Here is a 72,089-nt window from a genome sequence, read left to right as displayed (position 1 = left end):
TTTGTTGGTAGGAGTCTTCATATGAAAACTTGGATGCTTTTATAAGGACATACTGTACTACATTTGCAGAAAGAAAGTTTCATAAATTATTATAAGAGGCAGTATAGGTCAGTTGGCTCCAAAATAAGCTGAATGCAGTCTCTAAGATCTAAGGTGGATGTCATTCCACCTCTGTTCTTCCTGGGGACGTTCTGTTTTTGTTTCATTCTCTTTGTCCATCAGTTCAGGCCTAGTTTCACAGAAGCTTAAATCCTCTGTTTTTTGGTGGACGATTTGAGGAAGGGCACCTCTGGCTGGAATGGGGAAGATCCTTCCATTTCTTGTCAAATACTATGATAACATATGATAACATGTTTCTAACAACCCCTTAGTAAATGTTGCTTTACTAAGGGGTTGTTAGAAACAATGACATAGCTGTCTGCTTGGTATCCTGGGAAGATCAGGGTCTTTCAGATCAGACAGATACAGGTTCAAAGATCAGCCCATCACTTAATAACTGGGACTTTCAGTGATAAGCTTATTTTCTCTGAGGCTCAGTTTCCCCAGATGAGGCTAATTATAGCTTTCACATGGGATATTGTGAGGATAAATTGAGACAGTAAATGTAAAGTTCTAAGCAATATCTCTTGCATAAAGATATAGTGCTCATTAAATGGAGGCATCATAAAAATAGAAATTGAGTGCAAAGTGACAAATAAAAAGTGTTGGTGGGCTTCCCTGGTGGCGCAGTGGTTGAGAGTCCACCTGCCAATGCAGGGTACATGGGTTCGTGCCCCAGTCCGGGAAGATCCCACGTGCTGCAGAGCGGCTGGGCCCGTGAGCCATGGCCACTGGGCCTGCGCGTCCGGAGCCTCTGCTCCGCAACGGGAGAGGCCACAACAGTGAGAGGCCCGCGTACCGCAAAAAAAAAAAAAAAAAATAAATAAAAGTGTTGGTCACTTCAGTGATGGTTCCAGTTCCCAAGCAAATGACTATCACATACATCCTATAAGAATAAAGTCTTTTTTCCAAACAGGTGGTATTTCAACTCTCACTCTCTTGTTTGAATAAATAGCAGCAAATAAGTAACCCCAAACTAGACTTTTTAAAAAAGAGAATCTATGAGAGAATTTTTTTTTTTCAGTAGAACAGAATTTGGCAAAAGTTTTCTGGTCACCATCTGAAAAGTAACTACTGTGAGAAGGCAGGCAGATTTATAGGACATAAGTAACAATCTTTCAGCACAGTAATAGTATGTTGCGAGCAAACATAAGAGAAGCCACTATAAAAATTGAAAAGGATGTTACTTTTCACATCTAGGGTATGTTTTCAGGGGAACATGTTGGTATGTGTGGCCAGCATGAATATCTGTGATTATATGAATATGCTGTGATTACCTGACTGATAGTGAGCTTGCTAATGTGACTGACTGGGGTGGGGAGTGCTGGTTTGGAAAGGCAAGGATACATTGCCTTCACTGAGACAATAGGTTTTTGACCTGCTGTACATTTCCCACAAAGTCAAATAACTGGTGATGTTGGTCTTTGGAAAAACAGCCAGTGACTTTCTATGCTAATAATCTCAATCCCAAACCTACAAAATTCTTATACACACTCCTTAGAATGGTAGTCAAAGGCATTCCATGAAAAAATAAGAAAGGGCTTCCATCGTCAAATAAATTTGGAAATGCTGAGTATTGTGTCCCCATCGTGGGTCAACACAGTATAATATAATAGCATATGAAAAACTGAGAAGTCCTACAGTGAAAAAAGCTAATTAATTAGGGAATGGTCCAATCGTTTCCTCATTTTAAACTGATGTCCTTTATCAAGAAAATTTTATAAACGTCCTCTTGAGTAAGTGATCTGGAAAACGTGTTTTGGGAAATCCTGTCATTGGTACTCAGGGAAAAAAATTATATATGTGGTAATATGAAGGAGTGAGTTGCTTCGGGGAGATGGACATTTATAATTCCTCATCTTCTGAAACGTACTCCTTGTGCTTTCTCCGTAAAGATATTTTAGAGTCATCTGTGAAGAATTTATTGTAATCTTTTTGTTCTGGCTTATGTCTAATTTTCTTGTACAGGGTTACCTTGAAGACATTGTGGGTTGAGTTCCAGACTGCCACAATAAAGCAAATATCACCATAAAGCGAGTCACATGAATCTTGTGGTTTCCCAGTACACATATAAGTTATGTTTACACTATGCTGTAGTCTGTTCAAAGTGTGAAATAGCTTTTGTCTAAAAAAACAATGTACATACTTTCATTAAGAAATACTTTACTGCTAAACAATGTTAACTATCATCTGAGGCTTCAGCGAGTCATATGTTTTTTGCTGGACGAGGGTCTTTTCTCAGTGTTGATGGCTGATGCTGACTGATCAGGGTGGTGGTAGCTGAAGGCTGGGTGACGTGGCAACTTCTTAACATAAGACGACAATGAAGTTTGCCACATCGACTGACTCTTCCTTTCACAAATGATTTCTCTGTAGCGTGCAATTAATTAATAGCATATTAATTAATAGCATTTGATAGCATTTTACCCACAGTAGAACTTCTTTTAAAATAGAAGCCATACAGAGTGAAGTAATTCAGAAAGAGAAAAACTAATATCATATATTAACGCATATATGTGGAATCTAGAAAAATGGTACAGATGAACCGGTTTGTAAGGCAGAAATAGAGGAACAGATGTAGAGAACAAACGTATGGACACCGGGGGGGGACAGGGGGTGGGTGGGATGAATTGGGAGATTGGGATTGACATATATACACTAATATGTATAAAATAGATTAACTAATGAGAACCTGCTGTATAGCACAGGGAACTCCACTTTGCTGTACAGTAGAAACTAACACAACATCGTAAAACAACTATACCCCCCCCCCGCCAAAAAAAGAAGCCAATCCTCTCAAACCCTGCTGCTGCTTTATCAACAAAGTTTATGTAATATTAGAAATCTTCCGTTGTTATTTCAGCCATCTATATGGCACCTTCGCCACGAATAAATTCTATCTCAAGAAACCGCTTTCTTTGTTCATCCATAAGGAGCGACTCCTTATAGGATTGCAACAGTTCAGTCACATCTTCAGGCTCCACTTCGAATTCTGATTCTATTGCTATTTCCACCACATCTGCCTTTGTCAATGAGCAGTAATGTTTTGAAAGGAATCTTCTTTTTCTGAGCAATAGTTCTCAACAGTGGGTTGAAAATATTCAGCAAACCATGCTGTAAACAGATGTGCAGTCACCAGACTTTGTTGTTCCATTTAGGGAGCACAGGCAGAGTAGACTTAGTAGATTAATTCTTAAGGGCCCTAGGATTTTCAGAATGGTAAGTGAGCATTGGCTTCAACTTAACGTTGCCAGCTACATTAGCCCCTAACAAGAAAGTTGGCTGTCTTTTGAAGCCTTGAAGCCAGACATTGACTTTTCCTCTTTAGGTATGAGAGTCTTAGAAGGCATCTTCTTTCAGTTGAAGACTGTTTTGTCTACATTGAAAATCTGTTGTTTAGTGGAGCCACCCTCATTAATGATCTTAGTTAGAACTTCTGGGTAACTTGCTGCAGCTTCTACATCAACACTTGCTGCTTCACCTTGCACTTTCATGTTCTGGAAATGGCTTCTTTCCTTAAACCTCATGACCCAACATCTGCTCATTTCATATTTTCTTCTGCAGCTTCCTCACCTCTCTCAGCCTTCAGAGGATTGAAATGAGTTAGGGCCTTGCTCTGGATTAGGCTTGGGCTTAAGGGAATGTTGTGGCTGGTTTGACCTTCTAGCTAGACCACTAAAACTATCTCCCTATCAGCAGTAATACTGTTTCACTTTCATATCATTTATGTGTTTACTGGAGTAGCACTTTTCATTTCTTTAAAGAACTTCTCCTTTGCAGTCATAACTTAGGTAGGTAGCTCTTTGGGGCAAGAGGCCTAGCTTTTGGCCTATGTCAGCTTTTGACGTGCCTTCCTCACTAATCTTAATCATTTCTAGCTTTGGATTTAAAATGAGAGGTGTGTGACTTCCTTTCACTTAGAGGTCATTGTATGCTTATTAATTGGCCTAATTTCAACATTGCTGTGGCTCAGGGAATAGAAAGGCCCAAGGAGAGGAAGAGAGATAGGGAACAACCAGTCAGTGGAGCAGTCAGAACACACAGCATTTTTTTTTTTAATCTTTATTGCAGTATAATTACTTTACAATGGTGTGTTAGTTTCTGCTTTATAACAAAGTGAATCAGTTATACATATACATATGTTCCCATATCTCTTCCCTCTTGCATCTCCCTCTCTCCCACTCTCCCTATCCCACCCCTCTAGGTGGTCACAAAGCACCCAGCTGATCTCCCTGTGCTATGCGGCTGCTTCCCACTAGCTATCTACCTTAAGTTTGGTAGTGTATATATGTCCATACCACTCTGTCACTTTGTCCTAGCTTACCCTTCCCCCTCCCCATATCCTCAAGTCCATTCTCTAGTAGGTCTGTGTCTTTATTCCCATCTTACCCCTAGGTTCTTCATGACCTTTTTTTTTTTTCTTAGATTCCATATATATGTGTTAGCATATGGTATTTGTTTTTCTCTTTCTGACTTACTTCACTCTGTATGACAGACTCTAGGTCCATACACCTCATACAAATATCTCAATTTCGTTTCTTTTTATGGCTCAGTAATATTCCATTGTATATATGTGCCACATCTTCTTTATCCATTCATCCGATGATGGACATTTAGGTTGCTTCCATGTCCTGGCTATTGTAAATAGAGCTGCAATGAACATTTTGGTACATGACTCTTTTTGAATTATGGTTTCCTCAGGGTATATGCCCAGTAGTGGGATTGCTGGGTCATATGGTAGTTTTATTTTTAGTTTCTTAAGGAACCTCCATACTGTTCTCCATAGTGGCTGTATCAATTTACATTCCCATCAACAGTGCAAGAGTGTTCCCTTTTCTCCACAGCCTCTCCAGCATTTATTGTTTCTAGACTTTTTGATGATGGCCATTCTGACCGGTGTGAGGTGATACCTCATTGTAGTTTTGATTTGTATTTCTCTAATGATTAATGATGTTGAGCATTCTTTCATGTGTTTGTTGGCAATATGTATATCTTCTTTGGAGAAATGTCTGTTTAGGTCTTCTGCCCATTTTTGGATTGGATGGTTTGTTTATTTGTTATTGAGCTGCATGAGCTGCTTGTAAATCTTGGAGATTAATCCTTTGTCAGTTGCTTCATTTGCAAATATTTTCTCCCATTCTGAGGGTTGTCTTTTGGTCTTGTTTATGGTTTCCTTTGCTGTGCAAAAGCTTTGAAGTTTCATTAGGTCCCATTTGTTTATTTTTGTTTTTATTTGTTTTAGGAGGTGGATCAAAAAGGATCTTGCTGTGATTTATGTCATAGAGTGTTCTGCCTATGTTTTCCTCTAAGAGTTTGATAGTGTCTGGCCTTACATTTAGGTCTTTAATCCATTTTGAGTTTATTTTTGTGTATGGTGTTAGGGAGTGTTCTAATCTCATACTTTTACATGTACCTGTCCAGTTTTCCCAGCACCACTTATTGAAGAGGCTGTCTTTTCTCCACTATATATTCTTGCCTCCTTTATCAAAGATAAGGTGACCATATGTGTGTGGGTTTATCTCTGGGCTTTCTATCCTGTTCCATTGATCTATCTTTCTGTTTTTGTGCCAGTACCATCCTGTCTTGATTACTGTAGCTTTGTAGTATAGTCTGAAGTCAGGGATCCTGATTCCTCCAGCTCCATTTTTCGTTCTCAAGATTGCTTTGGCTATTCGGGGTCTTTTGTGTTTCCATACAAATTGTGAAATTTTTTGTTCTAGTTCTGTGAAAAATGCCAGTGGTAGTTTGATAGGGATTGCACTGATAGGGATTGCACTGATAGGGTAGTAGAGTCATTTTCACAATGTTGATTCTTCCAATCCAAGAACATGGTATATCTCTCCATCTATTTGTATCATCTCTAATTTCTTTCATCAGTCTGTTATAATTTTCTGCATACAGGTCTTTTGTCTCCTTAGGTAGGTTTATTCCTAGATATTTTATTCTTTTTGTTGCAATGGTAAATGGGAGTGTTTTCTGGATTTCACTTTCAGATTTTTCATCATTAGTGTATAGGAATGCCAGAGATTTCTGTGCATTATTTTGTATCCTGCTACTTTACCAAATTCATTGATTAGGTCTAGTAGTTTTCTGGTAGCATCTTTAGGATTCTCTATGTATAGTATCATGTCATCTGCAAAAAGTGACAGCTTTACTTCTTCTTTTCCGATTTGTATTCCTTTTATTTCTTTTTCTTCTCTGATTGCTATGGCTAAAACTTCCAAAACTATGTTGAATAAGAGTGGTGAGAGTGGGCAACCTTGTCTTGTTCCTGATCTTAGTGGAAATGGTTTCAGTTTTTCACCATTGAGGACAATGTTGGCTGTGGGTTTGTCATATATGGCCTTTATTATGTTGAGGAAAGTTCCCTCTATGCCTACTTTCTGGAGGGTTTTATCCTAAATGGGTGTTGAATTTTGTCAAAAACTTTCTCTGCATCTATTGAGATGATCATAAGGTTTTTCTCCTTCAATTTGTTAATATGGTGTATCACGTTGATTGATTTGCATATATTGAAGAATCCTTGCATTCCTGGAATAAACCCCACTTGATCATGGCGTATGATCCGTTTAATGTGCTGTTGGATTCTGTTTGCTAGTATTTTGTTGAGGATTTTTGCATCTATGTTCATCAGTGATATTGGCCTGTAGTTTTCTTTCTTTGTGACATCCTTGTCTGGTTTTGGTATCAGGGTGATGGTGGCCTCATAGAATGAGTTTGGGAGTCTTCCTCCCTCTGCTATATTTTGGAAGAGTTTGAGAAGGATAGGTGTTAGCTCTTCTCTAAATGTTTGATAGAATTCGCTTGTGAAGCCATCTGGTCCTGGGCTTTTGTTTGTTGGAAGATTTTTAGTCACAGTTTCAATTTCAGTGTTTGTGATTGGTCTGTTCATATTTTCTATTTCTTCCTGGTTCAGTCTTGGCAGGTTCTGCATTTCTAAGAATTTGTCCATTTCTTCCAGGTTGTCCATTTTATTGGCATAGAGTTGCTTGTAGTAGTCTCTCATGACCCTTTGTATTTCTGCAGTGTCAGTTGTTACTTCTCCTTTTTCATTTCTAATTCTATTGATTTGAGTCTTTTCTCTTTTTTTCTTGATGAGTCTGGCTAATGGTTTATTTGATTAAGTGTTCTCTCTTATATGGGTGGGGTTCGTGGTGCCTCAAAATAAATACAATAGTAACATCAAAGATCACTGATCACAGATCACCATAACATATACAATAATAATGAAAATTTTGAAATATTATGAGAATTACCAAAATGTGACACAGAGACATGAAGTGAGCAAATGCTGTTGGGAAAATAGCACCAATATACTTGCTGGACACAGGGTTGCCACAAACCTTCAATCTGTAAAAAACGCAGTATCTGTGAAGCTCAATAAAGCAAAAGCACAATGAAACAAGGCCTGTGTGTACTATTGCGTTAAACAGGAATCAGTTATTTCATAATTTTATTTCGCAGATTAAGGCACCAGAGCTAGATCTCATTGTCTGATGAAATCTTTTTCAGGTTTTATTCTATACCTTTCAAGTTCTGCTGCAGCTTTCTTTTTAGCTAAAAGTATTTTCTTAATTTAAGCCATTCTCCAGGATGAAGAAAACTTGTAAGCACTGTTAGTGCTTATCAGGAGTAAATGGGACTCTGGAGAGTTCTTTGAAATAGGAAACATTTGAACAGAATATCATCTGTCTTTCAGCTGTTTATATAGACGCAATTTCTGCAATTCTAAACCTCACAGCTCTAATTCCTCTTCATCTGTATCTCAGGCTTCCATCAATAATCCTTCTGCTGAAACACATTTGACAAGAGAGGTAGAGTAGACACCCTTGCAATATCTTCTGAATGTCACTCAGCAGTGATTTGTAATCCGGTTCATAAATTTTAGGAAGAAAAACATAAAGCTAGGTAGGGGATTCGATCCATATGAATCTAGATTGGACCAGGGTATGGTTAGTAGCATTTTATAAAAATCATCTTTTGAATGGACAGTGGAGATTTTGTAAAACATTTAAAAAGTCTGTGATTATGTATTTCTGTTGTGGATATGTATCTACGAAATAAAACTCTCTTGCACTGTACCTTAATGTATGAATGAATTGGCTGTTTTTTGGACCCAATTATATTCACCTTACACACTGTGATTTCTAATACATCTTCCCATCCTGGAAACTCTACAATACAGTTGTTATCCCATCTCATAACGTTTGTATTGGAGACAAGGAACTAATATGTACGTGTTAAGAAACTGAATTCCTGCTGCCTTTCTGAAATTCAGAAGAAATATGCTATTGCTTACAATTGTATTTATATCATTAAAAAATGGAGTAAGAAAAAACAATGAAAGATATTCTTTTTGGACAGTGAAAAATGTTAAATTAATTTTATTGATTTGGACCTTTCTGTGTATTTGGTGAAAACTATTAAAAATTGTTCTAATTTTTTTGAAGAAAATTAAAAAAATTAAATACGAAAGTCATGTAGGATATTTTTCTCTTAATTTGTACAAGAGCCCTATACTCATATTAATTTTTCATTATTTGTTTATATAGTAGCATTAGAACTTTAGGGGAAATATACTATATTTAGATATATTTATCCTGGACTTTTTCCCTCAACTCTAGTATACTTATGTGTCCTGTGTACGTTTAGTTACAAAATAAAAGAATATTGTGTATTAAGCATTATTTGGAAAAGGGAATGGTGAATTTATAATAACCTTTGTCTAAATATAAGGATTAGAGACATTGAAGCATATGACCATAGGCTATCACTTTACTTTCTCTAGAGCAAATTACACTGTTTGAAGAATTCCTTTAAGCTCACAATTATAGCAGATAAGCATTATACAACTTCACAAGAATATTTATATTGACTAATGGAAAGAGGTTACTTTAAAAGTGGTGAAAGTGATGAGGCCTAAGTGCCCATTTAACATGAATTCTACATTTCCCTCTGTTGAATTTGTAGTAGTTCTTTTCCTTTCATTCAGCTCTTCAGAGATTAGAGAACTTCAGCCTGTTCTGGAAGAAGTCACTGTCGCAATGCAAAAGGCTGCTCTGCTCTCTGTGTCCATTTAGCTTTCAGCTGCCCTGAGAGCATGCCAAGTGTCAATCAGGGCTGATTGGACCCCTGAATCGAGGGAACAGGACAGAGCAACTCACCTCACCCAGGTCATCAGACCATCTCCAGATGGCAAAGAACTTCTGAAGTTAAGAACCAACTTGCTTGTGATGCAAATTAGTGACTTGAGGCTAGATGCTTCATTAATGCTCCCTCTCCCCTGAGCCACCAAGGTGTCAGAAGTTGGACTGCTTACTCTCACGTTTTCTCTCTCTGTAATATGTGTTAATGACCATTTATTCTCATAGAAATGGTCCGATCAATCGCTTATGGCTAGTTAATAAACTATCAAAGCTGAGATGAAAATTACGTTTCTTCGAGAAGAAAATAAAAACAATATTTACCTTTTCCTGTGGAAATATGTGAAAAAGCTTTGGAAAATTCTGTTATCATATGAGCTCTCTGTAGAGACTGTGATTAAAAATAATGAAAAAGGAGACATATGAGTTTCTATCCAGATCACTATTTTATTTTTTTATCCAACAAGTGATGAGAAAAATTATGCGAACCCATGCATTTGCCCTGAGTTATGATTGTATTATATTAACCTCAGCTAACTATATTCTATACTGACTTTGGCTTACTTAAAATTCTGCCTCTTGGGTATAAACACACATCTAAAATTGACTCAACTCATTTCTTTCTTGCTGAGGTCACTTTATCAGTTACTCTCAACTACTGAACTTATTTTATGTGTTCTCTTTTTTCCAATATTACATTCTCAAATTTTTGGCACCTGGGAATTTCTCTCTGTGATGGTTTTATTACTGAATTCAAGATTTGTAGTTATTATTAGCTTTTATGGCTAATAAGATGCTAAGATGAGTTAATAGGGTTTTGCCTCTTCTTTTGCTTAATATTAATGGAATGGTACTGACTACAGTGGACATTGCCCAGGCATTTGCCAGTAAAGTGGGCCCATGAAGAATGAGTTGCCTTTTTCCATAAATTATCTCAGCAGAGAAAAATGCTTGACAGTTCCCTGTGGCTGTGATCTTTGGATTAGGGTAGCTCCTATAGTAGAATTATCTTAGCAATATCTGAGAAAGATAGTTCCAAACTTTCACTGCCAAAAAGAACAGGCACTAATAATAAATATATGGAAACAGTAAATATTTGAGTATCTATTTTATGTCCATGTGGATCATTTGTTCAGTTGTTTTGCTTTTCAGTAGAATACATTAGGTCATTTAGTGCCGAAGTGTGAAACCATGGAGTGTATTTTCTATAGGAAATGGGAAGGTTCACTTTCTGATCAAATTGACTGAATAAGCTACTTCCAGCAGATAATCAAATCCTGTGGAATTATCCTTTATTGTGTATCAGGTGGACAAAAAAGAAAGGATTCAGAGAGAAGAGGCGTGAGTCATTATGTGAGTTTTTGGGAAGTGTGAATACTGGCTTATTCTTTATCCTAGTATGAGCAGTACTTTGAAAGATTAATTTAAGACTAATCCTCTTCAAAAGTTCATGATAGCAGAGGCTTGGGGTCAATTCTATACATGAAAAATCATATTTGTGTAGTTATAAAAAGTACCAATTTACAACCTGAAAATTATGAAAATAATAGTTTAAGTAGGATACATGGATGAATTTAATTTGTTACTATATACATGTTTCTTGTTATTTTCTTGACTTATTAATCATAAGAAGGGTCCTCTCTAATTGTTAGAGATGAACTACTAAATTATGATACGGATGCAATTTCTACAATTAATTTGATAAAATGGATATACCAAGTTAAGTACAACTTCAGGTATATGGAAATATTTATTTTGTTGACAGACGTTTGAAAATTAAACTATTTCCTAAATGTGACTTTAATATTTAGCTTTATAAAGTTCCTATTTAGCATGGAGGGCTATGAGGGTCAGATTCTTTTGATCCCTATACAGATCAGTGAAAATTAGATAAAATTCTGTGTTAATTCAGTTGAAGAAAAGCTTTTACTGGGAGCATAGAAGTAATTTGTTTTTAAATTTTGAAGTAAATATGTAGTTCTTCTTAATCTTAAATCAATTTAAATATACACCCTGAGGAATTTCCACAAGTATAAATTTAAGCTAGGAAAAATTTAGCTTCACTTAAGTCAGAAAAAGTGGAGTTTTAAGAATAAAAATCGATGACATGGAAAATAACTATTACTTTAGCTGATGATGTACATTTCACAGCAAACGCTTTGTTGTAATCTTGATGCTACTGTATCAGTGTTAAAGATTCTAGCTGCTACCAATAAGAGGAGAAAAGGGTGAGGCAATTTAATACAGCAGTGTGTCTGCACAGGATGTCCTCTAAGGTAGCTCATATTTTTGAAGGATGTGATGGAAGGCAGGACAAATAACTGAGAATAAACTTGGAAGAACAGTGCCATGGCCAAGTGGTAATTAACCATGGGTGAAGATTTTAAAAAAGAACACGAAAATGATTTCTAGTTGGTTGACAAAGAAAAATTCCTTTCTATGGAAAGTAAACATGGTTGGGGAGAGGAAAGTTGGACTCTTATTTACGGAGTCTCTATTATGTTTAAGGGCTTTAGTCTGTTCTTTCATTTAATCCTCAGAGCAATACACAAAAGGTGAGTATTTAATAGATAGAAGACAGAGGCTCAGAAAGATCAATAATTTGCCTCAGTTAATATAGTGAGGATGAAGTATCCAGGTTTGTTTGGCTCCAAGCTCATGTTCTTATTCATGGTGTGTAAGAGAGGTACATGATTGAAAAACTATTGTTCCTAAACTCTTAAAAGTTTTATTTTGCTTGAATTATTTTTGCATTATTTATCTTCTCATTTAAGAATTATTTCTGAATTTTCTCTTGAGTTTACTATAATTTTAGTAGCTTTTAAAAAATAAATAAATTTATTTATTTATTTATTTTTGGCTGTGTTAGGTCTTCGTTGCTGCACGCAGGCTTTCTCCAGTTGTGGCGAGCAGGGGCTACTCTTCGTTGCTGTGTGCGGGCTTCTCACTGTGGTGGCTTCTCTTGTTGCGGAGCATGGGCTCTAGGCACGTGGGCTTCAGTAGTTCTGGCTCGTGGGCTCAGTAATTGTGGCTCATGGGCTGTAGAGCACAGGCTCAGGAGTTGTGGCGCATGGGCTTAGTTGCTCCGCGGCATGTGGGGTCTTCCCGGACCAGGGCTCAAACCTGTGTGCCCTACATTAGCAGGCGGATTCTTAACCACTGCACCACCAGGGAAGTCCTTAGTAGCTTTTTTGACCACACCATTTATTTAAATAGTAGCACTGCTCACTGTAGGGTCTTTTATCCACAGATTTTTCATGATTCAATGTTCTTACTAATCTTCCTTGATATTTACAGAACTTTTTTCCCCCTGTGTCCTTTAAATTAGAAAATGTCAGTATATGTTTGAATTTTTGTCACAATTCCACTCCCCCGCCCCCACTCCTGGAGTATGGTGACCTAGCAGGGATCAAACTGTAGATCCTGATTTTTATTTATTTTTTTAATCTATTGTTTTCTTCAATTATATTTTTAATTATCGCTTTTACCTTATTTTAGTTTTCACTCCTGTATTTTTAAAAAATCTCTATATTGTATTTGTTTTTTGAATTGCCACTAATTCTTTGAATTGCTGAAGCAAAAATACTGAAAGAGGCATCAGAAAAACTGCAAATAATTTTCAAAAAGACAAGAAAAGTTGACTAGAAATTATTAATTGATAAATTTAACATTGATAACTTTTTGCCAATCTGATGGAGGGTGTGAAGAAACTGATTATTAAGGGAGAAACTGATTATTGCCAAAGAAACTGATTATTAAACAGATATGCATTTAAGAAAGAATAGGCTAATGATGTCTATCTACCAGCATGAGCCCACATGAACATGTCATGCCCAAATTACCTCATTGAAAAGGTCTGTTTACTAGAAAAGTTTAGTAGATTTTAAAATAGGGATTTTAATATACATTTTTAAGGAAGAATAACATACCTGTAGAAAAGTGCAAAAATTATAAATCTTTTAATTGTCATGAGTGAACACATTCATATCTAGAAACAGAAGGTTGGTGGTGACCCCTCTTTGTCACTATCTTCATCTTCCTAAAATTAATTGTTTTTCTGACTTATATAGATTAATATTGCTTGCTTTTGAGTTTCTAAAAGAAATGTCTGCATTCCTTTGTACCCAGTATCCTTCATTCGACATTGTGTTTGTGAGATTCTTCTATGTTCTCATGTATAACAGAAGTTAATGAACTTTTGTAGCTGGGCACAATATTCTATTGTATGACTCTATGACTGTTTATTTATCTGTTGATAACTATTGGGTTTCTTGCAGTTTGGGGTTGTTATGAATAATGTTGACATGAACGTTGTTATACACATCTCTTGGTGCATATATTTATGTATATATACCTTCTGTTAATATGCACCTGAGTTACATACATTCAACTTTAGTAGATAATGCCAAACAGTCTTCCAAAGTGGTTTACCCATTTACATATCCTCTGGCAGGGTATGAGAGTTCCAGTTGCTCCACATCTGCTATGGTGTGAATGTTTGTGTCCCCCCCACCTCAAATTCATACACTGAAATCCTAATGCCGAATGTGATGATATTAGGTGGTAGGCTTTTGAGAGATCATGAGGGTGGAGCCCTCAAGAATGGGACCAATATGGTTATAAAGGAGACTCTTTTCATTCTTCCATCATTTGAGGATGCAGCTAGAAAGCACTGGATATGAACCAGGAGGGCCCTCATCCAAAGATGACCATTCTGGCTCCTTGATCTTGGAATGCCCAGCCTCCAGAACTGTGAGAAATAAATGTTTGTAGTTAGTCTAGTCTGTGGTATTTTACTATAGCAGCTTATAAGGACTAAGACAACCTCCTTGCAAACACTTGGTATTGTCAATCTTTTTAGTATTAATAAATCTGGTGGGTCTATAGTACTATCTCGTGGTTTTAATTTGCAGTGCCTTAACAACTAATGAAGTTTGCAACTTTTTATATGATTTTTAGCCACTTGAATATCTTCTTTTCTAAGTGCTGAAATATTTCGATTATTTTAAAAATTGGATTGTCTAATATTTTCTTATTGATATTTAAGAGTTCTATTTGACAACTGTATAATTTTCCAAATGTTTCTTCCCACTCTGTGGCTTGTATTTTCACTCATAATGGTGTTTTGCTTCAGCAGAAGTAGCTAATTTAATGTAGTTCAGTATATTCATCTTTTCATTTATAGTTTGACCTTTTCTCCCATTTAAAAAAACTTTTTGTATTCCAATGTCATAAAAACAGTATTCTGTTTTATATTACCTCCTAGAACACACTTAGATAAATGATCTACTTAGAAGTGATTTCTATGTTTAGTGTGAGGATGGTGTCACATTTCTTTCCTTCCTTCTTCCTTCCTTCCTTCCTTCCTTCCTTCCTTCCTTCCTCCCTCCCTCCCTCCCTCCCTTCCTTCCTTCCTTCCTTCCTTTCTCTCCCTCCCTTCCTTTTTCTCTCCCTTTCTTTCTTTCTCTCTTTCTTTCTTTTTTCTCTCTTTCTTTCTTTCTTTCTTTCTCTCTCTCTCTTTCCCTTCCTTCCATCCTTCCTTCCATCCTTCCTTCCTCCCTCCCTTCCTCCCTCCCTTCTTCCCTTCCTTCCTTCCTTCCTTCCTTTCTCTCCCTCCCTTCCTTTTTCTCTCCCTTTCTTTCTTTCTTTCTTTCTTTCTTTCTTTCTTTCTTTCTTTCTCTCTCGCTCTCTTTCTTTCTTTCCCTTCCTTCCATCCTTCCTTCCTTCCTCCCTCCCTCCCTCCCTCCCTTCTTCCCTTCCTTCCTTCCTTCTTTCCTTCCTTCCTTCCTTCCTTCCCCTAGTAAACTGAACTAGTACCATTTATTTAAACATCTTTTCTTCCCCCCACTACTCTGTAGTGCCACCTTTTCACCAATCAAGTGTCTGTATATGCCTTTATCTGGACTCTCTCTCCTGCTCTATTTTTCTAATTGTATGTCTTTTCACCTATACCAAATTTTCTTAACACTATAGCTTTATACTAACTCTTGATATACTGTGGTATAAGTTGTCTCATGCTTTTCTTCTTCAAGATCCCTGGCTACTTTGGGTCTTTCTGTTTACATAGATTCTAGAATTAGCTAGTGAATTTTCATAAAACATCTGCCTGGGACATTGACTGGGATTGCACTGAGTGTATAAATCAGTTTGGGAAAATTGATATTTTTAAAACATTACACTTTCTAATTTATGTTCCTGATATATGCCTCCATTCATTTAGATCTTCTTCAATTTATTTATTTATTTTTATTTTTAAATTAATAAACTTTATTTTTTGGAGCAGTCTTTGGTTCACAGCAAAATTGAGTGGAAATACAGAGAATTTTCATATATTCCCTGTCCTTCCACATACACAATCTCTCCCACTATCAGTATCCTGGACCACAGTGGTACATTTGTTACAATGCATGAACCTACACAGACACATAGAACCTAAAATCCATAGGTTACATTAGGGTTCACTCTTGGTGTTGTACGTTCTATGAATTTTAACAAATATCTAATGACACGTATTCACCATTGTAGTATCATACAGAATAGTTTCTTTCACTACCTTAAAATCCTCTATGCTCCACCTATTCATCTGTCTCTTTTCCTAGCTCTTGTCAACCACTGATCTTTTTCCATCTCCATAATTTTGCCTTTTCTGGAATGTCATATTGTTGAAATCATACAGTATGTGGCCTTTTCAGATTGGCTTCTTTCAGTTAGTAATATACATTTAAGTTTCTATCATGTCTTTTCATGGCTTGATAGCTCATTTCTTTCTCTTTTTTTAATTGAGGTATACTTGATGTAAAATATTGTATGTTTCAGGTGTACAACATAGTAATTCACAAATTTTAAAGATTATATTCCATTTATAGTTACTATAAAATATCGGCTATATTCCCTGTGTTGTACTATATATCTTTGTAGCTTATTTATTTTATACATAGTAGTTTGGACCTTTTAATCCCCTACTCCTATCTTGCCTCTTCCCCTTTCCTGCTCCCCACTGGTAACTACTATATACCTGTTTGTTTTCTATATCTGTGAGTCTGTTTCTTTTTTGTTGTATTCACTAGTTTGTTTTCCTTTTTTAGATTCTACATATAAGTGATACCATACAGTATTTGTCTTTCTCTGTCTGACTTACTTCACTTAGCATCTTCTCCACGTCCATCCATGTTGTTGCAAATGGCAAAATTTCATTCATTTTTATGGTTGAGTAATATATTGTGTGTATTTGTGTGTATCACATCTTCTTTATCTATTCATCTGTTGATGGATACTAAGATTGCTTCCATATCTTGGCTATTGTAAGTAACAGTGCTATGGACATTGGGGCATATGTATCTTTTTGAATTAGTGTTTTTGTTTTTTTTCAGTTAAATGCCCAGGAGTGGAATTGCTGAGTCGTATGGTAGTTCTGTTTTCAGTTTTATGAGAAATCTCTGTACCGTTTTCCATAGCGGCTGCACCAGTTTACATTGCCACCGGAATGTATGAGGGTTCCCTCTTCTCCATGTCCTTGCAAACGTTTGTTATTTGTGGTCTTTTTGATATTAGCTGTTCTGACAGATTTGAGGAGATATCTCTTTATGGTTTTAATTTGCATTTCTCTGATGATAAGTGATATCAAGCATGTTTTTATGTGCCTATTGGCCATCTGTATGTCTTCTTTGGAAAAATGCCTATTCAGTTTGCCCATTTTTTATTTGGGGTTTGTTTTTTTGATGTTGAGTTGAATGAGCTATTTATATATTTTGGATATTAACCCCTTATTGGTCATATTATTTGCAAATATTTTCTCCTATTCAGTAGGTTGTCTTTTCATTTTGTCAATGGATTCCTTTGTTGTGCAAAAGCTTTTAAGTTTAATAGGGCCCATTTGTTTATTTATTTATTCATTTTTTGTTTCCTTTGCCCCAGGAGAGAGACCCTCAAAAAATATTGCTACAATTTATGTCAAAGAGTGTTTTGCCTATATTCTCTTCTGGTTTTATGGTTACAGGTCTTACATTTAGGTCTTTAATCCATTTTGAGTTTATTTTTGTATATGGTGTGAGAAAATGTTCTAAGTTTATTCTTTTACATGTAGCTCTCCCAGCACTAGTTGTTGAAGAGACTGTCTTTTCTCCATTGTATATTCTTGCCACTTTTGTCATAGATTAATTGACCATAAGTGCATGGGTCTATTTGTGGGTTCTCTATTCTGTTCTATCAATGTATGTGTCTGTTTTTTGTGCCAATACCATGCTCTTATGATTACTGTAGCTTTGTAGTATAGTCTGAAGTCAGGGAGCTTTGTTCTTTCTTCTCAAGATTGCTCTGCCTATTCTTACTCTTTTGATAAATTTTAGGATTATTTGTTCAAGTTCTATGAAAAATGTCTTGGTTATTTTGATAGGGATTGTATTAAATCTGTAGATTGCTTTGGGTAGTATGGACATTTTAACAGTATTATTTCTTTAAATTCATGAATATGAGGTATGTTTCCATTTCTTTCTCTTTTTTTTTGTTCTTCTTCTTTTTTTTTTTTTTTGCGGTACGAGAACCTCTCACCACTGCGGCCTCTCCCGTTGCAGAGCACAGGCTCCAGACACGCAGGCTCAGCAGCCATGGCTCATGGGCCCAGCCGCTCCGTGGCACGTGGGATCCTCCTGGACTGGGGCACGAACCCGCGTCCCCTGCATCGGCAGGCGGACTCCCAACCACTGCGCCACCAGGGAAGCCCCTATTATTCTTTTTTTTTTACCTAGATCTTTACTGGAGTAAATTGCTTCACAATACGGTGTTAGCTTCTGTTGTACAACAGAGTGAATCAGCCATATGCATACATATATCCCCGTATCTCCTCCCTCTTTCCCTCATCAGTGTCTTATAGTTTTCAGTGTATAGATCTTTCACCTCCTTGGTTAAGTTTATTCCTATGTGTTTTATTCTTTTTGATGTGATTTTTAAATGGGATTGTTTTCTTGTTTTCTTTTTCTGATAGTTTGTTATTAGTGTCTAAAAAAAAAGCAAGATATGTGTATATTATTCTTGTATCCTGCAACTTTACTGAATTTATTAGTTCTAATAGTTTTTTGGTAGAGACTTTAGGGTCTTCTATATATAGTATCATGTCATCTGCAAATAGTGATAGTTTGATTCTTCTTTTCCAATTAATCATGAATTTTCAACCTTTTATCTTTTCCTTTTGTTAATAAATTTATTTTATTTATTTATTTATTTTTGGCTGTGTTGGGTCTTCATTGCTGCGCATGGACTTTTTCTAGTTGCAGTGAGTGGGGCTACGCTTCGTTGCAGTGCGTAGGCTTCTCATTGTGTGGTGGCTTTTCTTGTTGAAGAGCACAGGATCTAGGCACATGGGCTTCAGTAGTTGTGGCACATGGGCTCAGAAGCTGTGGCTCATGGGCTCTAGCAGGCAGGCTTTTTACTTGTGGAGCACGGGCTTAATTGCTTCGTGGCACATGGGATCTTTCCGGACCAGGGATTGAAGCCATGCCCCTGCATTGGCAGGCAGATTCTTAACCACTGTGCCACCAGGGAAGTCCCAACCTTTTATCTTTTCTAATTTATGGATTTAAAGCTATACTTTTCACTGCAACCATGGCCTTAACTGCTTATCTTATAATTTAAATCATCATGTTTTAATTCTAATTAAGTTAAAATATTCTAATTTCTATTGTGATTTCTTAGTTGACCTGTGGGCTCTCTAGAAGTGTAGTTGCTTTATTTCCAACATTTGGGAGACTTTTGAGTTTTCTGTCATTATTTTTTAGATTTATTTTCACTGCATTTTGAGAATGTGCTCTGTAATTTCAAAGCTTTGAAATTTATTGATACTTTATCATAATTTTCTTAAATGTTCATAAGCACTTAAAAAGAATGTCTGTTTTGCTGTTGTTGAATTCAGTGTTGTTTACATGTCTATCAGGTCATGATTGAAAATGATGTTGTTTAAATTGTTCATATCTCTACTATTTTTTCATTTTCTTGTTTGCCTATTCTATCAGTTACTGAGTGAGGTGTGTTAAATCCAGCAGTGACTGTGGATTTGTCTAATTCTCCTTTTAGTTCCTCTGTTTATTTTTAAACTATGTGATTAAGTGCATGTAAATTTAAATGTGTTTTATTTTCCTGATGAATTACATTTTAGTCATTATAAAATGTCCTGGTTTATCTTCAGTAACACTTTAAAAAATTTTTTTCCACCTCTAGGAACTTATTTTCTCCTTACAATTTGAAGTTCACTTTACTATCTACTTGCTTCCATTGTTTCTATTGAGAAATTACTTATCAAACTTACTGCTTAGCCTGTGAAAGTAATGTCTCTTTTTTCCAGTTGCCTTTAAGATGCTTGTTTGTTTGTTTTCAGTAAGATTATTCTAATGTACCTAGGTGTGATTTTCTCATATTTATTCTGCTTGCACAAGTTGAGTTTCTGACTTCATGTGTTTTTTTAGTTTTAGAAAGTTGTGGTTTATTTTACTTATAGGTAAGTTAGATATTTTCACCACATTCTCACTATTTCCCATTTGTCTCTTAACAGTGTTTTTAATTTTTCATCTTTGTTCCCTTTCTGGCTTTAGCTTGTATATTTTCTTTTGACTTATTTTTCTATACACTAACATTCTCTTCAGTTATGTCTAATCTACTGTTATCCACATCTATTGAAATTTTAATTTCAGTTGTTGTATTTTTAATTTATAGCTTTTCTTTTTATTGGTATTTTGTAATTTCAAGTAATCTTTTTTCATTTTTAATGACTTTTATTGTTTTCTTTCTGATTTTACAAGCAATTTTTGTTCATTGCAGACAACTGGAAATACATAACAACATAAAGTAAAAATTAACAAGTTACCTTTGCTTTAATTCTCTGTTTATTCACATCAGGAACATGATTTGAAATAGTCTAGTCCACCATTTTTGGAAAGAAAATGCGCCAAATAGGGTTTTTTATATAGCTAGCTAATCTTAATTTAGGCAAGTAGTTTGACATTGAATCTAATAATAGACTTTTGCAAATTATATAAAAATGTGGTCTTAATACATAGTTAGATTTTTAAAAAGTTACTGAAAGAGGGCCTGTTAATAAGTCATTTTCATTCAGGTGTGAGATTAGCACTGTTGTTCCTCCCTCTTTTATTTAACAGTTTATTGATCATTTATTACCAGACATAAATGCCTCAAAACGAGAATAGCTAATTAATGAATTGTCTTACAGAATCATTATAAAGAAATAAAACAATGGTTTGTGGTGATTGGATAAAAGTAGCAGCCTAAAATTTTAACGGCAATAAACATAAAATCCTGATTTTTAGCAGTAGCCAGCATTAGCGACATTTTATATGAAAAATTATGGAAATTTTATTAGCATACATAATTATTATTTAATGACAAGGGCCAATGTTGTGAACCTGTTCCTATATCTACCTAATAAAACCTTACTTTATAGTGATTAGATCAATGTATTATTAATTCAGTTATATTATCGAAGAGTTGAATTTCATTCGTCTCTTTATTCAGTTTTCTAAAACTATTAATTAAGCATGTACTAGGGACATGGCAGAGTTTTTAACTCATTGGGTGCTATAAATATATGACAAATAGCCTATCTGAAACAAAATTATATTCCAGCAGGGGATACTGTCATTCACCCAAAATAACTAAAATAATAGGCTAATAAATATGTCTATTGAAAGAGATGGAGACATAGCTGAATTACTGTTGTGTTTTATATGAGGGAGAGAGTACTCCCAGTCATGTGAGTCAGAGAAGAGTTCATCAGGGAGACAAAATTGTACCTGGTGATAAAAAATTTAAAAAATTGGACATAAAGGGATGGGAGGCAGGACGTTCTAGACAGCATGGTGGAATGGATAAAGGATATGCTTTAGTATCAGAAAGATACCCATATTCAGTTCTTAGTTTCACTAACTAGTTGTGAGTCATTATTTGACTCAGATTTTAAGAGCATGTTTTACATCCCTGTTTTCTAATTCTTTTACATCTCATCATTTTTTTCACATTCAAAATCAATGAGAATCTTTAAAGGAAAGATGCATAAACTCTGAGTATAATATAGCATTTTAAGAAACCATGAAAAACCCTTCATGTCTAAGTTTGATCCTGTGATCATTTTGTTTTCCATTTAGAAAAGCTACAGACATAACTATTTTCTTTCTATATTGCAATAATATATCTTCTCTGGTTAAAAAATTGCCAAGTAGTTGTCTTATTCTTGGAAAGGAATCAAGGTAATTAAAAAATTCATAAAGCTATCAATTCTTTTAGTGAGAACTTCTATATTTTCTTTATGTTTCTTATGTTAATAAAAATGAGTATATATTTTAGTAGAGATCAAAGAAATAATTATTTTCTGCCCTATTAATTCTGCATAGTTATGTTATAGTGACATAATAAATATTTTAAAGGAGGGTCTTCCAGCTTCTTTTTTATAAAGTTAGATTTTAATTCCAAACACTTTTTGACATTTGCATTCCCATATCATCTTTTTTCCTAAACTTTTTTGGGAAGAATGTTTAATTTCCTTTATGAAATCTCTCTGCCTTTAATGTTAGATTTCTACAATAAACAACTATCCCTTATATCCAGGTTGGCCTGGTGAAACATGAGTTACATTGATGGCAAAACATTCTAAAATATGGATCCTAGTATTTGTGCTTATTTATAAATTTGAATTTGGAATAGCTTTGGAATATATTTTCTTTGACTTAATCAGGGAGGAGGAAGAAGAGAGAGGGTAAAACTCAGTGCTGTCGATGCATGAAATTGGCTTTGGTAATTGTCTTTGGCAGTACTAAGGTACTAAGCTACATAGCTTCATAAAATGCGAGTCTGGGAAGAGAAGGATATGTAGTAATTAGTCAGTCACTTTGACTTTCAACTTGGCTTAGCATGTTACTGTTTCCCTCATTCTGTGACCTAAATCAATGACCTTTAAATTGGAATATATTTCATTGTGCCTCCTTATACCCCTCCCTCCCGTTTCCATCTCTATTGCTCCAAAAGGAAGAGTGATTCAAAGTATGGAAGATACCTACCCATCCATGGAAGAGGAGCTATATTTAACTCCACTGAAACATTGAGAAGTAGTTATCATGACAAAAAATGTGCCTCATTTAACTTAAGAGGTACAAACTGGGCCATTTATGATCAAGGTGAGAAGTATAACTTCATTTCTTATAAGTTTTGTTAGATATAATTTATTCTTAAACCAATTTTCTTTGAGATAATTAAATCAAAAGAAAAATAGGAACTTTGAGGAGAAAGGATAAAAAGATTCTTCCAATATAAATGATCTTTTTCTCTCATTTTGCCATTAGGCATGTAGGATTGGAACAGGTCAATTTTTAAAAACCAGTCACTACATGTGAGGTTAAATTTGTCATTTAAAAACCACTTCTAGGGCTTCCCTGGTGGCGCAGTGGTTGAGAGTCTGCCTGCCGATGCAGGGGACACGGGTTCGTGACCCGGTCTGGGAAGATCCCACATGCCGCGGAGCGGCTGGGCCCGTGAGCCATGGCCGCTGAGCCTGTGCGTCCGGAGCCTGTGCTCCTCAACGGGAGAGGCCACAACAGTGAGAGGCCCGCGTACCGAAAAAAAAAAAAACCCACTGCTATAGGATATATCACCTGGAATACACGATTGTTCCACCCCCCTCCAATGGTTTAATACTAGACTTACAAAATCATAATCTTTGAAAATTAGGGCCCTGAATCTCACATTTTTAACATGATCCCCAGGTTATTAAAAAGCTCAGAATTTTGAAAACCACAAATTTAAATGGATTATTCTTTCTTAAGGAAAAAATTCCTGTTGGCATTATTCCACACAGAATAATGAGATCTTTTTATGCCTTCAGCCAAAGGTTGTAGCCATGAGCAGCTTCAATGTTATCTTGGAGAACAGGGACAGTAATTTTAAGGAAAGCAGTTGCAAAACTTTGTTTGCTAAGTACTCGAACATGAAACTAAGATGCCTACTACTTCTATTCAAGGCAATTTCCTGTAGAGTGTAGAATAATACTGTATAGAGGAAAATATACTGTAAGAGGAAAAGAAGAGACCTCTTTTCCTTTTCCTTCTTCCTATACTCTCTTTCTCTCCTTCCCTGTCTTTCTTCTCTCCTTCTTTCCTTGCTTTCCCTTTTAATTTTCTTTCTCATCTCATTCTGATCATTTCCCTTTCACAAATGTCTTGTCTTTATTTAGTCTCTTTATATGTCTTTTTCTTTCTTCTAGCTCCCTGACCCCCATTTTTTTGCTGTCTTATTTCCCTACCCAAGTGCTTTTCCACAGAGCTCTCATACTGTCTAAGATATTTCTACAGGAACAACACTAGTTCAGGCCCCAAATACCACAAAGGTACAGTAAAAGTGGTTTTTATCTTCCTTGATAATGCAAATCAGATATAATACAATTGTTGATTGGCTACCATCTTTCACTTAGTCCCACCCCCCCATCTTTTATCAAAGAGAGTGAAGTTCTTATCTTCTGGTGGTGGGGGAGAAGTGTTTGTAGGCCAAGTGGGAAAGCTGTAGGCAATCCATCTAAGATAGTGGGAGAGCAGAGGGTGAGTCCCCCCTCCTCAGCGTTCTTTAGGCTGATCTGCCTGGTGGAGCTAACAAAAGGACAACAACTAACTGGGAGATTTCTGGAATAATTGTCCCTGTCCTAGAACACCTAGCCAGTTTCCAGGACCCAGAATTAACCTTAATACTATTAAAGTGAGAGGAACAGTTACCAGCAAGGGGTAAGTGGTGCCAAATGGCAGTTAGACCCGAGCAAATTTGTAAAGGGCAGCCAGATCCTGGAACTCTGAACTTTACTTAATTTAAAATTTTGGATCCCATGTGTACCCTCATGACAGAATTTTACTGTATGTTTTTATATTGTCCTCCTTGCTTGTGTAATGGTTGGTGACTGAATTAACTTTAGTATTATTTGGTAATTTTTTTTTTTTTCCCTATGGCTGTTTCTGTCTCTGTTCTATCTAAGAAATCTTTGCCTTTTCCCAGGTTTTGACAATATACTGATGTTTTTCCTTTAGACTCTCTATAGTTTTATCCTTTATATTTAGGACTGTGATTTATCTTGAATTAATGAGGTAGAGGTCACTGTTCTTTTTTTAAAAAATTAATTAATTATTTTTTGGCTATGTTGGGTCTTCATTGGTGCATGCAGGCTTTCTCTAGTTGCAGCGAACAGGGGCTGCTCTTCGTTGCAGTGTGCGGGCTTCTCATTGTGGTGGCTTCTCTTGTTGCAAAGCACCAGCTCTAGGCACGCGGGCTTCAGTAGTTGTGGCTCGCAGGCTCTAGAGCTCAGGCTCAGTAGTTGTGGCGCATGGGCTTAGTTGCTCCGTGGCATGTGGGATCTTCCTGGACCAGGGCTCGAACCCGTGTTCCCTACATTGGCAGGCGGATTCTTAACCACTGCGCCACCAGGGAAGCCCTGTCATGTTCTGTCTTTGCTTATAATCTTATGTAGGTTCCTGTAGTTTTTTAAACTTTGATCTGGAGGGTCTCCAAGTATTCTCACTTTTCCCTGTAATCTTTTCTTAATCCAACTAACCTCTCTACCCCGTCAAAACCCATAATTACCACTATTTTTGTATGAAGGTTTTAGAACTTCCTATACTTATCCAACTTATATTTTTGAGTTAACACACACATATTTTCATCTTATCCTTTTGTTTGTTTAATCATCTAAACTTATTCTACTTTTATAGCTTTTTGTCGTATTTATGAAAGTTACATCTTCTTACATACTGCCCAAAGGACTGTCTATAGTTTCCAATAATAAATAAATCAGTAATATGAGTATGCCCTTCCTCTGAGACTCTTGGGTGATGTTTCCCTTTTCTAGTTGTGCAATATTAAAAATTTTTTTCTTTTTAATTTTCTTCTGTTTATTCATCTTTGGGTGAAGAGAAAACCTATTCCAGTCCACTGTTTGCTGACAAAATGGGTATGGGATTTGCCTGTTGCTCTTGTAGCTCTACTTGGCTGCTGGAGAAATTACTTTCTCAGACCATCAGGGCCTGAGTTGATGTGATGGCTTCTATGCCAGTATTTAGCAGATTTTTATTTAGCGCATGTTCTACCTTAACTAGAATGCAAGATACAACCTCTTTGGCACTGTTTTAATTTTTAACTTTTAAACAAAATTATTAATGTTTTAATTTTTATATTTATTTTTATTCAGGTATCAAATATATGTAGTAAAGTCTCAGTTTTTAAGTGTACAGCTCATTGACTTTTTATATGTGTGTATAACAATGTAACTAACTATCTCCCACATTGAGGTATAGAACTTTTAGAACACCATATAAAGTTTCCTTGGACATTTTCCTAATCAATAATATCCCCACTCCTTTGCAGAGATAACCACTATTTTGATATCTTTCACCATCAATAAATTTTGCAATTCTTGAACTTCTTAGGATCGTGCTTTATGACCTCTTTTCTATCTGGCTGTTTGCATATGGTGGTTTTTCTTGTGCATGCGTGTGTGTTTGTGTGTGTGTGTGTGTGTGTGTGTGTGTAGTATCTCATGTCACAGTTTTGTTTTTAATCAACGTATAACTTAGAATGTTGTTTTAGTTTCAAGTGTACAGCAAAGTGATTTGAGTTATATATAATATATATATATGTGTATATAAATATATATATATATATGTAGTATATATACTATTTTATATGTGGTAGTGTGTATCTTAAATTCAAATCTTAAACTGCTAATTTATCTCGCCTAGCCTGGCCCCCACTCTCCCCTTTGGTAACCATAAATTTGTTTTCTATGTCTGTGGATCTATTTCTGTTTGGTAAATAAGTTCATTTGTATCAATTTTTTAGATTCCACATATAAGTGATATCATATGATATTTGTGTTTCTCTGTCTGACTTACTTCACTTAATATGATAATCTCTAGGTCCACCCATGTTGCTGCAAATGACATTATTTCATTCTTTTTTATGGCTGAGTAATATTCTGGTGTGTGTGTGTGTGTGTGTGTGTGTGTGTGTGTGTGTGTGTGTGTGTATATATATATATTTATATACTGCATCATTTGTTGATGGACCTTTAGGTTGCTTCCATGTCCTGGCTATTGTAAATAGTGCTGCAATGAACATTGGGGTGTATGTATCTTTTTTCTCTGGGTATATGCCCAGTGGTGGGATTGCTAGATCATATGGTAATTCTACTTTTAGTTTTATAAGGAACCTCCATACTGTTCTCCATAGTGGCTGTACCAGTTTACATTTCCACCAACATTGATGGAGGGTTCCTTTTTCTTCACACCTTCTCCAGCCCTTATTATTTGTAGACATTTTGATGATGGCCGTTCTGAATGGTGTGAGATGGTACCTCATTGTAGTTTTGATTTGCATTTCTCTAATAATTAATGATGTTGAGAATATTTTTATGTGCCTGTTAGCCCTCTGTATGTCTTTGGAGAAATGTCAGTTAGCTCTTCTGCTCATTTTTTGATCAGGTTGTTTGTTTTTTGATATTAAGCTGTATGAGCTATTTGTATATTTTGGAAATTAAACCCTTGTTGGTAGCATCATTTGCAAATATTTTCTCCCATTCTGAGGGTTGTCTTTTGGTCTTGTTTATGTTTTCCTTTGCTGTGCAAAATCTTTTAAGTTTAATTAGGTCACATTTGTTTATTTTTGTTTTTATTCCCATTACTCTAGGAGACGGATCCAAAAAATACACCTGCAATTTGTGTCAAAGAGTGTTCTATGTTTTCCTCTAGGAGTTTTATAGTATCTGGTCTTACATTTAGGTCTTTAATCCATTTTGAGTTTACTTTTGTATATAGTGTTAGAGAATGTTCTAATTTCATTCTTTTACATGTAGTTGTCCAGTTTTCCCAGTACCACTTATTGAAGAGACTGTGTTTTCTCCATTGTATATTGTTGCCTCCTTTGTTGTAGATTAGTTGACCATAAGTGCATGGGTATGTTTCTGGGCTTTCTATCCTGTTCCATTGATATATATGTCTCTTTTTGTGCCAGTACCATACTGTTTGGATTATTGTAGCAGTAATGTCACAGTTTATGCATTCATTTTACGGCTGATAGTTATTTTGGTTGTTTCTAGCATTTGGTTATAATAAATAAAAGAATTATAACATTCTTGAGCACGTCTTCTTGTTTACAAATACATTCATTTTTCTTGGATACCTACCTAGGAGTGGAATTGTGGGTCATAAGATTGCCAGTGCAAAGTTTCCCAAACTAGTTTTACCAGTTTACACTCCAGTGAGCAACATATGAGAATTTCAGTTGCTCCATGTCTTTATTAACACTTGGTATGATAAATCATTTGGAATTTTAGCCATTGTGGTTGATGTGTAAAAGTATTTCACTGTTGTCTTAATTTCAGTTTCTTTGATGACCAATTGTGTACCTTTCCATATATGTACATAGCCATTTGATCTCTTTTCTTGTGGATACCTCTTTAAGAATTGTGCCCATTAAAAAGAAATTGGGGTGTCTATGTCTTTCTTAATGATTCTTAGGAGTTCTTTATGTTTTCTGGTTGTGAACCCTTTTATCAATTATATTTTCTCCCCCTCTGTGTCTTGCATGTTCTCCTTTTTAATTATGCTTTTGGATAGCCAGAATATCTTAATTTTAATGAAATTCAGTTTCTCAACCTTTTTAAAAATGGTTAATGCTTTCTGTGTTCTTTTAAGAAAGTTTTGCCTAATTCAAGGCCATGATGATGTTTTCCTGTTTTTCACTGGAAGATTTATTGTTTAACATTTAGGTCTATGATCCATATCAAATTAATTTGTGTATGGAATGAAATAGCCATGGTTGATACTTTCACATTTAGATATCCAGTTGCTCTAATACCATTTATTTGAAAGAGCATCCTTCCTATATTAGAAGGTACAGGTACCTTTAAAGTAAATCAGTTGAATATTTATGTGTGAATCTGTTCCTGGATTCTATCTAGTCTATTCCATTGGTGTATTTGCATATATATCCTTTTGCCAGTACCACATTATCTTAATTTCAGTTGCTTCCTACAAGACTTCCTATAAGTCTTAAAGTCTGGCAGCTTAATATTTCAGATTCTGTCTTGGCAATTTTAAATCCTTTTAATTTTCATACAAATTTTCGAATCAACTTGCCGTTTCTCTCTCACACAATAAACATGTTGGTATTTTGATTAGGATTGCATTGACACTGTAGATCAATTTGAAGAGAATTAACATTTTAACAACATTCAGCCTTTTAATCCATTAATACTGCATATTTCTATATTTATTTAAGTCTTTAAAAATTCCTCTCAATATGATTTATTGTTTTGCCTTGTATAGATTTTATTAGATTTATTCCTATATATTTGATGTTTTTGATACTATGTAAATGGTGTTCTTTTAAAAATCACATTTTCCAATTGTTTCTTGAAAATGTGTAAAAAACATTTTTGTAAATTGAATTCATAAACTGTTTATTCACTATGTCTAATTATTAATTTATTTACAAATCCTAATAGTGTGTAGATTCTTTTAGATTTCTGCATACACAATCATGTCTATGAATGTTGACAATATGATTTCTTCCTTTTCAATTTTAAAACCTTGTTTTCATTTTTCTTGCATTACTAAAAGCATAATGTTGAATAGAAGTGGTGATATGGATATCCTTATGAGGTTTCTTAACTAAAGAGAAAAGTGTTCAATATTTTACCATTAAGAAGGATGCTAACTGTAGGACTTTTGTAGCTAACTTTTATCAGACTTAGATAGCTCTCTTTTATTACTAGTATGCTAAGAGGCTTTATCATTAACAAGTTTTAGATTTTATCAAATAATTTTTATGTATATATTGAGATAATAATTTTTTTATTCTGTTAAAATGGTGGATTGCATGGTTAGATTTTCACATGTTAACCCAACATTGCACTCCTTCTTGGTAATGATATATTTATATATTGCTGAATTCAGCTTACAAATATCTTGTTTAGGGTTTTTGCATTTATTTTTATAAGACATATTAGCTTGCAATTTTCCTTTTACGTAATGTCCTTGCTAGTTTTGGTATCAGGGATATATTGGTATCAGGGACAATGGGAAGTATTTTCTCATTTTGTATTCTTTGAAAGCGTTTGCATGAAATTTATATTATATTTTTTTCTTAAATATCTGGTGGAATTCACTACTGAAGCCATCTGGCCTGGAGTATTCTTTGTGGGAATTTTTTTAAAGCATCATTTATTATAATTGACATGCAATAAACTACAAAAATTGTAAAACAATTTGACATTTTAACATATGTACACCCTAGTGAAACCATCACCACAATGTAAATAATGAACATAACTATCACCTACGAAAGTTTCCTGTGACCTTTTGAAATTCCTCCCTCCTGACTCTCCATTTCCCTGGTCCCAGACAAATATTAATATGCTTTCTGAAACTATAAGTATATTAGCTTAGATTTTCTAGAATTTTATATATAAAATTCTAGAAAATATATGTATTGAATTATATATTGGATTATGAATTTATGTATTGGATTATGAATCCAATAAATGGATTCATACAATATATACTCTTTGTTGACTGGCTTCTTTCATTCAACATAATCATTTAGATATTTGTTCATGTTGTAGTGTGTAACAGTGGTTTGTTCTTCTTTTATTGCTGAGTAGTATTCCATTGTATAGATACACCACATTTATCCATTTTCCACTTGTTGGATTGTTTCTTCCAACACAGTTTGTTATCCATTTACCTCTTGTTGGGTTGCCTCCACCTTTTGCTTATTCCAGAAAACCTGTCATGAACTTTTATGTGAAAGTCTTTGTGTGGTCATTGGCTTTCATTTTTCTTGGGTAGATACCAAGGAATGGAATGACAAGACCAAATGATAGTTTAATATATAATGTTTTAGAAAGTGCTAAGTTCTTTCCACAGGTGTTGTGTCAGTTTTATTGCTACCAGTAGTGTATGAAAGTTCCAGTTCCTCCATGTCCTCATCAACACTTGGTACCGTCAGTCTTTTTAATTTTAGCCTTTTTAATAGGTGTGTAGTAGTACTTATTCTGATTTTAAATAGCATTTTCCTAATGTCTAACAATGTTAAGCATCTTACCATATGTTCATTCACCACCTATATATCTTCTTTAAAAAATTATATGTATATTAGGGTGCTTGAAGTTATAATGGAGCTCTCTAATGCTTTGTTTATTAAAAAAAATTCTCTTCTTTATATGTTACGTTTTGGGTATTTTATGTTGTTATTCCTTTAAATCTTCCAGTAATTACACCTACTGAATCTTTTTAATCTTTCAAATGGTAATTTTCATCTCTAGAAATGAAATTTGGTTCTTTCTTTACGTCTTTTGTATTTCCACTTAGCTCTCTAATACAGTTATTACTCTTTTAATGTTGTCTGTTAATCCTAATATCTGTGGAGTTCTGGTTTGGTTTCAATTGATTGTTTTTTGTTTCAATGGATTGTTTTACTCATGGGTCATATTATCGAACTTCTTTGTATAACTGGTAAGCTTTGGATATTTGTGAACTTTACCTTTTCATTTCTTGATATTTTTCTTCTTCTAAATATTCTTGGCTTTTTGTCTGAGATGCAATTAAATTACTTGGAAACAGTTTGATCCTTTCAGGTGTTGCTTTTAAGACTTACTAGGTGGGACTTGAGCCATGCTCAGTCTAGGGTTAAATTTTCCCCACTACTGAGATAAATTTGTTGGGGGGAAGAGGTGCTATTCCTGGACCTGTGTAGGCATCAGACATTATTATCTCTAATGCTTTCAGCTTTCTTTCCTTGGCCTCAGGTAGTTTCCTCAGAATGCTTCTGCTGTTCAGACTTAGCTGAATACTTGAAGGGGACTCTACAGTCCTCTGAAATTATTTCCTTTTATTTCTCCCTCCTCTCTGGTACTCCTTCCAGCAAACTCTTATTCCTGGTGTCTCTGGACTTTCAGCACTGTCTCTTTAACTCAGGGACCCCACTGGGCTCTGTCTGGGCATCCCCTTGGTGTGTCCGTGCCTAGAAACTCTTTAAAGGCAGTAAACTGGGGTAATAATAGAGCGCACTCTTTCTTTTGTATTCCCCAGTAATCACTGTCCTTCAGCCTGATGTTAAGTTCTTGAAAACTGTTGTTTCATATATTTTGTTATTTTATTGGTTGATTAAAATATAAGTAGTAATGGTTGTCTGTAAGAAAGGTTTTAATTACAAATTAAATTTCTTTAATTGATAAGTGACTACTATTCAGATGATTTTCTTATTTCAGCTTTGCTATTTTATGGTTTTCAATGAGTTTTTCCATTTCATCTAAATTTCAAATTTATTGGTGTAAAATTGCTTATTGTATACTGCTCCCTATTTTTTATTATGTTAATAATTTTTAGTAATGTTGCTTTTGTATCCTGATTTTGATAATATGAGATCTCTTTCTCTCTCTCTTCCTGAGCAGTCCTAGTAAGGGTTTATTAATCACAGTATTTTGGAGTCCTTCTTTATTTTCCCCATATGGGGATAATCTGTAGATCTACTTCTGGTTTTTTTTGCCCCCTCTTGATTATTGGTTATGTTTATGTACCTTTTCATAAGACTTTTAGGGAATTCTGTGTGCCTTTAAAAGCCTCTTGATGTAGTCTCCCAGCTTCCCATTCTGCTTTAAGGCTCAGCAAATGTCTCATGGGGAAAATTGGGCTTTAAGTTTTGTGCTTCACCAGTTTCTAATCTGCCATGCCAACTCCATAAGGTTGCCAAAAGTTCTGCTGTTGAGTTCTACTTGGGAAAACGTTCATCTTCAGCCATGGTCAGAATCAGGAAGGCACTCAGGGAAGAAAACGGTCAGAAATGTTTCCTCACATAGTGTATTTGTTTCCAGGTGGTTTAAACAGTACAGATTTATTTTCTCATGGCTCTGGAAGCTAGGGCCCACCGTAATGACCTCATCTGAACTTGATTACATCTGTGAAGTCCTTATTTCCAAATAAGGTCACATTTATAGGTACTGGTGGTTATTAGGACTTCAACATGTATTTTTGAAGGACAAAATTTAACCCATAATACTTAGGAAGGACCTTTCTTCCCCTAGAATTTTAATTCATCTAGTCTTCTTTGCTTTCAAAGTTCTCCAGTATGCCTATGAAAAAATTGTTCCTGTTTATCCATTTTTTTTTTCTCCTTATTGCCAGCTACAACGTACTATATCCACTCAGAAGCAAAGTCCATTGATACTTAAAAATCCAGTTTCATAGCCTTTGTATTTAGTGTAAATTTATTCCAGATTTTGACAATAGTTTGATTCTTAGTTTAATTTTCAGTTTTGTGAATTTTTATATTTGTCTGTGGAACTTGTGGTAGAGATTCAGGAAGGGGCAGTGTGCTAATTTATAGTAGCTGGTATTAGAGTATTCTTTACGTTTCAGATACTCTATTAAACACTTAAAATTCATTATACCATTTAATTTGCACAACAAACTTATGAAAGAGTTACATTTATCATGGGCATGTTTATAATGATACTTACAGGTTATATTGAAACATTCACTTGGTAGTTGGTATATGAAGATACCAAGCCTTGTTTTTCCCATGTTATAAAATTAAAAATGCTACATAGGAATATTAGAGCTTTGTTTATAAGTACAATGCTTATCTTATTGTGTTAGCTGTTTAGGTTTCTATTTCCTGCTAGAGTAAGGCTGTTTTTGGACAGAGACCAAATCTTACCCATTTTTATATTACCAATATCTAGTACCACGTATTAGCTTTTGTGCTTATTGGATAGATATAAAGATAGGAAGTAGTATATATTATATAATTTTTAAATTATATCATAATAGTGTATTTGTTTGACAATATAAATGACTTTTATTGAGGTAAAAAAATTGTGTGTGCAGATGGAAGATATTGAACACACTTGCCATCATCCCCATTCTTGTGTCTATGGCAGACATCGCTAATCAGTTAAGGAACTCCTTCCCTCTAAACTTGGATATAGCCAACAATCATCTCTTTAACCATGCAGTTCATGCAGCCACTACCAAATTTGTGAGTTAATCTATTCATAGAGCATTACTTAGCACTTCTGGTTATAGTAGTAAGCACACTGGACCAGGTGTCTGGAAACATGGGACAAAGCCTGGCTTTGAAGTAGCTTAGGAACATGACTTTGAGCTTATAATATAAATTTTTGTCTTTCATTGCTTTATTTTAAAAATGAGAATAATAGTAGCTATGTGATTTAGAGGACCAAGAAAGAACAGAAGGGCACGCTGGATACTGAAGAGAGCTTAGGAGTAAGGGATTTTGGTCACAGTCTTGGATCAGGCTCTTATAAATTAGATAAACTTGGACAAGCAGGAAAACCCCATGACAACATTTGCATATATTTTGTTTTTCTCCCTTTCCGCAGGCAGCATAGTGCCTACTTCGAAAGTACACAAATGGTATTTACTGACTAAATGGCATGTCAAATAAGGGTATTTTAGAAAATTATACCTGATATCCCTTTTGTTCATGTATTCTATAATTCTTGGTAATGGATGTATAAGTGCTTTGAAGGTTAAAGGGTATATTTGTAAGGGACTATTTTTAAATTCTGGCTACATTATTACTATGAAGCTGCTAAAGCAGAAGGAAGAGACTTTTATTGATATTAATGCTAGATAACTGGTGTCAGGGTTAAATTTTTCAATAGGGAGGCAAAATCTAGAGTAAGGACTACAAAATTCTGCTGGGCTAAATAATAATCATTTATGTATCAATATTACAGAGACTACCGCCACCTAATTAAAAAAATACTTCCTTAATAATTCTAAGATATATATAGCACCTTTATCTGACAGTAATTCATTGCACCTTCCCCCATCCCCTTTTCCTTTTGAAAATTAGTAAGACAATACTTGGTTCTTGTCTAGCAAGAAACACGCCTTTGTTGCTTCTTTGTAGGAATGATTTGGCTAGAATTGGTATCCAATAGGCAATTAATTGTATGCCTCTGGATGCAGGCAATGATGATCTTAATGCGTTTTGTGTTTTTTTTCCCTAGAACATTATGGTTTAAACTTGTAAATAGATTAAATTAATTTTCAGGCTCGTTTATTTTCCCAAAAGTTAGGCCAATGAATAGAATATATTTTGACATGTACATTCTGCTGTCACTTTGAATCTTACACCTGCATCTAAAAAAATATAATAACGACACTGGTAAACTTGAGCAATTTTTAAACCTTTTCTTCTGCTAATGGAGGATGTTACCTGCTTTCTCTTTGACTGTGAAAGACTCAGGTCAGCAAAGATATAGCAGGATGTGTATTACTGCAGATTTCCTTCATTGTCACCTGTCGCTGGGGGCATCGTCAGATGTGAAAAAGAAAAGGACTGCTTCTTTTAATTTCCTTTCTCCGTCTTTTAAAATAAGATATCTGTGTGGTGTGTGTTCATGGCAAAATATCATTTATGGTGTGTATGTATGTGTGTGTGTGTGTGTGTGTGTAAGAGGCACAAAGGAGGGAGAAGCCTGGATAGGAGGTAGATCTAACTCTTTTCCTTTCCTTAGGCAAAACCGTTTTCCTATTTGGCCTTAGTTCTGCTCAGTATTAAAGGCAAGTTCTAAATCATGACTTTTGGAACAATACATTTTCCAACAGAATTTGTGATATAACTTCCTGTTTAGAATGTTGTGATGTTATGGACTAACATCTCTGTCTATCCTCAGGAATTTCTGGGCTTGTAGACATGTGGACATGTGAGAATTATGTTATATTCAAAACTATAGGTGCCTTTATACATGTGTTAAATTACAATTTCTCTATATAAATATACAATAAATACACAGTATTTGTTGTTTAGAAAGAAGCAGCATTTGTTCTTTTTAAGGATGAGCTTTGGGTATCACATATTGGTAGACTGTCAGGGTTAAAACAACTCCAAGATAATTTGTTTAACACTTCTATTTTTCAGTTAAGAGAATTGTGGATGAGAGCAAGCAAATGACTGTGTCAAAGATCTCACTGCTTTAGCAGTGACAAGACCGCTATGACATACTAGATCTCGAATTTCATAGTCCGTTCTGTTTTCTGCTATATCACATATAACCACATAAACATCTCAAAAAACAAGCCTTAGTCCCCCCCATCCCCTCCCCTTCCAACTCCCATGGAAATAGGATTGTAGCTTGAAGCTTCCCTGAGTTTGGTAGTTTAAAATGTCTCTCTTCTCCCTCCATGATGCAGTGGAAAGAGCATTTATTTAGAGTCATTTATTGAACCATATTGATTGAATGCCTTCTCTGTGCCAAGTATGAGACTAGGACCTGGAAATATAGAAGTGAATGAGGGACAAAATCCTGGTGTTTACAGTCTGTTTGAACTTCTAGTCTTGCCTCTTAACCAGTTATCTATCTTAAGGCAAATCATTTCACCTCTACGAAACTCCATTTTCTGATCTTTAAAATAAGGGCAAATTCTATTTTCAAAGTTGTGAAGATTCATTAAAATTTAAAAATAGTAAATCTTATGGCACATTTCTGACAAACAGTAGGCATGCACTCAACAAATGTTAATGTCCTCTTTCCTACATCTAAGAGTTACTGTGAAAATCAAATAAGATAATGGACAAGAAAATGCTTTGTGAATTGGACACATAGTTATAAGCAAAGTTGGGGTTTTACACATATTACCTTTCTTCACCTTGCAAGTTCAAGTCAAATGAGAAGAGGCAAACATCTCAAGATAAAGTAGCAACTTAATTGCAAATTAAGGCTGTATTGGAGATTATAGTTTTGATGTGCTTCCCAACACTTTACTCTAGAATTAAATTTACCCACTCAGGCAGGCACAAGTCTTATCACTGGAACAGTAATTTTGCAAGACAGAATGCAAAGAGAATGAATGCTTCCTGCGTGGAGACAGAGAGAATGCTGAAAGAGCAGAGCTGCCCATGGACAATTCTGTTTTCAAACTCACTAATCAGATAAGTCACTCTGCCTCACATGGGAAAGAAATGAGAAGTGGTATTTTTGGGGGAAGGCTTTCTCTATGGAAAGGAAACAAGAGGACAGAAAATATAGGTTTCTCTAACAGACACATACACATTGCTATGAAGAAAGTGAAATTCAACCCTCTTCCCCCAACCTCCCATTCTTATATAAGGTCTTGGAACTGCTATCTCATGTACTATAAAATACTCTTATATTTTCTTCAAAGCTGTTTAAAGCTCTTTCCCTGGCTTATGGTATGTTCAGTGAAAAATACAGATTAGAAAATTCTGCGATTTTACATTGTATAATATATTCTATAGTATATAGTATATACTGTATGTATTGGGTGTATGTGTGTGTGTGTCATAAAGGAATGTATATTTATAGAGGAAATGGAGAGGGAAATTACATTAAAATGCTCAGTGTATCCACTTTCAGGTATGATTATGGGTGATTATTATGATGCTTTTTGTACTTTTCAGAATTTGTTAATAATGTATTTCTAAAAAGTTGACAATCCCCTTCCCCCCAGAACTCAACTTAAAAAAAGCACAAACAAAAACAAAACCTAGCCAAATTGTTTCTTCTTCCCCAATTCTGGCAAAATTTTCTATTTTTTCCTTTTCAGTTATATTCAGTACAAGTGGTCTAACAAATTCACTTGGTGCAGTAAATAGTGATGGAAAGTCACCTGAAGACTAAACAAACATTATCAAATTGAAAATATTATAGGTGACATTGTTATTTCTAAATACCTGTCTTTTAATTATTTGTGAATAATGATAAGTCCTGAAGGTAAGTTCAACAATTCTAATTCCTTTTCCTTGGTCGGCATCTTTTCACATTTTTAAGAGCCATCTGTATTTACAGCTCTGTGAAATGTATGTTCATATTCTTTGCCTATGTTTTCTATTGTTTTTTAAATTATTCTTGTTAAGAGGCAAAATACTGACAAGAATATTTTGAGAAGAATATTGTATATTAGAGAAATGTTAGAATATTTGTATATTAGATAAATATTAGTCAATCCATTGTAATATGAATTACAAAAATGTTCTCATTTTGTTATCTTTATAACTATTTGTGTGAGGGTTTTTTTTTTGTCATATAGATTTTATTTTTAAAAATTAGGTGCAAATGGAAATAAAAACAAAAATAAAAAAATGGGACCTCATGAAACTTAAAATCTTTTGCACAGCAAAGGAGACCATAAACAAGGCGAAAAGACAACCCTCAGAATGGGAGAAAATGTTTGCAAATGAAGCAACTGACAAAGGAATAATCTCCAAAATATAGAAGCAGCTCATGCAGCTTAGTATCAAAAAAACAAACAACCCAATCCAAAAATGGGCAGAAGACCTAAATAGACATTTCTGCAAAGAAGATATACAGATTGCCAACAAACACATGAAAGGATGCTCAACATCACTAATCATTAGAGAAATACAAATCAAAACTACAATGAGGTATCACCTCACACCAGTCAGAATGGCTGTCATCAAAAATCTAGAAACAATAAATGCTGGAGAGGGTGTGGAGAAAAGGGAACCCTCTTGCACTGTCGGTGGGAATGTAAATTTATACAGCCACTATGGAGAACAGTATGGAGGTTCCTTAAAAAACTAAAAATAGAACTACCATATGACCCAGCAATCCCACTACTGGGCATATACCCTGAGGAAACCATAATTTGAAAAGTCATATACCACAATGTTCATTGCAGCCCTATTTACAGTAGCCAGGACATGGAAACAACCTAAATGTCCATCATTGGATGAATGGATAAAGAAGATGTGGCACATATATCCAATGGAATATTACTCAGCCATAAAAAGAAACGAAATTGAGTTATTTGTAGTGAGGTGCATGGATCTAGAGACTGTCATACAGAGTGAAGTAAGTCAGAAAGAGAAAAACAAATACTGTATGCTAACACATATATATGGAATCTAAAAAAAAAAAAAAAATTGGTTCTGAAGAACCTAGGGGCAGGACAGGAATAAAGATGTAGATGTAGAGAATGGACTTGAGGACACAGGGAGGGGAAAGGGTAAGCTGGGATTAAGTGAGAGAGTGGCATGGACATACATACACTCCCAAATGTAAAATAGATAGCTAGTGGGAAGCAGCTGCATAGCAGAGGGAGATCAACTCGGTGCTTTGTGTCCACCTAGAGGGGTGGGATAGGGAGAGTGGGAGTGAGATGCAAGAAGGAGGAGATATGGGGGTATATGTACACATATAGCTGATTCACTTTGTTATACAGCAGAAACTAACACACCACTGTAAAGCAATTATACTCCAGTAAAGATATTAAAAAAAAAATTAGGTCCAATTTATCCATCTTTCTCCTTTCTCTGTTTTGTCATACTTAGAAAAGCTTCCAAACCTGGGTTATGAAAGTTTTTTCCCTTATTTTCTTCAGAACTGGTTTCATTTTTCACTTAAGTATTAATATTTTGAAATGTTTACTGGAATAACGTATGGGATATGGATGCAATTATTTTTTTCCCAAATAGCTATTCAGCTTTACAACATCATTTATGGAATAATGTCATTGCCTCATCTTTATCTTATACTTAATTTTTGTATGCATGTGTATTTATTTCTTGACTTCTATTTGTTTTCAAGTTTCTATTTTTTTTCAAGAGAGTACCATGGTTTAAAAATAATGTCGTTGTAGTATGTATTTTAAAATATGGCTAGTTAAATCTCATCTCTTTGTTCCCAGAATATTGCCTAAAAGTGAACTCAAGAGTTGATGTTTTGCTGGAAATATCACACGTAAATCTACCATCCTTTATTCTAACGACTTCAGCAGTTTCTTTGTTTTGGTTTATAATATATATTTTGCGATCTTGTAATGTGCCATTTGAAATGATATTTAGTCAAGCCTATGATGCAACTGGTCTTTCACATATTAGCAAACTGGAATGCAGCTGGATTTCAAGTAGAAGGAAAAGTCGGGGATAGGCGACTACCTTATGTAAAACTAGTTGTAAACGTAAGGATGCAGGTTCTGAATAAGGAATTTAGGAAAAATGTATATTTTTGTTCTTTATCTTTTGCTAAGACAACTTTTCAGTGTCTCTTTGGATTGAAAAATACTGCCTTTTTCTCAATAAGGAAAGCCTAGTGGTTGTGCCATCTTAGACATTTGAAATAAGATGCATGTAGGGGTGTGTCATGCCACGTACTTAAAATCGATCATTCCAAATAATACAGTAGCTCAAAAATCTATTCCACTGGATAAAGAACCAACCTTTATGACTCTTCCCTTCAGATTTAAGAAATAACTCCAATCTACTTGAATATAATATTAATTTACAATATGTCAATACCTTCAGCCCATTGCTAATTTTTGCAGTACTTATGTATCTTGTTTGAGAATGTTGTAATTACAGCTAGAAGATATCTCCAAAAAGTAACTATAGTTCTCTAATTCAGCGTATGTTTTCAGCCTTCATTTTATATGATTCACCATGACTTAAGAATTCATCTTTTAGAAATTTATCTTAAGGCAATGCAAACTATAGAAAACATGTATACGCATAATTTTTATTATTGCAATACTACTTAACCAAATTAGAACAACTGAAATGTTCCCATTTAGGGGGGAATGATTATGTAACTTAATGGTATTTACAGGTACGGCATATTTATCTTAATAACATTTACAAAGAGGTTGTCAGGACATTAGGATAAGGTCAGCGATTAAACGTTAAGTGTTAAAAAATAGGGATATAGAAGGTAGTATCAGTTATTAACATTATAATTGTTAAAATGATACTAGTGATACTCTGAGTGTTGGGATTATGGGCTGTCAGTATTTTTAGCTCTCTAATTTTTGTGTTTTTTTCTAAATTTTTTTTTACAATGAATATAAGATGCAATACCTTTTATCCCTCCTTTTTCTGTTGAGAACACTAATGTTCTACTCTCTTAGCAAATTTCAATAATACAATACAGTGTTATCATCTGTGATTACGATGTCATACATTAGATCCTCAGACCTTATTCATCTTATAACTGAAAGTTGGTAATCTTTTACCAACCTCTCCCTATTTTCCCCAAACCCAGTTCTTAGCAGCCACATTTCTGTTCTCTGTTTCTATGAGTACACTTTTTTTTTTTTAATATTCCACATATAAGTGATACCATGCAGTATTTGTCTTTCTTTGCTTGCCTGACTTATTTCACTTAGCATAATGCTTTCCAGGTTCATCCATGTTGTCACAGATGATAGAATTTTCTTCTTTTCCAAAGCTGAATGATATTCTATTTTGTATGTATACCACATTTTCTTGATCCATTCATCCATTGACAAAAACTTAGGTTGTTTCCATACCTTGACTATTGTGAATAGTGCTGCATTGAATATGGGAGTACATATATCTCTTCAAGATAACATTCCCTTAAATGTATACCCAGAAGTGGAATTGTTGGATCATATGGCAGTTCTAGTTTTAATTTTTTGAGGAACCGCCATACTGTTTTCCATAGTGGATGTACCAGTTACATTCCCAACAACAAGGCACTAGGGTTCCCTTTTTCCACATTCCCACCAGCATTTGTTCCTTGTCTTTTTTTTGTTTTGTTTTGTTTTTGTTTTTCTGCGGTACGCAGGCCTCTCACTGTTGTGGCCTCTCCTGTTGCGGAGCACAGGCCCCGGACACATAGCCTCAGCGACCATGGCTCACGGGCCTAGCCGCTCTGCGGCATGTGGGATCTTCCCAGACCGGGGCACAAACCTGTGTCCCCTGCATCGGCAGGTGGACTCTCAACCACTGCGCCACTAGGGAAGCCCTATCCCTTGTCTTTTTGATGATTGCCGTTCTAACAGGCATAAGGTGATACCTCAAGGTTGTTTTGATTTGTATTTTCCTCATGATTAGTGATGTTGTGCATCCTTTTATGTCCTGTTGACCATTTGTATGTCTTCTTTCAAAAAATGTCTATTCAGGTACTCTGTCCATTTTCTAATTGTATTATTATTATTGTTGTTTTTGCTATTAATTTGTATGAGTGCTTATATATTTTAGTTACTAACCTCTTATTAGATATATTGTTTGGAAATGTTTTCTCCCATTCTATAGGTTTCCTTTTGATTTTGTTGTTGGTTTCCTTTGCTGAGCAAAAGCTTTTTAGTTTGATGTATTCCCACGTGCTTATTTTTGCTTTTGTTGCCTTTGCTTTTGGTGTCATGTCCAAAAAATTGTTGCCCAGGCCAATGTCAAGGAGCATTTCCTCTATTTTCTTCTAGGAGTTTTATGGTTTTAGGGCTTACATTTAATTCTTTAATCCATTTCCAGTTAATTTTTTGTTAGTGATGTAAGAGAGAGGTCGAATTTCATTCTTTTGCATGTGAATATCCAGTTTTCCCAATACTGTTACCTGAGATAAATCATATTTTTTCATGCTGTATAATTCTTTTATACCTTGTTGGATTTGATTTTCTAATGTTTTGTTGATTTCTATATTCATGAGTTATTGATCTGTAGCTTTTTTTTTGGTTCTTTCTGGTAATGTCTTTACCTGGTTTTGGTTTTAGGGTGATGCTGTCCTCACAGAATGGGTAAAGAAGCTGCTGTTACTAAATTCTTAATCTTCACTCTTTGTTTCACCTCCTGTGTACAGTGCTGTGACACCACCCTGATACAGTCCTTTCACTATCAAGATAACATTTTTTAAGGCTTTGCATATAGCAAATTTTACTGAAGACTTAGCATCCAAGAAGGGGATTAATTTGCAATGCAGCACAGCACAGCATATAATTCGAGTTTATTTTAGACATCCTTTCTCTTAAATACCCCTTTGCGACTTCAAATAATGTGAACTCACTAATTGTTCCACTTCATCTATCCCTATACTTTAGCTGTACTTCAGGACTCTACCTTCTTGTCTCTCCTTAGCTCTCTTTTTAAAAAATCATCTGGTTTTATAATGTAAACAATTCAGTTTTCTTCAGTAAGTTCTGGACCTACGTTTGTGTATGAACCAGGGTAGGTTGATATCAGCTGTTTAATAAAATAAACATTTAATATTTATGTCAGAGTTAGCTGTGGGTCCACAGGGAGGCTCTTCTCCATGCAGTCACTCAGGGCACCAGGCTCCTTTTATGTGGTGACTCTACCATTTCCTTGGACAGAGGAGAGAAAGAACTAGAAGGGTAGCCCAAGAGATTTTAGGGCCAGGCATGGGAGTATTATTTATCACTTCCTCCCACATTCTGTTGTTCACAACTCATTTACATGTTCCCACCTAATTGCAAAATGCTGTCTGGCTATGTGCTCCAGAGAAAATAAAATGTTCTTTGATGAACATATAGAATTCTTTTTGTTACACTTAAAAAAAAAAGATTAGGTTGATATGTAAGTAGAAGTCTAATCTGGGTCTCCATTCCTTTAACAGCATTTTAATGAGAATTTCTTTGTTTTACATGAGCTCACTGTCCTAAGGAGGACTTCTTGTCTGATATAATCCCAAATCCCTTAGAAAGAAGAGGCTCCCATCAGTATTGTTTATTTGTTTCATTGTCTGTTTATTTGTCTTTTTTTTTAAAATAAATTTATTTATTTATTTATTTTTAGCTGAGTTGGGTCTTTGTTGCTGCATGCGTGCTTTCTCTAGTTGTGGTGAGTGGGGCCTACTCTTCACTGCGGTCTGTGGGCTTCTCATTGCGGTGGTTCTCTTGTTGCAGAGCACAGGCTCTAGGCGTGCAGGCTTCAGTAGTTGTGGCGCGTGGGCTTAGTTGCTCCACAGCACGTGGGATCTTCCCGGACCAGGGCTCAAACCCATGTCTCTTGCATTGGCAGGCGTATTCTTAACCACTGTGCCACCAGGGAAGCCCTATTTAAGTGTCTTAAGCTCCCCTTTTTATTGCTCTATACTTAGCCTAGTTCATGTAGTATGCATATACAATTTGGTACCTTTACATTCTTCACTAATAATACCTGATGGATTTTCTTCTTATGGATTGATGCTATCTACTGGACTCTGAAATTATACCAGCTGCATTTAGTTCTGTTTTTAACTAGTGGGCTCATTGTTAATATCTCATGAGGTTTTTGGTTGTAGCTGAAAGTCTGTCCCTACATTTTGTTAAAGCCCACTTTCCCTCATTGTGCCCTGAGGATTCCCCAGTCACCTTTTTCAGTTTGTCAGCTGCTTTCTTTATTTTTATTTCTCATCTGTTGCCAAGTTATTCCCTTTAGCTACCTTGATTTCTTGCTCCTTTGGTTTTTTTTTAACTTTGATTGCTCCCTGTGTTCCCATAATCAACTAGGTGATTTTTCACTGCTTATGTATGCAGTCCGCCAAAGTGAAAGGAATTAAAGTGTATTTCAGTTACTTCTATTTGCTTTCCATTCCCTGACCTTCCCATTAATTTCAGTCTACCACTGTGTTTTATACATTATAGCTGTATTTGGTGCGATTCTGTTTTTCAGAATTTTAATATGTAAATCAGTTTGACTTTGAGTTCACTTTTTATGTACCAATTTGTGATACTACTTATCAAGCATTTTTGGGATCAACGGATGATATGCTAATAAAGATTGTTTAAACTGAGCTCAGGAAAGGTTTTCTGTGGACGTGGTATGGGTAGAAGAGATTATCATTCCAATTATCTAAAAGAAGCAATTAGACGTTTTGTTAATATTTGGATTTTTAAAATAAAAATAGCTCTTAATTGTAGCCATTTTAATGCATACATCAGTTTAGAATCTGGCTAATAGCCTGCTGCTTTTGTGGTGAGATTGTCCCTTTTTTTAAACTAATGGGTTAAATATCATGGGTGTGTTTAGTAGAGTTACCAATACAAGAAAATGATTCAAACTAAGGTTTTTAAAAAAATCTTTTTTGGTGGTGGTGATCATTTTATGAGGGGTAATTTCTTTTAATGATAGGATAAAGAACTGTTTCTTGCCCAGTGAGTTTATGGAGGAGCTAACACTTTTGTTTCCTTAATAGTGGTAAGCTATGTGGTTTATTGGCACTTTTCCCTTTCCCCAGTTTTCTAGGCTCCACCCCTCTACCACAGGGATGAGCTATGAGCACATCAGGCAAGGCCAATGAATATGACCATTTTGATTGGTTTAGAGATGGATGTGTGACCCAAACATGGACAATGAGAGCTCCACCAAAAGTGTTTGCCGGAACTTTAAGGAAAAAGTACTTTCCTGCCCCTTAGTCGCTAGGATGTAAGTTGGAGTACCTGGGAGCTCTTGTTGCCATCACATGGAGAGAGCTCTGCCTAAGGATAAAACAGAATGAGGAAAGCAGAAATTAGGGAGAGAGAGAGAGAGAGAGGGAGAGAGAGAGAGAAAGGGGTCGGGGAGAGAGAGAGAATACTTCTTGATGGCATTTTTGACACCCTAGATCGAATTGTGTCTGAAGTCAGTCACCTCTTAGATTTCTCAGCAATGTAAGTCATTAAGTTACCTTTTAACTTAAGCTAGTTTTGATTGTGTTTCTTTCACTGACAACTAAAAGTGTAACAACAAAATCACTGACCACCTAGAATTAGTTTATAAATATAATGTCACCAAATTAGAATATTCATTTTAGGAGGGTAAAGAAGACCCTTACCTACATTGTTGACCATTCTATCTCTATCGTATATTATATCACAGTAACTGGCACAGAGACATGCTTAATAGATATTTATGGAATGAATAAATGATTCATCTAATTAATTTAATAATTTAATTCAAGTTGAACTATTTTGTCCGGGTCTTATCTTGGGAAATAGTAAGATGATAAAAGGAATAAAAGAGACAGAGACTCTGTCCTTTATTTTCTGAATTTGTGCAGGCAGTGAGGTATTACAATAACTTAAGGCAGACTAAGAGAAGGGGCCAAAGGGAGTGAAAGTTATATGTTAAAGAGTAGCTAAGTCATCAAAAGACTCTCGAGTTAAGACTACTTGGATTTGAATCCATGCTCTATACTTGTTAACTGAATAAATTTGGGTATATTACTTAAACTCAGTTTTCTTATCTGTAAAATGGGGGTAATATTTGTATATCCTTTATAGATCTGTCATGAGGATAAATCAAGATGTTCTGTTTAAAATATAAGGCTGGATACTATAAAACTCTTACAGGAAAACATAGGCAGAACACTCTTTGACATAAATCACAGCAAGATCTTTTTTGATCCACCTCCTAGAGTAATGAAAATAAAACCTAAAATAAACAAATGGGATCTAATTAAACTTGAAAGCTTTTGCATAGCAAAGGAAACCATAAACAAAACAAAAAGACGACCCTCAGAATGGGAGAAAATATTTGCAAACTAAGCAACCAACAAGGGATTAGTCTCCAAAATATACAAACAGCTCATGCAGCTCAATATCAACAAAACAAATAACAATCGAAAAATGCGTGGAAGATCTAAATAGACATTTCTCCAGAGAAGACATACAGATGGCAAAAAAGCACATGAAAAGTTGCTCAACATCACTAATTATTAGAGAAATGCAAAACAAAACTACAATGAGGTATCACCTCACACTGGTCAGAATGGCCATCATCAAAAATCTACAAACAGTAAATGTTGGAGAGGGGGTGGAGAAAAGGAAACCCTCCTGTGCTGTTGGTGGGAATGTAAATTGGTACAACCACTATGGAGAACACTATGGAGGTTCCTTAAAAAACTAAAAATAGGACTACCATGTGACCCAGCAATCCCACTACTGGGCATATACCCTGAGGAAACCATAATTCAAAAAGATATATGCACCCCAATGTTCATTGCAGCACTATTTACAATAGCCAGGACATGGAAGCAACCTAAATGTCCATCAACAGAGGAATGGATAAAGAAGATATGGTATGTGTATATATATTCCATTATAATATATTATAATACAATAATTATATATATAATTATAATTATATTATTATTATTATAATATAATATAATATTCCATTATATATATAATGTAATATTGCACAGCCATAAAAAGAAAAACTAATGCCATTCGCAGCAACATGGATGGACCTAGAGATTGTCATACTGGGTGACGTAAGTCAGACACATAAAGACAAATATCATATGATATCGCTTATATGTGGAATCTAAAAAAAGAGTACAAATGAACTTATTTACAAAACAGAAGCAGAGTCACGGGTATAGAAAACAAACTTATGGTTTACCAGGGGATAAGTGGGGGGCTGGGTAGATAGATTGGGATTGACATATACATGCTACTGTTGAATATATATCAAATAGGTAACTACTAAGAACCTGCTGTATAGCACAGGGAACTCTACTCAATACTCTGTAATGACCTATATGGGAAAAGAATCTAAAAAAAAAGAGTGGATATATGTATATGTGTAACTGATTCACTTTGCCGTACACCTGAAACTAATACAACATTGTAAATCAACTATACTCCAATAAAAATTAAAAAAAAGAAAAGCATATTGAAAAAATAAAATGATTAAAATACCTAGGATATATTAAGTACTCAGTAATTTTTAACTCTTTTTGTTTCAGTAAGCAGAGATGGCTGGTACAGGATTTAAATATGGAAGAAGATAAAACTGGAATGAAGTCACCCTTGGGAAGCTGAATATTTATTATACTGCAAGTAAGTATCAGCCATTAATAAAGCTCTGCATACAGGGTTTGTAATACAAAATGATCTAGCAAAATCTTACTTTAGTGTTATGTTAGATTTGTGATCTTCTAATCTTACTTTAATGTTAGGTTAGATTTATACAGTGGTAGATTTATTTTAGAGAAGATGAGTTAAGATATGCATCCTTGGTAAATGGGAGAAAAAAGGGACCTCTATATTATATTTTTAAGAATTTTAATAGGAAATCATGTAGCATTTTAAACTCAGTGATAACAATGTCAAATTTTTACTAGATATTCTGCAAAAGGAAACAAAAAAAGATTTTCAAAAATAAGTATGTTTGTCTGCTATAAGGTAGATAAGCAGAAGATTAAGTATTATATGTTAGATAACCTTCCAGATTCATTAACATACGATGCTTAAAGCTCATAAAATTTGATGAAATTTTGTCAAGTCTTATTCAGAAATGAACATCCTCCTATGTCATGAAATGCTTTTTATGATTACTTTTTTATTTTACTTTAATCTGCAACTCATGGTAAAGTAGTAGTTTCCCAAGGGTGTCTGGGTACAAAGGAAAATGGAGTCACATAAATGGAAAAATGTAGCTTCAAATATGCTTAATATTGCTGGCCTACATATTTCAGAAACATTGGGGCATTTCCACTTGATTCAGGGGTCTTTGGAGAGAATGAAATAGCATAGTGTAGTAGAGGAAAGAACACAGGCTTTGGAAATCTTGACAAAAATAGATTAAAATTGTGTAACCTTGGACAAAATAACCTTATTGAGCCCAAGCTTCCCCATGAGAAGAAAGAAGATAGCAACGTTAGCTTCATATTGTTTTTGTGGTGATTAAGGATAATATTTATAGGGTGACACTCGTTTTTTGGCATGTAGAAGGTGATCAATGTATGTTAACTATTCTTATTATAAATTATCATTTCCAGTTATTAATAACAAAATTATCAATGAGATTCTATTTCAGATTTTATGTAGTAGTGGGAAATATAAATCTATCAAAATAAAAATAAAAGAGCGGATATTTGCTGGAAATCCTAAGGCAGAAATAATGAATAAATAAAACTATAGAGACAAATGTTAAGTAGCAACTTCCAAGATTTTGGTAGATGTTGATTGAGTCTTAGCTGGTATCATAGCTTATGAATAGCCAAGTTCAGCACTGTAGTTTAACTTCATTGCTCCAGCCTACTCCAAAGATAAAATGGATGGAGGTGTTCTAGACAGAGATTATGATGATGAAACAGCTGTTCTCCACTTTCTCTTCTTCTCAGGTTGTATGCCTTTATCATTTAGCCTATAAAATAAGTGTAAGTCTAGTTTTTATCAGGAACCAGAGTTCCTGTCTTAGCATTTTCTATCCAACTTTCCTGTCCTTGTCCTTACAGTTTTTTCTGGACTCCTCTCCTGACCTTCCACTCTGTCCAGCTTCGCTTTCTTGTTTGCTTAATGAAAATTCCACTTATCTTCTCAGAATTAGGTTCCTCAGGGCATTCTCAATCTACTTCACACTGTGGAAGGACACAGTCCTCCTTAAGAGTTATAAAATACACACTGGGATGTTAAAAGCAGTCACTTAGGCCCTAAGGACTCTTCATTGTGTTAGATTTAAACTGATCAAATCCCCAGATTTACATTTTAATATATATAGCTTTATCCACTGGCCTGGGGTTATCTTTGAAAAGTCATAATTTCTTCTTCTTCTTCTTTTTTTTTTTTTTTTTTTGTGGTACGCGGGCTTCTCGCTGTTGTGGCCTCTCCCGTTGCGGAGCACAGGCTCCGGACGCGCAGGCTCAGCGGCCATGGCTCACGGGCGCAGCCGCTCTGCGGCATGTGGGATCTTCCCGGACCGGGGCACAAACCCGTGTCCCCTGCATCGGCAGGCGGACTCTCAACCACTGTGCCACCAGGGAAGCCCAATTTCTTCTTTTGTTTTTAATGGAACACTTTATGATTTTATATGTCATCCTTGTGTAAGGACCATGCTAATCTTCTCTGTATCATTGCAATTTTAGCATGTGTGTTGCTGAAGCAAGCACTCTTTCCTCCCTCCTTCCCTCCTTCCCTCCCTCCTTCCTTCCTTCCCTCCCTCCTTCCTTCCTTCCCTCCCTCCTTCCTTCCCTCCTTCCTTCTCTCCTTCCTTCCTTCCCTCCCCTCCCTCCCTTCCTTCCTTCCCTCCCCTCCCTCCCTTCCTTCCTTCCTTCCCTCCCTCCCTCCCTCCCTCCTTCCCTCTCTCTCTCTCTCTTTCTCTTTCTGAGAAGGTGATCTCTTGTTTTATATATACATATACATGGTCTATTTGAAACAGTTTAAAACTTATTTTTACTTTTGGCAAGTAGACAATTTTTCCTCTGTTTTATTCCAACATTTTTTTTTTTTTTTGCGGTACGCAGGCCTCTCACTGTTGTGGCCTCTCCCGTTGCGGAGCAGAGGCTCCGGACGCGCAGGCTCAGCGGCCATGGCTCACGGGCCCAGCCGCTCCGCGGCATGTGGGATTTTCCTGGACTGGGGCACAAACCCGTGTCCCCTGCATCGGCAGGCGGACTCTCAACCACTGGGCCACCAGGGAAGCCTTCAGTCCAACATTTAAAACAGAGAAATTGAAGCTTTTCTTGTTAGGGGGTAATTGGGATAAGACCTCTGCTCTTTCAACTCTGTTGTTTCCATTGCCCCTGAAGTATCTCCGAGGAACCCTAGGCCCAGAGAAACACAAATGAAAACCCTTGAGTTAGTGAAAAGAGTTATTAACTGGAATTTTGAAAACTTGAGTTTTAGCTTTAGTTCTAACATCAAATTTATATGCGTCACTGATAGGGTTAATTGTTTCATCTGTAAAACAGGGGTTTAGCACAGTGGTTCTCGGTTTTGGCTGTGTATTAGAATCACCTGGGGAGCTTTTAAAAATACTGATGCTTAGGCCTCAGCTATACCAATTAAATTAGAATCTCTAGGGCCTGACCCAGGCAGCAGCATTTTTTAGAGCTCCCCAGGTGATTCCAATGTGCAACCGAGTTTCAAAACTGCTGGAGAATTTTTGAGCAATTATGTTCCACAAATCCATGGTTCTGTGCAGCTTGTTTTGGCAGATGTAGTTACAATGTGCAGAGTATATTCATTTATAGACAGTATTCAGTGAGGAGCAGGGATGAAGTTAAGTTATAAAGATTGGAATGTAGGAAAAAAAGTTTTTTGATTATCTTAATAGCTCAGTGTGCTGGGCAAAACACTTAACTTTGTTATATCCCTGATGGGAGTGATTTTAACTTCCTGCAAAATGAGGCTCTCAACAGAGAAATCATATTTAAATGCAGTGTTATTATTTTTATACCAATAATGACACCATTTGTTAATATGACCACCAAGAATTATACCAAGCTATTTCATTCAGAAAATAAATAGAATAGGCAGATTGACTACTGAAATGTAAAATATGGTTAATATTCCTCAGTTGGTGGTATAGATTGAAGACAGATTGAATCAACATGTTAACAGTGGCAATCTCTGCTGCTGAGATGCTGCATTAAAAGTGCCTCCATCGAAAATGCAAAAGGAGGGAAAAAACCAGGATTACTGCTAGGTGCTTCTTGTCAATTATGAAAAACTATTGTTTCAGCTGAGTTTTCAAAGTAGGAAAAAAATTCATAGTATTGGTGAGCAGTTGACCCTGAAAAATATACAAATTGTATGACAATTTTCAGTCTACAATCTCCAAATGTCAAATGAATTTATTATGATTGGATAAATTACAATGAATACCAAATAGTTTATAAATGATAGCAGAATTAGAGCAAAAATGATTGATATTAGGTATGTTAGATGTATCACTAAACAGAAATGCCTTTTCATTTTCTTATTACCAAGGCCATTTACACATTTTCTCTCATATTTGGGTAGCTAATAGGTATTCAAGATTCATGTGCTTTAATCTCCCCTTTTCGCAAGGTAGTTCTTTTCTGAAAGTTGGTAACAATTAAATAAAAGAAAAAGTGCAGTTATCACTTGTGGCAGGACAATGTATTGATAATTTTATTACCTTGTTCTTAGGCTTTTTGCTGGAATAGATTTACCAACAACAGAATAAAGAAAAAGTTATACACTTTCTGGACAGAAAGTTCAGCTTTGTGTTTTCACATGTTCTAGATCTCCTTACCCCAGAGGAAAGTTTATACTAGCTTTCTTTGTGAAAGTGCCCAGGAAGTTGGGCAGTAAGCCCAACATTGACTTGACAGACTAGTAGAAAGTCCATAGAGACAGTTTTGATAACATGGAATTGAGCCCATAGCAGCATTGTCCACCTCTGAATGAACTATGTTAACAAGGACAGTGAGTGCTGTAAAATGGCCAAGAGTAACCACTGGTTAAGAACATCCTCTATTTTTCTTGGCCTTTGTAAGATCTGATATCTTGGTACAATAAATGAGTGAGAAGAATGGAGGGTGTGTGGGGGAGAGAGAGAGAGAGAGAGAGGTGTGCAGGGGAGTGAAATATAGCAGTAAAACACAAAAAATTATTGATGTTGTTCTTTACACCAAACTTGGCCAAGGGACACTGGGAGCTAAATATAGCTTGGCTTGGATAAACTTAAAGGCATAGAACATTTCTTATACTTTATTTGTTATGTGGAAATTCTTAATTTTTACATACCTTTGAAAATATATAATTGGTACAAATAAATCTCAGTATCTGGTCCTTAGTTATCTCTTTTTAGAGGACAAATCTCTAGAACACCTCCATGAAGTCTTCTTAGTTTGCCTAGTTCCACAGTGATCCTTTGTAGTCTGAAATTAAATTACTTACTATGCATACCATTTATTTCATGACTCATTTATACACTGCTTAGTGACTTTTAGTTCTTTGGATGTCTGTTATTTCACTCACATTTTATTAACACCTGTAGATTTTAAGCTTCTGTGACAGGATTGCTTAAAAAAGGAAGCTGAACAAGTATGAAAATTGCTCTAGACTGAGTTGTGTAAGAGTAGGAACTAACAATACCATCTATCAATGTGTTCTCAGCAAACAGGACAGTACAAGAACATAGGAAGTACTCATTACTTGTTTGTTGAAGGACTGTATGGGTAGATGGATAGACTAACACTGAATGAGGGCACAAATGCATATATCCACTTGATGAGTTGATTCATTGGTATCTTATGAAGGATTAGTCTGTTACCCCAGATATGAATTTCTAATTCAGAGCAATGTGTGCTCTTTACTAATACATTGTGGTAACCATTCTGATTAATGCCAGTAATACGGGAAACTTCGATTGGATCTTACATATTATAAGGTCTCTTCTTCGCTTTTCAATCAAGCCTCATAGTTTGTATTTGTTTATTTTTCTCTTTTCTGCAGAAATGAAGATAGCAACCCCCTCACTAATACTCAGTTTTCTCTCACGGTTCAACTCTCAAGCTCTGTTGTTTTTCTCTGAGAGTTTATATTCCAAGTTGCCCCAAATCATCCTATCATACCACTTCACTTTATCTCAGGTGGTTCCGAGATAGGAAATCTAGAAGTTCTTTTGCTGGAGAAAATGTTAGAAGCTTTTTGTAAAGTATTTCTATGCCAGCTTAAATTAGTTCTTTAACAGTTATTTCATTGAGATACGGGATCTATGTCCGCTCCCCTTGTATCTGGGTGAGATCGTGACTGCTGAAACCAAGAATATATGGCTGAAGTGACACTTTGAGACTTCTGAGACCAGATCATAAAAGGCTTTGTGTGTTCTGACTTCTTTTTTGATACAATGGGCTGCAATGTGAGAAGTCTGACTATGCTGTGGCCCCCAGGCTGGAAAGCCCATGTGTAGGTATGCTCAGCTAATCATCTCACCTGACCCCGGCTTTCCAGCCATCCTTTCCAAGGTTCCACACATGTATGTAAAGAAACCATCTTGGAAGTGGGTCCCCAGCCTTAGCTGTCCTAGTTCCAGTTATTTGAGTCTCTCCCAGCTGAGGCCCAAAATATCAAAGAGCAGCAACAAATTGTACTCAACATGAATTCATGACCCACAGTTTCTGTGGTCATTCTAAAAATGCTCATTTTACGCCACTAAGTTTTGCAGTGATTTTAATGCAATAATAGTGACTAGAACAATTTCACGATCAGGTTTTGTATACTTAAGGATATATTTTATTTAAAAAATTATAATCAAATGTTTTTTGTAAATAATGTAGGTCTGTTATTATTAACTGGCATCCTGTTCCCCACCTCCATGCCTCCTACTTTGTTCCAGGGTTTTTTCCAGAATGTCCAGCAGAAGCACAAAAAATGTTGTTTGAAATAGGCGTGTTTAACATTATGATTATTTAAAGTTGCTTTTAATTGTATCATTTAACTCTCTTGATATTTCAAATAATAATAGAGGAGGTTGTAAGCATGGGGGTGCTGCAGGTTTGGGTAGAGCAGTAAAGTGACAACTTTGGACAGTGAAGTAACACCTTGGTATCTCAGGCTAGTTGGGGAATGGTATATTCTGGTCAACCAAGTCTCCAGTTGACAGAGAAACTTCATTTTGACAGAGAAACTGATATTAGAGAATAGGTGAGAGGGTTGAAATGTAGAACTCTCTGGACTGATTTTTCAAGTCATGTATGCATTTTTAGAAAAGAAGCACTTTAACAACTACAAATCTTTAATAGAGTTGCTAGACCATCGACTGACATGTTAACACACCTTGAAAGAGCCTTCATAGAATGCAAAGGTACGTTCTGTCAGACGTGGTTAGAAAAGCAAAATAAATGTATAGGAAGAAGGAAATATTTCTTCTCAATACCCTAGTATTATAAAATATAATTCTTCAAAAGTACTTGAGAGTCTGGATGAAATGTAAGACATTGAAAAAGCAATTCAGTAAATGAAAGGACTTCTCTCAAGATTTAAATAGGAAGTGATAAAAATGTCAAAGTGAAGCTTCATTTGATAATGGGGAAAAAACCCTCAAAAACTCTAGAGTTACTTTAAGCTGAATCAACTGTGGATTCTATAGGGCGAAAGCGAAAAGAAAGAAAATACTTCACAGGCTTGGGGACATAAAAGATACATTGTTAATACTAACTTAAATTAGCCCAGAACTGCTTTATTTAGATAATTTCTGACACAAAGTGTTCTATGGAAGTTTAGGAAAGTTGTGTCAAAAAAAGTTAGAGATCTTTTTACTTCAAGATTTCTGGGGCTTTAATATACTAATGTGTATTGTGAATCATTCTGATGTGCATCGGTTATACAATTGACTATAGAATTTTTTTTGAGATAACCTCTTTGGGGACTTGGTTTCCAAGGGGGTGAACTTTGGAAAACAGTGATTTAGTCCTTCTGTTCGACAAAGATCTTATTAACCTTATTATGAAATTAGAAGATGTGGTCTGTAGGTTTCTCATGGTTCCCACTCTCTGTACTTATAGCTGTAATTATCACATGTAGTTTAGGTAGAGTTTGTGCCTTTCCCTGGCTTCCTTTGTTCTTCCCTTCCTTCCTTCTTCCATGAAGAAGCAGTTCTCTATTTGTTGGAGTGCTGGCAATGCCCTATTCTTGACCTGTGTGATGAATACATGAGTTTTTAATTTTACTACTGATTATAAACTGTGATAACGATGTGTTTTATGTATTGTTCTGCATATCTATTTCATTAAAAGTAAAATATTAAAAGCAAAGTCATATATTTTATATGCTTTTAGTCGACAGTGGCTTTCAATTTGTTATTGGGAACATTTGTATACATTTTTTATTTCCAATTCTTAGAAATCTATGAAAGTTTCAGGATGTGGAATTTTCTAGTTCTGTTCCTCTTTATTTATGAATGGGCCTCTAATAGACAGTGCTCGTAAGTGATTTATTCTACTTAAAATATATTGTGATGTATTGAATTATAAAAAGAACATAAAGAGTAAAACCTGTTTTTTTATTTTATTTTTCTGGCATAAGTAACCAAGTAAGTTTTTGTAAAATTTCTGAAGCGCAAGGCAACTTAAATGTTTTCAAGTGCTTTGCTTCCAATGTCTGTAGTTTATACATAGAAACATACAATTAAGAACTTCATATAGTTCTTGATGGATGAAACACATCTTTGATAAACTCTTGTTCCTTTACTCCTTTGAATAAATATATTTATTACATATTTATCAACAGACTGTAATTTTGTTTAGGTCCTTTTGTCAACAGAAGAGAAAAAGCATGGATTTTTTGGTCCACAAATTTAACTGCAGAATTATTGCTTTCTATGTATTCATGGGTTCCAAATCCAAACATGAAGAGTTTATCTTCTGCAGAAAAAACTAATAGTTTAAATGAAGAAATTAAAAAAAAAACCTACTATGATATTATTATATCATATATCATTGATAATATCCAATGCTAAGGCGATATGCCATATTCACTTATATAATTTTATTTCCTATATGAGAGGATATTTTGCACAAATATAACCCTACAGACAAATAAAATATTGAGTTCTGATCATTGTAACTTGAGATTGTAGAAAGATTTCCCCAAGATTTTTAAAAAATAATTTTCCTTGGGAAAAAGAAAGTGAATATTATGAAAAAGTTAAAAAATATTTGGTGCAGAATGTAATCTTTTGATTATATATACAACAGTAGATGTTGCTTCTTTGTTGGGAAATAATTCAACTTTGGCTTGAAACAAACAAAACAAACAAACAAACCCAAAAGGCAGGATACAGTGTCTGATGAGATAATCCTGGGAGTAAGTCAGCCAGTTGGGAACAAACTCCCACTTTTGAAAATGCAAACTGGAGGAGCATACTCATTCTGATTCTTGATGACAGAAGCAAGAGGATAAAATTTACGTAAAGAATGAAGTCTGATTGTATTGTTGGAACTGCATTTGTGCATGTTGCTTTGACACTCACAGCAACTCTTTGTCTTTCTCTTTTATAAGTAAGTATTGAAATCGGGAGCTGCTAACAGTGCTGCAAGTGTTCCTTCCACTCCACCAAATTTTCTTTCATTGTTCTATTACTTGGGCTCTGCATATGGATTGGCACAGATATTTAACTTTAGAAAAAAGACAAGGAGGGCATTTTAATTAACAACTGCTGATAAATTTATTCTTTAAATTGCCTGATATTTAATTGGCTTCCTAAAATCTGCAAAGCTACCTACCAGGAGGTTAGAGATATAAACAACTGTAAAGATCACATGTCCTGAGGATAGTACGTAGCACATTTTTAATTTTTTTTTTCGGTATGTGGGCCCCTCACTGCTGTGGCCCCTCCTGCTGCGGAGCACAGGCTCCGGACACGCAGGCCCAGCAGCCATGGCTCACGGGCCCAGCCACTCCGTGGTATGCGGAATCCTCCCATACCGGGGCACGAACCCGTGTCCCCTGCCTCGGCAGGGGGACTCTCAACCACTGCGCCACCAGGGAAGCCCCCGTAGTACATTCTTAATTGTTGATGGCATAAATGTTGAGTAAAAAGAAAGGAAGGAAGGAAGGACAAAGAATTTTTAAAAATCTGGAAACAACGATTACAAACTGAAGTTGAGTGCTGTGAGAGTAAGCCGAACCTACTTTTGTGGAAGGTTAAGAAGAGAGAGTGTTAACGTACAGTTGGGCATTACCCAGGAGGGTTTATGGAGTGGTAGACCAAATGCATGGCTAATTTTGAAGGATTACACTCAGGACATATTTCTTGGTGGAGTTGGCAGTTGAGGTAAGTGAAATAAAAGTTTAAAATTATATTGGATTTTTTATTTTTTTAATTTCTTTTTCCAATTTGAATGGGAACAGTGAATCTTCTTAATTTGGATACCCTTTATTTGGAAACTGGGGTATTTTAACTAAAATCACCCTTCCTTAGCAAGGGTAGGGTTTTTGCCTGTCAATCCTGTCTTCATTATTAATCCAATTTAGTATTATAAGACTTTGGCACTTTACTTGAAATAGTGCCTGGCATTTAGTAGGTACTCAGTGTTCATTACTCAACTAATTCTATATCAAATTGTAGGCACAGATGCTATGAACCAAGAGATCCCCCTTTTCTGGTTCCTGTCTTCACCACCTTTACTGGTTTATCCTAAGACTCAATTCTTGGACTTCTTCCATCCTGTGCCTGAACTGACTGTTCTGGTCGTTCAGTCTCATGGCTTTAAACGCCATCTATTTCCTGATTTACCAAATGTACAGCTCTAGCCCAGAATTCTCCCATGAACTCTGAGCTCTTACATATACTACTTATATAGCTTCTGTTGGATATATAATAGTCATTTCAAACATAACATGTCCAAAACTGAATTCCTCAGTCTTCTCCTACCAAAGGTTCCCCATCTCATCTAATGCCACCCGAATCCCTCCAGTTGCTCAACTTTAAGACCTTGGAGTCATCATTGATTCTTTTCTTTCTTTTATGCCCCACACCTGGTTCATTGGCAAATCTGGTGCCTTTATATTCAAAACACATTCAGAATCTGACCATTTCTCTTGAATTCCATTGCTATCACTCTGGCTCAGTCTACTACCATGTCTCACCTGGGTTGTGGTAATATCTTCTCACACAGCCTCCCTGTTTACATACTTCATTCAGTTTGCATGGGAACAATCCATTCTCTACACATGAGCCAGAGTGATCCTATTAAAATTATATCAAGTCATGTCACTCCTTTGCTTAAAACACCCCATTGGCTCCCATCTCAATGTGAAAGCTCTTGCCATTCTCTCATGTCATCTCATTGCTGTGCCTTGAGACCTTTAAGTACCTTCCTGCCTCAGGACCTTTGTACTTGCTGTTGCCTCTCCATGAAAAATTCTTTCCTCAGTTCCTTCAGGCCCGTGCTCAGATGTCTGCTTGTCAGTGAGATTCTCTCTGACCATACTATTTAAAATTAAGAACCTACATATTCATCTCCTTTAATTTTTCTCCATAGCACCTATCACCATCTTTACTGATCTGTTATGCCTGTGGTCTGCCCTTTATAATGGAAGCACCATGAGGATGTGAGTTTTTGTTTATTTGGCTCACTGTTCTATCATAGTGCCTATAAGTACCTGATAGCTAGTAGATACCCAATACATTTTTGTTGAAAAATGAATGGTATACATTAACTATGTTAACTTCTCAAATTTGCTGTAGTTTCATATTTTTATTTTAATAGTTCTACCTTTAAAAATCGGGTGGATTGGGTCATAGGGATTATTTGGACTACTATGAGCTTCTGGCAGTGGTGTGCTGTGGCTGGCTTACACAGGTTCTCCAGAGCTGATTATACACATCTCTTCACAACTCTGTGTTTGGTGACATCATGTTGGTAGCCAGAGTGGGAATATTTATATCTCAGAAATTGGCAAACACTATAAATCAGGGCTTCTTTTCCTCAGAGTCAGGGATGGAATACTATCTGTAGCATAGTGTCTTGGGAAGACTAATAATTTAACACCCATTATTTTTGTTCATTACCCTTCAATTTTTATTCAACCATTAGAGCAATGTCTCTGAAGTTGGAGAATGTATCTGCATCACCTGGAAGACTTGTTAAAACATAGATTTCTGGGTTCCACCCTAGAGGTTTTGATTTAGTAGGTCTGGGGAAAGGCCTGACAATATGCATGTCTAACAACATTTTAGGAGCCACTGATACTGTAGCTCTGGAAATCTCACATTGAGAAAAACTGATTGAAAGGAAAGGCCAGGGGCAGGCAGGGAATATAGAACCTAAGAAATAATGGTGGCAGCGCCCAGTCATCCTAATGTGTTTCTGAGCAAGACAACCATAGTTCCAAACTTATTCACCTCGAAAGTCCTGCAGCTGGGGGGGGAAGGGTGGGGGAGGGATAGATTGGGAGTTTGGGATTGACATATACATACTGTTATATATATATTTTTAAACATCTTTATTGGAGTATAATTGCTTTACAATGGTGTGTTAATTTCTGCTTTATAACAAAGTGAATCAGCACACTGTTATATTTAAAATAGATAACCAACAAGGACCTACTGTATAGCACAGGGAACTCTGCTCAATATCCTGTAATAACCTAAATGGGAAAATAATTTGAAAAAGAATAAATACTGAATCACTTTGCTGTACACCCAAAAGTAACACAACATTGTTAATCAACTATACTCCAAAATAAAATAAAATAACACAAAAAAGTCCAGCAGTTAGCAAGACCTTACTCTTTGGAAGGCAGTTTAGCTTCCTTGATAGTCTTATTTCTCCTTCCTTCTAAGGTGGCTCATTCCTACCAATGGAATATAGTATTCTTCTTGAGAAGAGTTCTGATTATCCATTTTCTCATTATATTTCCAGTAATAATAACGATTCTTATAATATTTTATTGTCCCTGGCTGGCAAATCTCTCATTCTAGCTCTGAGTTTAGTCACATGATAATGAGACAGTATAGTGTCAGCCATGATTAAGATGCTCATTCTCATCCCCAGCCTAGTGGATATCAGGTATATGGGAAACAAGACTAATTCTAGGCTCTGCTAGTTAGGGAGTAGAGCTGATGATATGTCTACCTTTTCAAAGATTGTGTGATTTTGTGTGTGTGTGTGTGTGTGTGTGTGTGTGTTAGAACAACAGTGAGAGAGGAAGTTGGAATGAGAAATGAGACATGGGGTTAATGTGACCAAGCCTACAAGTAGAAGGAAGTATCAGAAACTGTAGTTTGGAAGAATTAGGAAAAGTAGGGGCTACTGCAAATGTTATGTTTGTCCCTTATTGCAAGGTCACATAATCTAATCATTAATGAAAATGTATTAACATCTTGTAAGCATTTGATATACTGATATAACCTACTTTATAATTACATATATTAAAAATATTCATTGAAAGAAGTATCTTAAGGACTTCTACAAGTCTTACTTAATGAATGAAAGGTTGGTTGAACTTGTAAGCCTTTATTTGGAAAAAGATGGTATTTTGAGGCAGAAAATTATGTTTCTTTCAAAAATATTCTAATGTGTTGGATTTCCATTAATTTAGATAGAATTTTCCAATTAATCCAAATTGTGGAAGTTTTTCTCTCTTCACTAATCCTTTGGTCTTCCAAGCTCTATTAGGTGAGATAATAATTAGAAGTTTAGTGGAAAACTAAACTTGCACATAGGAAGAAGTGTAAAGGTTAGGAAGATGTTTGCATCACAGCCTAGAGCATGCCTAGCTTTCATTTGTTAACTCTTGGCTTTCCAGTTTATTGTTATGTAAGCAGATTGGTACTCCATTAGTGGTTCTCTACTCTAACCACACATTAGAATCACCCTTTGAGAATAGTGATTTCTCAGTTCCTTCTTAGGTCTTCTAGTTTAATTGGGCTAGGATGGGACTGGGAATTGGAAATTTTTAAAAGCTCCCTAGATGATTTTAATGTGTAGCCAGGTTGAGGACCACTGCATTTGAGAGCAGCAAAAATCATGATAGCTTAGAGTAACTGAACAAATACCTTTTGACAAGTTTTCAAGACCAGTGGCCAAATCTGATGATTCTATATTGATTTACTATTCACTTCAGCTCTTTAACATAAATAATGTATTTCAACCCATCGTGATCTTGTGACATGAGTAAGGGAGATGATGCTATACTCATTTTACAGAAGAAAATGCTGAGACTTTATACTAATTTTGTAAATGTCATTAGGTACTTAAGTAATTTTAAGAAGATTTGTGTTGGGTTATATGTTGCCAAACACTGAAATGGAAATTTTCAGTTTCATAGCGTGAAAATGCTACATTTGATTTCATAGTATGAGGATGGTACATCTGCATTTTTAAAAAATGCTTTCCTTTTCATACACAAATTTGACCCTTGGTAAATACAACCTTAGCTTATATTTTCCCCTTTTTTGTAGCCAGTATTAGCTGTAAAGAATTTCAGGCACAGTTTGTTTTTTATCATTCTTGTTTATTTTGACTTACTCATCACATTCAGGTTGTTTACAGTACATTCCTAACTTTGGGGCCATTATTAAGCTTAGAAGTGACATTAACCTTCCCACAGAGAATTGTCGACACAGGGAGGCTGACAGCCTGATCCTTTAATATGAAATCACAAGTTTGAAAGGTGAGGAAATTGACCTTGAAATCTTCCTTTTGCCACCTGCCGGACTCTGAGCAGTCAAAGTCATTCTAACTGAAGGGCAAGCTGGGCCACTTGCTCTTTGCCTTTCACTATGCTTTTTGTGGCAGACCAAACCTCCATTAGAAGACTTGAAAAATGCCATAAGCACAGCTGCAAGAAAGATTTCTTTGTGTTAGCACATAGGCACAGTAGTTTCCAGGCTTGTTTGAATGCCATGGTGAGTGCGTTCATAGGACAGCTCACATCTTCAGAACAAACGTGTGCAGAGTAGGAATTTGAACTCAAAGTTACTGACTCCCAGACTTGTGCTCAGACCAGCAGGTCCTGCTGCTACTTAGATGTTTGCTATTGTAGCAAAGAAAAAGAGAGCATAGCCTATGAATGACACGGTTGGTTTACCAGGTGCAAATACGTGGATCAGGAGCTTGATGCTTCTGGTAATGATAAATGAATGTTAAATGATAAATGAATTAAAGGAGAATCATCTGTGGCCATGGTAATAAGTTCATTGATGAAAGAATGGAAGTGTGGAAAGAATGCAGTAGAATATTTACTGAAGCAGATTTTCTCCAGACTTTCAAATGACAGGACAAGAAATATTTTTCAGAAGCCACAGTTGGGAACTTTAGATCCTGGAGTGGGAACACTACATGGAGAGAAACTAAAACTATTTATCAAGGGAGAATTCTTGTGGGCCATTCTGTGGAAATACCTGTGTTCTGTTCATTCCCGCCAGCATGAATGGATACTTGGCAGAAAGGGAAGAGGCTTTCATTTTATCTGGGTCTGATTAATCTCTGTATCCACTGCAAGTATAACCAGGGGTATCCTTAGTTAAAAATGAGTCTCAGTTCAACCAATTCAAGTATAATGTGGGCTCCACCTTTCAATGCATAATCCTCTCCCATTATATCAGTGTTGAAAACCATTTAGGCAATTGTTGCTAACCCTACTCTCATAAAAACATGAAGTTAATAATCAAAAAACTTTATGAGGGCATTTGAAAAAACAACTGTGTATTAAAGTTTTCGGTAATTAACCCTACAAATTCAATGGATCCAGGTGTCTACCATGCCTTTTTAAAGAAGATATAGTTTTGTGCAGGATCACTTTCCCAGGTGGAGGATACCTATACAGTATACAAATTTGTTCTTGGGTTAAAGCTTCGCTCCACTTGTGAACCAAGTCTCTTCCTTTCCCAATTTCTAGATGAGGGATTTCCCTCAGGCTAATATGTTTTCCACATGTAGGGACATAGATACTTTCTATTAATTTTTTTCACTTATAGATGCAACTAGGTTAAATTTAAATAAAAAGTTAATGAAATATTAGGGGAAACAATAAAACTATTATTTACAGCTTACATATAATATGTACTTGCATGTGTATGAATATATGTTGTTAATTGATGTATATACATACATACTTAATATCTCCTCCATGACTTTAATTCTAGCTCCTTTATGACATTTATTCACCCAGGGACTGACTCTGAGGGAATTTCTATTGGTAATGAGGGTAACAGTTTGAAGGGGAGAAGAGGGAGGAGCAGATGATTACAGAATAAGCGTGCTGCACTATTTAAGAGCAGCCCTGCCACAAACCCAGCATCTACTTAAAGTACATAGACACTTTACTGTTTGAAAGAGAGCAGTTTCCTCCATGGCAGATGAATATACTGTTTGGAAAGAGATGTGTGATTGTAACATGATTTGGCATATGTTGGTAAGATGCCACTTAGAATCATGGAATACTATTGCTGGAAACCACAGAGAGCTTATAGTGCAAACCTCCTCCATATAAGTGAGAGGACAGAGGCCCAGAGCTAACTGCCTTCTCCTGGAGCATTGAGCTAATTAGTAGCCCAGAGAGGACTAGTGACCAGAGAACCCCTAAGCCAGGGCTATTTATGCCTTGCTTACCTTCTCTAAATGTGTAGGCAAATTAAGAAATTGTTGATGTATTGTAAAATGGCACCCCAAAGTAAATCTATTGGTAAATTGCATACAAAATCCAGGGACATCCATAAAAGAAATAATATTCTTCCACTTTCCTTTCATTCCTCCTCCTTCCCTCCTTTCCTAGTTCATCCCAATCCCCAGATGAGGAGCTTGTGCTTGCTTTGACCTTGGTACTATAGATTGTCTTAGACTCAGGCTTAATTACCATTTTGGCTGTATCCCAAGATTCATAACTTTTCTGTCACTCTTTTTTTTTTTTAAATGTTGAGCCTTCTTTTAATTAATTTATTTTTATTTTTGGCTGTGTTGGGTCTTCGTTTCTGTGCGAGGGCTTTCTCCAGTTGCGGCAAGCGGGGGCCTCTCACTATCACGGCCTCTCGTTGCAGAGCACAGGCTCCAGACGCGCAGGATCAGTAGTTGTGGCTCATGCTCATGGGCCTAGTTGCTCCACGGCATGTGGGAGCTTCCCAGACCAGGGCTCGAACCCGTGTCCCCTGCATTAGCAGGCAGAGTCTCAGCTACTGTGCTACCAGAGAAACCCTCTGTTACTCTTGATTCACAAATACTGAATTTGTTTTTTGTAAGTTATTCTGGAACTCTCTCCTCCTCTCAGGATAGTGTGGAAATGTTCTAAGTATTAATGACAAAGAACCCTTTGTGAATCCCAGGGGAATATATGTATAATATATAATACACCTATATACAAACATATGTAAATATCTCAAAATTTAACATGCATGTAGGTCACCCAAAGACCTTATTAAAATGCAGATCTCAGGGTGAGGCCTGAGATTCTATATTTCTAAATTTTCCCTCAGGTGGTGCTGATGCCGCTAGTCCATTGGCTACACTCTGAGCAACAAGGCAATTGCTGTAATAGTTAAAATATTTGCATTTTAACAATTTAAAAATTTAAAAGAATTTTTTAACAACAAAAAGCGTTTTAACAAAAACATCAATATTTTAACCTAAAAAGTGACTCAACATGGGAATTTCAAGCAGGTATATTTTTGACAATCCTTATATTATAACATATAGTCAGGTGGTGTTTGCCTCTGTCTATATCAGGTCTATTCTGGTAAGCCTCTTCGAGCTCGTTATATAAAAGGGTCCAGAAGATCAAACAAATTATCCTTTACTGGTCACAAATTTCAACCATGAGAAGATGACTTCCTCTTCCTCTTGGATTCCTTCCCTGTCTTCCTCCCTCCTTCAGAAATACATGTTAAGAACTTCTCCTGTACAAGATGCTGGTTTTGTTGGATCTGGCTTTGAAATAAAACAACAACAGGTACACTTATTGAATGTTCTTTATTTCTTAGTTGATAGGAGCAGTGGGAGGAGGTTCGTTTTCTTTATCTTCTTCTCTCTGGTCCCCATTGCAATCTGTTTCTCTAGCACATATCTTTTACTCTGCTTTTATTTTTTCCCCTCTGTAATTGTCTTTTCAAAACCAGAGTTTGAATTTTTCTTCCCCCCTCAATATTATGGAGTGTGCCTAGCAGTATGACTTAATTTTGCCTCAGCCTCTATTATGGTGCTTTGTATATTAATATGAGCAATAAAGTCTCCATGAATATATACACACTTAATAAGTGTTCATGGTATTTAATTGTCCTGGTTCTTTGAGATAACTCTTCTCCATGCTGGTTTACAGTGACATAAGGACAGTATTTGTGGATTTTTGTTTTTCTCCTTGACTCTGGTGATCAATTATTCTCTGTTCTTTATGTATTTATATACTTTTCAATTAGAACAGCAACACTATTTTTTCAAATAATATTTCTAATACTACCACTTCTACCTGTGAAGTTGCAAATATGCCCTCTTTGGCATGCCTGATGTAGAATAATCTTATATACATGCTCCCATGTATCGCTGTGTTCTGATGCAACTGGGAAAGGAAAGTAGGTGTTGCTGGTAGATCATTCTTCCTAAATTTGAGGCTCTCTTGTTTGAATGACCTCGTGGAGAGAATGTAGATAATAAAATTACCAGGCCAGAATGAAGGTCTTTTGTGTGCTTGTAATCCAAGTTACAGTACTCATTCTTTGTGAATCATTCATTTGCTTACTTAATCCTCATTGAGCACTATTATGTACTGGGCATAATTAGCAATAACTTCCCTGCCTTCTTAGAGTCAAATTCTGTTTGTGTGTGTATGCATGTGTATGTTTTATAAAGTTAAAAAATAAACAAATTTAGAACATAATTTCTATTAGTGATAAGACTAGTAAAAGTATATAAAGCAGGCTAAGAGGATAAAGAAGAGTGGGAATAACATAGTCCTTAATTTGGTTTTTTACAAAAGGTTTGTATGAGAAGACATTTGAGCAGAGACCTGAGGTGAAGTGCAGAGTGAGACATGTGGGTGTTGGGGAAAAGGGTTTCAGGTTGGGTGAACAGCAGGTGCAAAGGCCCTAAGTTGAGAACAGTCTGGCATGCTGGATGAAGAGTAAGGCTTCCGTGGCTGATGGAGTGAGTGAGGTGAGTGGGGAGATGAGCGTGGACAGATAGGTTGGCCCATTATGGTGGGTGTGGTAGCTGCTCAGTAAATGGAGACTGTGCTGCTCTTATGCTTGAAACTTTCAGTGACTTTTATTGCTCTTAGGAAGAAGATGCAAAAGCTTGAATGAAAGCTTTATCCTCTGTTCTCCTTAGACATGCCATGCTCTCCTAAATTCCCTCTGCTCCAGGACCCTCCCCCTACCTCCATACCGCGCCTTCTTTTGGTCCTTCTCTCTCACTGTTCTTCTCACCACAGTGCCTTTGTATGTGCCAGTCCCACTGCCTAGACGACTCTCCACCTACACCCACAAGCTTTTGCCCCTTCGCATCTCAGCTTCGTTATCAGTTCTTTAGAGAAGATTCCCCTGGCCCTCTGATAATCCCTGTTATTGTGCACTCAGAGTATCATGTACCCGTTCTTCATGACACTTATCAGCATTTCAACTTTACATTTGGGTGGTTCTTTGTCGTTTTATGCTACCAAATTATAAGCTCCATGAGGCTGGGAACTGGGCTGTTTTTTCCCACCACTTTGCCTCTGACACCTCGTGCAGTATCTGTCACAGAGTAGTGGCTTAGTAAGTACTTGAATAGTTGATTTAAAACAAAAAAAATTCTCCCATCTTTTTTTTTCTTTCACCTTTTATTTCTCTTCTTTTTAAAACTCCTATTCCTCCTTTTAACCTTTGTTCTCCTTCTTTATCTCTCATCTTGCCTGGTGAAGACTCACTGCTGAGTTCAAGATTCTGTATGTACGTGAACATTTTCTAAAGACTAAAGAACAATGGTAGAAAAGAGTTGGTGGCATTTAATAGCATGCTGCCATTCTATGTGAAATCAGAGATGCCCCTTCATAAGAGAACATGGCTATTATATCTTCCTTAAAATGAAGACCTACATCAAACACTGCAGCAAGGGTGTTTTTCCATTTCATTTCTTTTGTTCTGCTTGTGGCTTTGTTGAATCCATCTATCATTAACATTTATAATTTAGCACTGTCTTCTGGCACAGTGTGATGTTATCTGTATTGCTGACAGATTTGTCTCAGTCTTGGTCTTAGGTCTCTCAGCTGTCTGGTTTCCCGAATTTTGCTTATCCAAGCATTTCATTTGTCACACTACCTGCCATTGTCACCACGTTTGTCTTTATCCTCAGTCATTTGTTTCCTATGCTCTGTCTTAATCCCATTACAGGGCTTGTTCTTGCTATTTTTATTTGTCACGGTATCTATTTTAGTAACAGATGTAGTTGTCAGAACATCTCCTTACTCCCAATACTGGTGTCACTTGTGCATTTGGTGTTAAGAGTTTGTCTTGTGTGCTATTCTGGGTCTTTGTATGTACACGTGTTAGTCCACTTCATTGTTTTAATTGTACCAGATCTTTTCTTCTCCCAGTGATACATAACTGTGGTTCATTTATTTTTTTCTTGCCACTCTGAATATTGTTGAGTTGCTTTGTCTCTAAGGAAGGCATTTTTTGGAAGACCAGATCAGTGGCGCAACAGATGAGAATGCAAATTTATGAGTGTTTGCTCTGAATATGTGTGCATTCAATCAGAGAGCTGAGCTACAGTGTCTGCTTTTGATCATGTTAGGATAGCGTGTTCATTGATTGAATTTGATTTTCACTATATGGTCTTCACATCCGGTTTGATATCATATTCTACAAGATGTGTTTTTTTTTTTTGAAGTTTGAAGTTACTGTATTTCTATGGTAAACCAAATTTTGAACGCAAATACACTTTATCTCTCCTACTCTTGGGTGATGAGTTAACAAAGCAAAGCAAAACAGACTTATTCTAAAGTGAATTGATTACTTGAAGAAAAGCTTACCAAGCAATGTTTAGCCAAAAAAATATAAGATGAGGAGAAACATGAGAAGTGCAGATAATAAAAATAAATAGAATTTGTCTTGAGGATGGGTACAAATAGTATTAGCTTCTCTGAAGTAGCCATCTAACATTTACAATTGATTCTCAAATAATTTAAAATAACTAAGGGTATGTGGGGGAACTTCAGCTTACTAAAAGATAGAAGAAAAACACATTGCTCAGGGTTGTGGGTATTCTCTCAGTGAAATTAGCTACAGCTTTTCTAAGGTTTAGGTCTAATCCATAATTTGTGAAAGAAAGAATGTATAAACAGTTCTAAACCTAGAAATCCTGCAAGTGTATAAAATATTTTATGCCCAGTCAACTGACTTGGAACAAACCATGCTGAAATTCACATTCTTCCTCTGCCCCATGATTTTATGTTTGCTTTTTCGTTGGTATTTGAACTGTTTTATTAGCTTGATTCCTCTAAACTGAGAAAATTAGAATATCAGTCACTTGTAAGAAAAATTCAATTTCATTGTGGAGTTTCTGGAATCAAGGAATTCAAGAGACAGTGGATACTTGAAGGTTATGAAACACGACAGTGTAGTCCCCACTTGTCAGTATCTGCCTCCTATTTCTAATTTTTACAAGATTTAAACTAGCAGGGAAGCTCTCTCACCATTAAATGTAGGAAACTGGGTTTTTTTTGTAGGGGAGAGGGAGATGTTCATGGGAGTCTGGGTTTTCTATGACTAAAAGACACTTAGCATTTATGAATTTGATAGACCTATATAATGCTCTTCAAGTGAAGAGAACAGCCTCCATATTTTTCCTGTGAAGGAATAAAACACCTAATATCAGTTTAGTACAGGAGAATGTTTCATGTATACATTTAAATATCCTTACAGAAATCTGCTTGCCTGTATTTTATGGCCTTTTCTCCACTTTGTACCTCTGTGGTATTTGGTGTTCAGCTCTCTCATAAGAATTTTCATTGCATCCTGATTGCATATCTTCTGCCACCCTGGTTATGAGCTCCTTGTGTGTGAAGCTTACTTATCCACTATTTATTATTAATAAGTCAATGCTTTGTGAATAATTGCTTTTCAGTATATGATTGGTAATGAAGGGTTATTATTTTATAAGTTATGCCAGGTAATTAAGTGTTATGGATACATGCTATAAAGCATTTGCCTGATTAAAGATTTTATAATCTTAGAGTAAGGCAGTGAAAAAAAAAAACTACGTTGAAATATTTGAGGGCAGGCTTCTAATCTTTGTTTTTGTGTGTAAAATACTTGAAAAGGTGACCTAAAACAAAAGAAGGCCTTTGAAGTGTCAAATATATAGTCCAGACTGGGCAGAACACCATTCTATATGTATGACTTCTGATGTACTCCTTGTAACAATCCAGTGAAGTAGGGATTTGTAGTAGATACTTCTTAGTGGGCTGCTGACTCGAACTAATCCTTTTTCTAGGAAAATTATATGAACTCTCAGTGATCACATTTCTACCCTTAACCCAAAACTGTAGTTTGTTGATCCAGGATTTGGCTATAATCCAAGCAGGGATAGTCAGATTTTATCTTCCAGGAACTAGAAATGTAAGACAGAGAGAGACTGGGAATTGTTGGAGCTGAGTCATATGCCTGGCAATCAACAGAGAAGTTTCCTTCATTTATTCATTCAACAGATATATATTGAATGCTTTAAGTATTCCAGACACCAAGCAGAGGTTGGGGATTAAATGACAGCAAAATCAGACACAATCTCTGCTCTTAAAGATTTATGGATTACTGAGAGAAAGACTGTAATCCAATACTCATAAAATTAATTAAAACTATAAACTGATGTAAATGAAGAAATGGAATGTATTTCTCTGATAGCAAATAACAGTGGATCCTGAAGTAGACAAAGACTGAGAAGGCTTCTACAAAGAAGTAAAAGCCATTTAATCTACAAAGAATGTTAAACAGGTGAAAATGGTGGATGTGGTTGAGAATGAGACATTTCAGGGAGAGGCAGTAGCATGTTAGAGGCTCTAGGATACAAGAAGGGAGCATGGTACAGTATACCAGTGTGCCTGGACACAGAGCTGGGGAAGAGTGGAAGGTAAGGATTGAGGGCCTTTCCTGCCTTCTTAAAGATTTTTGTCATCATTATAAGGACAGTGGCATTCAATTGAAGGTTTTTCATCAGGCATCTAACATGATCATATTTATGATCAGATTTACTCCAGGGAAGAGTTGATGTTAGCTTGCTATGGTAAGGGCGATAGAGTGGGAAGAGAAATGGATGGGTTTGAGAAATATTTAGGAAATAAAGTCAAAAGAATTTGGTGATAGAATTTATGTAGTAGGTAGGAGAGAGGTGTCAAGTATGATTTCTAGATATTTAGCATGGAGAATTAGAGGTAGAAAAATTCATTGAGTGAGTTAGAGGGCTTTAAATGATATTTAAAATATTCAACGGTATTTCAGTATTGAACAATGTAGGATTTTTGTATGCCCATTTGAGATGGTTATGATGGTCATGGATTCCTATTTCTAGTACATATAAAGGATTAGTTATGTCAATTTCAATGTTCAGTGTTTGATAGTAAAGAGCTTGAGTAGCAAAAGATGGTGGTTGAGATTTCATAATTTTCTAGATATTTTCCAGAAGAAATTCATGAATAGTGTTCACTTGGAGTGAACCAGAATGCCATCTGGTGACCGTTTATATAAATAGCAGACACATGTTCCCTGAGGACAAACTTATAATAGCTAACATTTCCTGAGAAACTATGATGTGCCTGGAATCTGTGCTAAGCAATTATATATGGCATCACATTTATTGACAGTCTAAAGCATACTGGAATTTAAATGACAATATAAGATAATAACATTAGCTATAAAGAAATTATATAGTTGAATGGCACATGAATAATTTAAATTAAAAAGTGTTAAGATTTTAATAGGTTGATGAACTGCACCCTTCCTTTCCCCTAAAGATACATGCACACTTATATCACCTATTCATCCAGGAGAAAATTTGGAATCAATTCTGTTGTGGCATTTGTTGTCTTCCCTCCTAAAGAAAAAAAGAGTTATTTGTAGCCCTATAATTACTCCTTTCAATGTAAACCGGACTTTGAAAAAAGTCAGATGTTCTTTTGCACAACTCATCGTTCATTTATTTACTCAACAATTATGGTTATATATTCAGCACCTATTATGGTGGGGTGCTATTCTACTGAAGATGCAACAGTGGAAAAAATATGCAAGAACTCCTATCCTTATGGCGTTTTCCATGAGGGGAGACAGAAAATGACTACTAGAATATATAATATGCCAGATAGGGTTAAGTGCTGAGGAAAAAAAAAAAAGCAGAGAAACAGAGTAAGTAGTGATGGTGGAGGTGCAAGTGTGTTGCTGTTTTAAGTAGATGCCAGACCTCATGGAACAAAAAATTCAAAGGGGTAAAGAAATAGACCATATGGACATTTTGAGGTAGAAAGTGCAAATTCCCAGAGGTAGAAACATGCCTCGTTTATCTAATAAAGCCAAGGAGGCCACTGTGGCTGGAGTAAGATAACTCAGAGAATGAGTTAGGAAGCGTTCCTTCTGCTGCTTTTTTCTGGAAGAGATTGTGGAAAATTGACATTGTTTCTTTCTTAAATGTTTGGTAGGGCTTCCCTGGTGGCGCAGTGGTTGAGAGTCCGCCTGCCGATGCAGGGAACACAGGTTCGTGCCCCGGTCCGGGAAGATCCCACATGCCGCGGAGCGGCTGGGCCCGTGAGCCATGGCCGCTGAGGCTGTGCGTCCGGAGCCTGTGCTCCGCCACGGGAGAGGCCACAACAGTGAGAGGCCCGTGTACAGCAAAAAAAAAAAAAAAATGTTTGGTAGAATTCACAAGGAAAACCATCTGGGCTTGTTCCTTTCTTTATGGCACATTGCTAATTACTGGTTCAAATTTTAAAACTGATATGGGCTCATTCAGGTTATCTATTTCTCTTTATGTAAGTTTTGGTAGATTGTGTCTCTCAAGGAATTGGTTCATTTTATCTATGTTATCAAAGTTTTGGGCTATAATGTTGTTTATAGTGCTTTTTTTATTATACTTTCAGTGTTCATGTGATTAGTAGTGATGACCCCTTTCTCATTTCTTATATTGACCATTTGTGTCTTCTTTCTTTTTTTTCTTGGCTAGCCTGGCTAGAGGTTTAGCAATTTGATTGGTATTTTCAGATAACAACCTTTTGGTTTTGTTGATTTTCTCCACTGTTTTCCTGTTTTTAATTTCATTGATTTATGCTCTAATTTTTATTATTTCTTTTCTTCTGCTAGCTTTAGGCTTAAATTACTTTTTCTCCTTTAGTTTTCCAGGATGAAAATTCAGAGTACTGATTTTAGATCATTATTTTTTCCTGATATATGCATTTAATGCTATAAATTTCCCTCTAAGCAATACTTTCACTGTATTCCACAAATTTTCATAGATTATATTTTTACTTTCATTTAGTTCAATAAAAAAAATGTCTCTGGAGACTTCTTTGACCAGGTGTTTTTAGAACTATGCTATTTAATCCCCAAATACTTTGGATTTTTCACCTGTCTTTCCTAATTCTAGTTAAATTCCATGATGGTCTGTGAACATACTTTGTATGATTTCTATTCTTTTAAATTTGTTAAGGTGTTTTATGGCCCAGAGTGTGGTCTATATTGGTGACTGTTCAATGTGAGAAGAATGTGTATTCTTCTTGTTGGATGGACTATTTTATAAATGTAAATTAGATCAAATTGATTGATAGTGCTATTCAGGTCAGCTATGTCCTTACTAGTTTTCTGCCTGCTTGACCTACCAATTATTTGAAAGAGAGGTGTTGAGTTACAACAGTAATAGTGCATTTGTCTGTTTCTCATTGTAGT

At 35.8% G+C, this 72,089-nt stretch overlaps 1 non-coding gene across 1 annotated transcript; it reads right to left on the bottom strand.

Annotated features, from left to right (window-relative positions):
- Window positions 1–48,784: 48,784 nt before the first annotated feature.
- Window positions 48,785–48,891, bottom strand: LOC113610716 (U6 spliceosomal RNA). Its single transcript, XR_003429188.1, has one exon. It is a non-coding gene; the product is annotated as a U6 spliceosomal RNA (small nuclear RNA).
- Window positions 48,892–72,089: the final 23,198 nt, after the last annotated feature.

This window comes from Aethalodelphis obliquidens, unplaced genomic scaffold, assembly GCF_003676395.1.
Source record: "Aethalodelphis obliquidens isolate GAN/ISIS:26980383/991018 unplaced genomic scaffold, ASM367639v1 scaffold64, whole genome shotgun sequence".
Lineage (NCBI taxonomy): Eukaryota > Metazoa > Chordata > Mammalia > Artiodactyla > Delphinidae > Aethalodelphis > Aethalodelphis obliquidens.
The sequence above is the reverse complement of the archived record's forward strand: the minus strand, read 5'-3'. Positions and strand labels throughout refer to the sequence as shown.